Raw genomic sequence first — 72,089 nt, forward strand, 5'->3', positions numbered from 1 at the left:
CTCCAGGTAGTATTGAATGAACAACACGCCTCGGAGAGTCTAAAAGAATGAAGTACAGACTCCAGGAAGTATTAAATGAACAATACGCCTCGGAGAGTCTGAAAGAATGAAATACAGACTCCAGGAAGTATTAAATGAACAATACGCCTAGCAAAGTCCAAAAGAATGAAATACAGACTCCAGGAAGTATTAAATGAACAATACGCCTCGGAGAGTCTAGAAGAATGAAATACAAACTCCAGGAAGTATTAAATGAACAATACGCTTAGCAAAGTCTAAAAGGATGAAATACATACTCCATGAAGTATTAAATGAAAAATACGCCTAGCAAAGTCTAAAAGGATGAAATACAGACTCCAGGAAGTATTAAATGAACAATACGCCTAGCAAAGTCCAAAAGAATGAAATACAGACTCCAGGAAGTATTAAGTGAACAATACGCCTCGGAGAGTCTAGAAGAATGAAATACAGACTCCAGGAAGTATTAAATGAACAATACGCCTAGCAAAGTCTAAAAGGATGAAATACAGACTCCAGGAAGTATTAAATGAACAATACGCCTAGCAAAGTCTAAAAGGATGAAATACAGACTCCAGGAAGTATTAAATGAACAATACGCCTAGCAAAGTCCAAAAGAATGAAATACACACTCCAGGAAGTATTAAGTGAACAATACGCCTCGGAGAGTCTAGAAGAATGAAATACAGACTCCAGGAAGTATTAAATGAACAATACGCCTAGCAAAGTCTAAAAGAATCTTTAATCCTAAATAGGTTTGTTTAAAGGTTTAAAATATGGCCTAGTGTATAACAAGGAAGATATATACATTGATAATTTTATATATAGAAAATACCATGATGACACTTATTACCTTAAAGCCATGAATTATAAGGTAAATGTAAAGATACTCGTAACCATACTGATTGACAATCGAATACTTGACGACCTGCTGGCGTCGGAATGAATGTGACATTTGTCACCCCTTGGCTTGGTCGGCCGGGACTGTAGCTAGCAGTCAGGATGTGGGAGTGTCTGTCCCGTATAGATCTATACACACAATGCCCGCTCTCCCTCCAGGAGACTCTGGTTACCACTCGACAATGGTGAAATCCGTGTGTGAGGATGTATCTCGTGTTTTGAAATCTATATACCTTTCTTTTTACTAAAAGTATATGTCTTTAGAAAATAGATATAACTAAGTTCTCCTTCATGAATGTTATGGTTGGTTTCTAAACTATACCTATTATAGTTTACTTGAGAAGTTATCTAGACGCCTTTGCTACCCAAAGGTGATGAACTGGCTGACAGAACTTTTATGACTATATATGTATACATGATATATAACTAATATTTAAACGACCTTCGGACGGATAACCGATACTCTAAAACCACATCCAAACAAGGAAAAGGAATTAAAGCGAGCTAGCCTTCCTAAGTCCTTTAAACATTTCATATATAACTATACATATATAGGCATGCATTTTGCAATATAAAAGCATAAAAGAAGTTTTGGTAAAACCTTTGAAAAAGCTTTAATAATCTAAAAAGGGATTTCTATATTTGAAAACAAGATTTGAAAACCTTTAGCTGGATAAAGCAGTTTAACATGCAAAAATCTATTTGATATACGGTTATTAATCACATGTGATTGATATAATAACCTTATAGTTCAGCTTGTATTCCCCCCCCCCCATAAAAGCATTTAAAATCATTTAAAAGGTTGATTCAGGGGTATGAACTCACCTGACGTGGGTGATTCGGATGAACGGATGGTATAGGATGCTAAGTGTCAAGTGAGGACTTGAACACACACGCGGATCCTATTTAACATGTAGTGATACATTTAAGTATCTAATTAGTCAATTAATAACTAATTATGCAAGTTAAGACACTCTAATGCGTGAAAACACTTTGTTTCAAGTGCTAGGAGTGTTAAGGGTTGCATATAAAGAGAGTATGGCCTCACATTGGAGTTTACTCCTCAAATGGTGGCCCTTAGGGGTGTTTACGGTTTCTGGACCACTTCCCCCATGAGTTTACGGCCGTAAACTCATGGAAGTGGTGCCATTGGGTGTTCAAAGGTCCTAAACTACACAAGGAAGTAAGCTAGACTCGAATCAAGGGCTATGGAAGTGACTAGGGCTCGAAATGACCCTTTGTTGGAGTTTACGGTCCTTGGACCACTCCTTGGGAGTTTACGGTCGTAAACACATGGGTTTACGGCCGTAAACTCATGTTTGCCCATTTCTTTCGTGTTTTGGTGTTTCTATCTCATGCGTGCAAGGTTCTAGTCACTTATACAAGCATTGGAAGGTGTTAAGGGCACTTAAACACCATTGGAAGGTGTTTACGGTTTTGGGAGGTCTCCCCAAACCGTAAACACATGTTTTCTTAGGGATCTTGATGTTCTTTAATGGTTTAACATGTATTCTAAGCAAATAACTTGATGGGAGGAGTGTACTTACTTATAGGAAGCTCGAATGGGTGTTTGGAGCCCAAGAACACTAGTGTGTGTTCTTGGTGTTCTTGGTGTTTTGAAGAACACTTGAAGATCTATGAAAAAGACAAGATTTCATGGGTGAAATCGTGTATAAACACTAGATAAAGTGCTATATGAACGAATCTAGGAAGAAAACACTTACTTTTTGGCGGATTTGAAGGAATGATTTTATGATAGTTGAGAGAAAACTTGGGTGTTCTTGAAGTTGGAAGTGAAAAATGAGCTAAAAATGACTAAGTGTCATATTTATACTCTTTGGGGTGTACGGCCGTAAACTCCATGTTTACGTCTGTAAACTCCAAACTTTTGGAGTTTTGAGACTTACGTGATACACGACAACTTCTAAAGTATACTTCCTTTTATTTGTTCGCTTGACGAATATAAAATAAGAACACCCAACGGACTTAAAACCGACCAAAAATGTTTTGAGATGAATTTGGATAATTTTGAAGTGCTTGATTGCGGAGTTTAAACAAATGAAAATTTCGGGTTGTCACATCATCCCCCCATTAGAGGGAATTTCGTCCCAAAATTAGAGTTCAAGCACACACGCAGATGCAATTGAGCGAAGCAAAAGATGATGATGCTTTAGTTGTTGGATTAATGTCTAAGTCCATAACTATAATTGGTAAGACTTGACCCGACCCAGCATGGTCCATTTGGGTTGTATGGCATCATGCATTTGGATAGACTATAATGAGAGAAATAACACTTAAGGTTGGTTAATATATTATAAGTTCTAATATATTAATAAGGTTATTTAATTAGTATTGATCAAGAATTAATTTGGAATTAATTAAGTGATCAAAAGGAGACTAATTAAATATATGGGTTGATTGTGTAAATCATTCATTCTTGTATATGTGGGCTTGTGATCCAAGATTCCTTATGTTGGACTAAGTCCATGGGGTGACCCATGGATACTCCATGGAGGTTAAAATCCATGGAGCATAAGGAATGGGTAAAGTTATGAGTTACATGGTGTAACCCTAATAGCCACCATATAAAAGAATCTCATGGCTCAAGAAATCGTACACTAATGTGTGAATATGAGGGCTAGACGATTTCAAGGAGTGTTCCATTTCTCTCAAGTCATTCCATGTGCATTTGGTGTTGTGTGAACCATTTGAGGTGTCACACTTGGGGCACTAGGCACTCAAGCTTCATGGAGACAAGCTACATCAAACAAAGGTATGTATTCTATCCATTTGATTACCCAAGTATCAAGTATTGTATGCTAGATAGGGTAATACCTTGGAAAGTTCATAATTGCATGTATAATAGAGAAAACATAGATCCAAGGTATTTAGGGTTGCATGTACACTTAGGAGTGTTAGAATGCACAAAACCCATCAGTGGTATCAGAGCCAAGTCTTGTTTTCTTGTTATACTTGCAAAATTAGCTGAAAAATCGAATTGTATTAGTTTCAAAGTTATGCTAATTACTTGAAAAAATTGATGTGAATTATCTTTGTTCATATGAGTTTATTAGATTAATAGAAAAGTTAATTGATTATGTGTTTTCAATCCATTTTAATCTAAGAGTTATATGAAAAGTCACATTTAAGTTTCATAAAACTCATAAAAAGTTGGCAATGGTTACAAAAATGAAGAGTCTTGTCCTCATTAAATGGTTTTATGACTCCATAACGTGTCCTCAAGTTATGGAGGTTCAAGAGTCACTTCATTAAATGATAAAATGTGTAACCTTAATTAGTTTCATAAGTTACAAAAATAAAGAAAAGTTACATTCTTTATTAGTATAAAGTCTTCCATAACTTGTCCTCAAGTTATGGAACTTGAAGAGTTTTTTTTTAATTAAAACTACTTTAAACACATAAGTTATGGAATTAATTAGTTTTGAATATTTTCAAAACTTGCCCTCAAGTTTTGGAATTTGTAAAGTTTTCCCCATGAATACTTTAATTCCAAGTTAGCCCTTAGAATTTTAAAAGTTAAAATTCAACCCTTATACTTTATAGTATTATAAGTTAATAATAAATATATGTATAAGAGCAAGTCAGTCTTACCGTTAGTAGGCCTCATTCACGAAGCCGGTCTATAAGGGGGGTATAAGGTTACTGCCTATAAAATGGCAGTTTAATGGGTGTCCACTCTCACCCACCGCTTCCTTGACTGGTGGAGGGTCGTTAGCCGAACGGGTAGGACAAAGACTATAAATTCTCCCTTCATTAAAAGTATTAATGATAAATACTAAGTAACTAAACCTTTTATAAATACCCAATTAGTTACTTAGGAAAATGTGAATAAGGTGCTAATCCATGAAAGTACACTTTGCACTTTGTTTAAGTCGGTTAGTGGAGCGTGTGTGGTTAACCGGCACACTAACTCGTATTTAACAAGGTAGGAAAAGGGTAACTTAATGTTTATCATAGTATCGATGGAGCGTGTGTGGTTAACCGGCACATCGATTGAGGGGTAAACACTTAAGGGTACCAAGTAATTTGCATGGTTACTTCACACCTTGTTTTGTGATCCTCGGCATCCCAGTCACAAAACCTGAAGGGCACACTCGAGATTGAAACATGCCTTTGAAAAGTTCAATGAATCTCAAAAGATCTAGGAGTTTCAAATCCAATTAAAAACCTAATTACATTATTTCGTTTTTCATGATGGAAATTGGTAAATCGTCATTTACCTACCTTCAACTATTTTATAACTCAGATTACGGCATCCCTCTTCCAGTTATAAATAGGTTGTTGGATCCTAGCCTTAATATTTCATGTTGGGTGTTATATTAAGGACTTTAAATCAACTATCTTGAATATCTCCCAAAAGATGTCTAGTTCAGACATCTATGATCTTCCCAAATCTCTTGGAACTTTACTTCCTCCACCTCCTCCAATTATTTTCCCTAACCCACAAGTTCAAGGTCACTCAAGCCCTAATGGCAATCAAGGTCTATGTGTGATCACATCTTGGAGATGTAGTCACATATTGACAAGCCGGGAGAGTTGGGTGTCAAAGTCTTGAGAAAGTTGGTGGCTCAACTACTTTCTAAGTCACATAGTGAGTTCCTTTGGGACTCCTATGAAACAGACTATGACAAGACCCTTAATGATCTTATCTATTTGCTAAGATCAACTTCCTAAAACTTTATGGACATTGACAATGATGACATTGGATATCCAGTAAAGCTCTCTCTTCCCTATGGAAAGGGATCGGCCATAGTCAACTCGGTTGACCAAATGGAAAAGACAGAGGCTAAGTCTTAGATAGTCCCATTATCAAGGGTCCATTGCCAAAGGAAGGGGCATTGGTTGCGAAGCTGCCTAAGGATGTTAAAGTCAATAAGTTTGACTCTACTTCAGGTAAAGTCCATTGTCTAACTCTATTAAGTTCCTACTAGGAGATTCTTATTACATGATGTGACTGGGTCACATGTTGATGTTTGAAGAATCAAAGAAAAGTAAAGAAACTTAAAGAAAGAATATGCTGAATCTGATCGCGTAGATGGATTTCTATCGCATAGTTTGAAGATCGGATTCTTGAGCTACTTCTTAGGAGTTATGATATATTGCTTAGGAATAGATAACAACAAAGTTTTCATGTGCTTTTTCACTGTAAGGATAGTTTTTTCCGCAAAGTTTTTAAAATAAAAGGAAAATTTTTGATTTTATTTATTTTAAAATATCCTTACAATGGCATTTGTGAAAATCTTTGTTGCTTATAAGATTCCATTAAGAGCAAGAGTGAAAAATATGAATTTGATTCTTTCATTTGTGGTAGTGTCCAAATTTACCAAATAAGGAAAGATTCTCATCACCCAAGTTTCAGTTGGATAGAAACTTGGAATCATGCAAGTTGTATAGTATGATGAATGAGAATTTTCAACTTTGGAAAATTAAGACTAGTTCCTTGTTCACATGTATATGTGAGTCAAGTGAAGGACTAAGGGATCGAGTACACATTCTTGTGCACTGATCAAGTCCACCATAAAAGATCGATAAGACTATTCGTCATGATTTACTAAGGCTTAGTAAATATGATTATACTTACAAGCTTAAGTATAATTCTGAGACATTGGAAAAGTTTCAATGTATGACAGAACGAATGAGAAGAATCAAATTAGGCAGAAGGATAAAAGTTTCTCAAATCTGAAAAGATGGGAGAGTACTTTAGTATCATGTTTTAAGATCATCTTAATGATTTTGAGACCTTATCACAATTCATCCTCTAAGTGCATTCTGATAGTTAAGAAGAGGAGTTATGAATTGTTGAAGTGGTTAAATCAAGAAGATGATTCATACATCGTTCCAAAAACAATTCTTAGAGTTATACTCTAAGATTGTAACTTGAGTGACATGTCTTAAAAGATGTTTAAAAACACTTGTCAAATGTAAGAGTAAAAGTTTTCTACTCTTGTACATTTGAAATTGGTAATTTGTGATGTTTTGGATAAAACAAAGATCAACTAAGGCCAATTGTGTTAAGTGTCTGTCTTGATTAGAATCCACACTATCTCTTGAATATTTGGAAAGAAAGTCTTATAGGTCAAGGAGACAGTGGGAGTCTAAAAGATCCTGAAAGGGTTTCAAGAAGTAATCAAGAATAAAAACCTGTATTTCATCACTAGCACACAACTAGAGGTTTATAACCTATCGTGTTGACATTTCTGTGCCCATTCTAGTTAAGTTGGCTATACATTTGAGTTCTACATGTTCTCAATTGTTTGCATAGCTACTTGGAAGCAATGGCAGACCCTTGAGCTGCCAGGTGGCAAGAAGTTAAGATTGCATAAGTTCAATCCATATGAGTTAGGATTTGTCACTAACCTTGTCTTGTGACCATGGTTTTGACGATTCACATGGATAAGAACACATACACCATAAAATCTAAGGGTCATAAGGTTTCTCTCCGATTCATGAAAATGATGGTTAGGAAACACTTCCACCAAGTAGATTTGAAGCAGATGGCAAAAGGTCTAAACAATTGAGACTATGATTACGACATCCCTTTTCATAGTTCTGAAATTGTTTAGACACACATGTGAGCTATCTAAGATAAGGTGTATGATTTTGATAAAGTCTTATCAAAGCAATCTAGTATCAGAAATCTGAACTTTGGTAAGAATGTCAATAAAGTATTGACTTCTAGAGGTCCAGTTGTTTTCTGGATACATGTCAAAGCTAGTGGGAGCATAAGTGTTATGCTAATAATCATCATGTTAGTGGGAGCATGATAATTATGATAAGTATTGCAAGTTAGCAATGTTAATTATAGAAAACAAAAGTTTCAATTCGTGAGATTGCAGGGGTTGAAAAAGTAGTTTTGCTATAATTAAGGGAGAGGAAATTATACTTCATTTCAATTCTAAAAGGCTTAGATTGAGATTTTAATCATCTTAGTCAAGAATATATATATGAATTTTATGTTGGTTTGGTTCAACTTAAGAAAATTCTATATATTGCATTCTCAAAATTCGATTATGATTACGGCATCCCTCTTCATAGTCAAATTTTGAGAATATGGCAAATAAAAAAAAATTATGGCAAAAGACTGGTCTAGAACCATGTCTTTATGTGAAACATCATGAATCGTGTCCCATTTACTTTGGGTACAAGATCGATTACATGTGCTATAATTTTTATCCTTTCTGAATTTTCCAAATGCCTTGGGGCGTTAAGGAGGAAAATGTCGAGAATTGGATATGACTAAAGTGATTAAGCAATTATCGAGGACAATCTGAGGTTTACCAAAGATTGGTTGCTCAGGGACAGTTGGAAGTATAGTGCTAATTTTGGAAGGACCATATTGACATATTCTAAAAAGAGACATCTCTTATTCAGAAGTGATAGTCAAAATGAGAATATGGAGTTGTCTCCATAGGTGGAAGTTATCTGTGTAAGATTAGAAAACTTAATGCAAGAAGCATGTCCAAAGCAATGTACTTTGAATATGAGACTTAGTTTCCATGGAGTTGATCACCATTGGAATACCTTATAATGATTGTTGACAAGTCTTTGTGACTTTGTACATATTCATTACAGGAGGGTCAGTGCATATAAGTTTAAAATCTAAACAGATTTCGATAAATGATAGGAATTTGAAATTCTCACATTTTTCGATAAGGATTTGGGAGTGTGAAATTAGAATCATTGAAATTATGTTCAATTGGTTTATTTCACAAAGTAAGGATCATAGACAAACATAGAGTGCATACTTGGTGTATGGCAAAGCTATTGTTTAAGAAAAACATAGTGTACATGCTTGGAGCATGGGACAACTAGTGTTTTTAATTCAAGTATAAAGTTGATAAAACCGAAACAATGAATAATGAGTAATCAGTATGGTGATAAATAAAAGTGTTTATTTATATTCATAAGGTTTGATACCCAATTTGATTCATTTATTCTTGTGTTTCACTTTGCATGTTTTGACTTCCAGAATAACTAAGTCGCTCTTCCTGAATGATTAAGTTATTCAAACCATCCACAGTCGGTCATATATTGGAAGTAGATATGAATCAAGAATGTCATGGGTTGGTTTGTAGAGGTCCAAGTTGGTGGACAAAGTGGTGCTACAACACTCATGAGTGCTCATAAGTTCTGAGTATTGGATTCAACCCGTGCTCATTTGAATCACTTCATGGATTTTATCACGAGTGATCATGAGACGATAATATCTTATATTCTTCAAACCTAGAGATATGAGTTGTTACTATGAGTTGGTTGTACATTGATTGCACAAAAACGCATTCAGTAACTCGATGTTATAAAACGTGCCTTTGTGTATGATTCAACAAGTAGTAGAACAAGCCATATGAGTCGAAGTTTATCCATTCCTTTTACCTTCGGGATAAAAGCGATATTTGTGGGCCCCTCGATGATTTAAAGATGATACATGTGAGTGCTTGGCCAAGCCAGGACTGATTTGATTTGTTCAATCAGTCAGTCATCATGAATCGGAAATCGGGAAACAACAAATGGACAGAGAGAATGATTGATAATCCATGTCTCAGTCCATATGATATCTAGAATGGAGGAATATATGATCCCTTATCTAATGGACAAGTGATTGACAAAGGTCAGAGTTCATCGACAAGGTCAGAGTTCGACAGAAGCTTTTGAGAGCTACGATTGCTGATCGGTTCCTGAAGTCACACGCAATAATAGTTTTAGACTTATCCAAGTGGGAGACTGTTGGATTAATGTCTAAATCCATAACTATAATTGGTAAGACTTGACCCGACCCGGCATGGTCCATTTGGGTTGCATGGCATCATGCATTTGGATAGACTATAATGAGAGAAATAACACTTAAGGTTGGTTAATATATTATAAGTTCTAATATATTAATAAGGTTATTTAATTAGTATTGATCAAGAATTAATTTGGAATTAATTAAGTGATCAAAAGGAGACTAATTAAATATATGGGTTGATTGTGTAAATCATTCATTCTTGTATATATGGTCTTGTGATCCAAGATCCCTTATGTTGGACTAAGTCCATGGGGTGACCCATGGATACTCCATGGAGGTTAAAATCCATGGAGCATAAGGAATGGGTAAAGTTATGAGTTACATGGTGTAACCCTAATAGCCACCATATAAAAGAATCCCATGGCTCAAGAAATCGTACACTAATGTGTGAATATGAGGGCTAGACGATTTCAAGGAGTGTTCCATTTCTCTCAAGTCATTCCATGTGCATTTGGTGTTGTGTGAACCATTTGAGGTGTCACACTTGGGGCACTAGGCACTCAAGCTTCATGGAGACAAGCTACATCAAACAAAGGTATGTATTCTATCCATTTGATTACCCAAGTATCAAGTATTGTATGCTAGATAGGGTAATACCTTGGAAAGTTCATAATTGCATGTATAATAGAGAAAACATAGATCCAAGGTATTTAGGGTTGCATGTACACTTAGGAGTGTTAGAATGCTCAAAACCCATCATTAGTTTCATCAGATCCTCTCGCTCCTAAGTGAATTTAGGTCTTCGCTTGGCGATCCAGCGAACCTTCACTAATGGGATGCGGATTCGTTTCGTTTCCCTTGACCTCTCGGTCCATGATCCCTATAGGTTCTTCTACAAAGTTGGGGCTCTCAAGGATTTCTATCTTGATGAGTGGGATTTCGAGAGTCACGTCGGACAAGCACTTTTTCAAATCTAAGACGTGGATAGATTTGGGTGGAATTTATGGAATTCCTAAAGTAGCTGAGGTCTGACGGGGGTTGGACCAATTCTTATCAAGAATTCCGGATGGTCCTAAGTTTCTTTGGGAAGATAGAATGTTTCGGTACTTAGAACATAATGTACTTCCATGGTTAGATCATCACTTGGCGTGATCGCCATTCTGAAGTTCCAAAAGTTCTTTCACATCGGGGGGGGGGGGGGGGGGGGTGTATTCTCCGGTTTGCTTCTCAAAAGGCTCAGGTCGTCTTCGGATTCGTATTTCCTACCGATTGGCTTTCGGAGGTTTTCTGGATTATCGGATGTACTGGCTAAGTACAGGCCTATGTTGGTTATGTGGCATCTATCTCGACCTAGTGCAAAATGGACCTGCACTTCTGACTTTTTAGGGTGTTTCTAACGGAAACTCTCAAAGTCGGTGTGATAGAGGGTTTTACCAGACGATGCTTAGAAAATTTAAATTTTCATCATTGTCTAATAGATGCTTTCACAGCATGATCCCTAATCGGAAAGAATCATGCTCTCACTCGCTTTGTTGTTTCATGGATAGCAGTCTCTGATCAGGGCTAGCTTCGTCCTTAGAATTTTCTGAAGCGATGGACTATTTCAGGAGGTGGTTCTACTATTTCTTTTCAGATAGTATTCTTTGGAACACCTAGTAGTCCAACGAATCTCTGAGACATGCCCCATTCTCCGATGGGTTGGCTCCCTCCAGTTTGTAGGAAGCACGTGTTCTTGTATAACCCATCGACTAACACCTAGACTGGTGTCTAGTCTACAATCTCTTTATGATCTGGGTTATAAGGCTTAACGCAACATACCACTTTATTCAAGTACTCTTGGTTGCGGAGGTGTTCATGTGGTTCTTAGCATTCTAGTATTAACTTTGGAGAATGCAGTCTATCGTCTATAGGGCAACGGTGACTTTTCTCGCATGAGGAGGCGGTGTGTCCTAGGCACTACTCGTCTGTAACTGGATGGATGGAGTGCCTGAGTAGTGCGAGTATCTCTTGCCACTACTCTTCCGGTGTTACCGGGTTTCTCTATTTAGATTTAATCCACGTAGAAATGGATTCTGCTACACAGAACCTCTAATTTCTTCATCCATTCTCCTCAGAGTTTAACCTGTCGCAGCTTTCAGGTTTCTGGGTCTCCTGCTGAGATGCTTAATTTGTGGGATTAAGCATGAATGGATGGTCGTAGTCAATGTTTTTAACTCTTACGACTTGGGTTACTTTCCGAACTGAGGGTATTAGCTACTATGTTGGCTAAACCGGAATGACGACAAATTTCATATTTGTGGTCATTTTAGTAGTTCAACCCCCAGTGGTTCTCTTGACTCCAGCTCCTTTTCTATGGGATAGGATGAAGGGTCTTATTATAAGGTTCGTGGTAGACCTCATACTCGGCTCAACCACTATTACTCCATGTATGCAAGTCGTATATAATTGAGATTGACGGGGTGTTCAGGTGTGTGGCCCCACCCCAGACCCACAACCAAACGAGGAAACAGGGAATAGGGAGGAAGCACACATCTTAAATCTTATTGATCTAAATTATATACCACCCTAATGCATACACTCAGTAGTAGTATGTTAATCCCATGAGTTCTTTCTCTTGATTCACGAACCTGATGGTGTGGCGCATATGGTCTTTCGGGAGGATCTATTGAGTAGGCTTCGAGCGGTTATTGTCTTCCGTAAAATCTGCGGTGTCTTCCGCTTCTGGTTTTAATGTCTAAAGAGGGGTTGGTTGACAGCGCGTGGTACCCTTCTCCTAGGTACTTCTGAAGGTTGGATGAGAGAGACGACTGACGGTTCATATTAGGTTTTCTTATCAGGTTCGAAAGAACCTTTATTTGACTCATAGTCTATGGTGAAAGTTCTCTTTACACAGCACTAGGAATTTTCACATGGTCGCACCAAGTCGAACCATGATTGACGGCAGTGTCGAATTTAACAAACATCGACATGATATGGAATGAAGATCAATATGACCATGTGCTGAACAGGGCACACAAGTTCTTAGCGCCTCGGGTTTCGTCCATGGTATCACTATCGCGGATACTTGGACCGATAGAATTGACGCGGAACTCTAGGGGGTCCTGATGTTTTGGAGTAATGTACTTTTCATGAATGGATTTCTCACGAGGCCTCTCTATAATCGCCTAGTATACACTAGTCATGTATAATTAAGGTTAAAAGGACTGTTGACTGAGCGACTCCGCCCTAAATCCACAACCCAACGAGGAACAGGAGATAAGGCAGCATCACTCACTCGAGGTCTATCAATCTTAATTATAAATGGCCTTAACGTATATATCAAGCCATCATAGCTTTACCTAATGGGTTTTTGAATTCTTACAACAGTGCTGCGACTTTCGCCTTAACGAGGGAGTAATTACAATTAGAATTTATTTATTAAAGTTCTCGGCTAGCTACTTAAGGTCGAGAGACGTACCAAAATTCTATCGGGTTCCTTGATGCTCCCCTTGTTATCCCGGTTAGACTCCTCCTGCGTTCTTGTCATTCCTTTCAGTTGGGCAGTCCCTCTTGAGGTGCCCAATTTCACCACAAAGATGGCATATTGGACTGGTCCCAACATTGGTGGTTGATGTAATGAACTCAACTGGGGTTCTACAGAAACGGGAGGTATGCCCCTTCCTGTTGCATCTAACACAGACGAGTTCCCGACAGATACCATGATGATGGTAGTTACACTTGCTGCAGCGGGGGAGGTTTCCTAGGTATGGTCTTCTTGGAGTCGAGGCGGAAGGGTTGACAGGGGTATTGACTACCTCAGCTCGTTGCCCTTCGGAAGGTCCTTGAGTCGAGGTACTTCCCTCCTCGTTCTTAAACTTTCTTTTCAGTGGATTTGGTTGGGGTTCTTGGGTGGCTGGGTACACAGGTGTTGGTTGCTGCTGTCCATTGCTAAGATCGGGATTCCCGATAGGGCTCTTGCTAACATCAGCGTTGTTAGCATTCAGGTGAGCCATGACAGCTGCTACGGCTGCTGAGACTGCAGCTCGGAACGTAGCTTCATCGAATTGAAGGACCGGTGTCTTACTAGCGGGTTGGTTACGTTTCTTCGGAGGCATGGTTTTTCCTACACGAAAAGCAACACAAGCTGATGAGAGACGATGGTTAACCCTAGACGTATCTTTCTTTACTATGATAGGCATAAATTTTTCCCGCGCCTTGATTTATGGTTATCTGAGCGTCGACCTACATCCCTATGATGCAGTATGGGTAACTGGGTAGGAGTAAGTGTATCGGAAAGCCATAAAATGGGAGTCGTTCCTACTAAGTTATCTTTACATTGGAGAGGTTCACTCTCCGGCCTCGAAAAGATTTGAGAGAAGTTCGGAACGAAGATCATAGAAGAAAAGGCTCATGAAAACTTATGGCTAAACACTCTCAATCGAGGTTTTGAGATTCGATCTATTCGTACTAATTGCGACGGGAAAGACGATTTGCCTAGCACATAGTGTGAGTAGTGTAATCACTAACTCACTAAATTGTATTATTTTATGGATTTATTAGCGTGACGATAACGAGGAAAAGACACTTCTCGGGTTCCATGTATTGGCTCCCTCTGTCCACCTCTTATCCTTGACTGGAACAGGCGTTAGTTTTCTTCGGGTATTTTCCTAGGGTTTTCTTCTCTTGCAGACATATTGAATTTCTGCTCCGCCTTACCTCTGATTCTGACTCTGAGTGTCATCACTTCATGGTGGATGACTGGAATCTCGGAAGTTCAGGCGAATTTCCCACCGATGTCCCTAAAAGGCATAGGCACATGGTGATTTCAATAGTCTCGTCCCTGTTCATTTATTTCCTAATTGGAAATCTTCTCAATGAACCTCTTCTGGGTCTGTATCGACTCTTCTGCCGATTACTGAAGAGGATAGGGTTTTCTAAAGGGGTTCGTGCGAGAATGGAAATGTCTAAAGAATCCTAAGAGATTATTAAAACATTTCACTGGGTGATCCATATCGAGTCCTGCTGCAATTACACAGCGTACACAAATCATATATAACTTAGATCTGATAGGCCTTCGAATATGTGATACTACTCTATATCCACATCCAAACAAGGAAAAGGAAGTAGAGCGAAACCACACATTCTTAGCCTATGAGATCCTTACTATATATAATCTTGGAAGTATACACTTTGTAATCATAGGTCTATCAATAAGGATCTTTTTAGTTCTCACGCAGGGTTATTTATGGTTCCTAAAATACTCCTACAGTATTTTAATTACATGTTTGATTCTTAACTTCTGAACATGCTTCTGGGTTTATTGTGAGTCTTTTAGTATCCTAAAATACTCCTATAGTATTTTAAACTTTATGTTCGGCTCTAGCATTCCTATTTGGTAAGTTTCAGATTTATTGCAACACCACCATCACTCCCGAGCACACGTTAATCGCATCTCGAATAAATGTAGTTGATCAGGTTACATTTATTCCAGCTTACGATTACATAACTGCCTAGGTTTGACGGTAATGGTCAACATCCAAAGACTTTTATTCTTGTTCTTCTTGTGATACTTTGTTCGGGTGTTTAGATTATAGATGTTCTTATACTTTTGTAAAATATGGTTATATTTTAAAGTATAATTCTTGGTCAGAGTGTTTTCTCCCAATGTATTTATAGGTTATATATCTTTTATGATTTGATATACTGAGTTCACTATAAACAATGCTCTGATACCAATCTGTCACACCCCAAAACCGGAACGGCGGAAACGTTCTGGGGTGGAGGACGTCATGTCAAGTATCACAACATATGCAGTATAGTAATCAAAGTACAACAACCATTGCATTAATAGTAATAATTTTACATGGGTTAAATTTAACAACATCATCAAAGTAGATATAGGAAATAACATAAGCTGCAGCTTGGTACTAGGCTGACTTCGCAAAAGCTCCCGGAGTGTACCTGTCTATCGATGACCTGAGAATACAAGTTATTTTGAAAGCGAGTATCAGCATTTTAATGCTGGTGAGTTCATAAGTATTTAATGGCATTGATATAAATACATGTTTTTCTTCAAAATAATCTCATAAAAGATGGTGGTTTAGAATTTACAGAGTATTAGAATTCCTTCCAGAAAATCCTATATTTTCTAATAAAAGTAGTCTTCTACCAAGACCCTATTGTTTTATGTTTAAGGAGTAATTTCCCCTAAAGGTAATTGTCTTTATTAAAATATAGTTTTTACCTTAAAGAATATGTGAGGAATTCACAAGCAAAAGTAATAGGGAAATAATATTTTTCCTCAACAGTAACACTGCTGGTTTAAAAGTGAATAAAACAGACTCCATGTAGTATTGAATGAACAACACGCCTCGGAGAGTCTAAAAGAATGAAGTACAGACTCCAGGAAGTATTAAACGAACAATACGCCTCGGAGAGTCTGAAAGAATGAAATACAGACTCCAGGAAGTATTAAATGAACAATACGCCTAGCAAAGTCCAAAAGAATGAAATACAGACTCCAGGAAGTATTAAATGAACAATACGCCTCGGAGAGTCTAGAAGAATGAAATACAGACTCCAGGAAGTATTAAATGAACAATACGCCTAGCAAAGTCTAATAGGATGAAATACAGACTCCAGGAAGTATTAAATGAACAATACGCCTAGCAAAGTCTAAAAGGATGAAATACAGACTCCAGGAAGTATTAAATGAACAATACGCCTAGCAAAGTCCAAAAGAATGAAATACACACTCCAGGAAGTATTAAGTGAACAATACGCCTCAGAGAGTCTAGAAGAATGAAATACAGACTCCAGGAAGTATTAAATGAACAATACGCCTAGCAAAGTCTAAAAGAATCTTTAATCCTAAATAGGTTTGTTTAAAGGTTTAAAATGTGGCCTAGTGTATAACTAGGAAGATATATATATTGATAATTTTATATATAGAAAATACCATGATGGCACTTATTACCTTAAAGCCATGAATTATAAGGTAAATGTAAAGATACTCGTAACCATACTGATTGACAATCGAATACTTGACGACCTGCTGGCATCGGAATGAATGTGACATTTGTCACCCCTTGGCTTGGTCGGCCGGGACTGTAGCTAGCAGTCAGGATGTGGGAGTGTCTGTCCCGTATAGATCTATACACACAATGCCCGCTCTCCCTCCAGGAGATTCTGGTTACCACTCGACAATGGTGAAATCCGCGTGTGAGGATGTATATCGTGTTTTGAAATCTATATACCTTTCTTTTTACTAAAAGTATATGTCTTTAGAAAATAGATATAACTAAGTTCTCCTTCATGAATGTTATGGTTGGTTTCTAAACTATACCTATTATAGTTTACTTGAGAAGTTATCTAGATGCCTTTGCTACCCAAAGGTGATGAACTGGCTGACAGAACTTTTATGACTATATATGTATACATGATATATAACTAATATTTAAACGACCTTCGGACGGATAACCGATACTCTAAAGCCACATCCAAACAAGGAAAAGGAATTAAAGCGAGCTAGCCTTCCTAAGTCCTTTAAACATTTCTTATATAACTATACATATATAGGCATGCATTTTACAATATAAAAGCATAAAAGAAGTTTTGGTAAAACCTTTGAAAAAGCTTTAATAATCTAAAAAGGGATTTCTATATTTGAAAACAAGATTTGAAAACTTTTAGCTGGATAAAGCAGTTTAACATGCAAAAATCTATTTGCTATACGGTTATTAATCACATGTGATTGATATAATAACCTTATAGTTCAACTTGTATTCCCCCCCCCCCCCCATAAAAGCATTTAAAATCATTTAAAAGGTTGATTCAGGGTATGAACTCACCTGACGTGGGTGATTCGAATGAACGGATGGTATAGGATGCTAAGTGTCAAGTGAGGACTTGAACACACACGCGGATCCTATTTAACATGTAGTGATACATTTAAGTATCTAATTAGTCAATTAATAACTAATTATGCAAGTTAAGACACTCTAATGCATGAAAACACTTTGTTTCAAGTGCTAGGAGTGTTAAGGGTTGCATATAAAGAGAGTATGGCCTCACATTGGAGTTTACTCCTCAAATGGTGGCCCTTAGGGGTGTTTACGGTTTCTGGACCACTTCCCCCATGAGTTTACGGCCGTAAACTCATGGAAGTGGTGCCATTGGGTGTTCAAAGGTCCTAAACTACACAAGGAAGTAAGCTAGACTCGAATCAAGGGCTATGGAAGTGACTAGGGCTCGAAATGACCCTTTGTTGGAGTTTACGGTCCTTGGACCACTCCTTGGGAGTTTACGGTCGTAAACACATGGGTTTACGGCCGTAAACTCATGTTTGCCCATTTCTTTCATTTTTTGGTGTTTCTATCTCATGCGTGCAAGGTTTTAGTCACTTATACAAGCATTGGAAGGTGTTAAGGGCACTTAAACACCATTGGAAGGTGTTTACGGTTTTGGGAGGTCTCCCCAAACCGTAAACACATGTTTTCTTAGGGATCTTGATGTTCTTCAATGGTTTAACATGTATTCTAAGCAAATAACTTGATGGGAGGAGTGTACTTACTTATAGGAAGCTCGAATGAGTGTTTGGAGCCCAAGAACACTAGTGTGTGTTCTTGGTGTTCTTGGTGTTTTGAAGAACACTTGAAGATCTATGAAAAAGACAAGATTTCATGGGTGAAATCGTGTATAAACACTAGATAAAGTGTTATATGAACGAATCTAGGAAGAAAACACTTACTTTTTGGCGGATTTGAAGGAATGATTTTATGATAGTTGAGAGAAAACTTGGGTGTTCTTGAAGTTGGAAGTGAAAAATGAGCTAAAAATGACTAAGTGTCATATTTTTACTCTTTGGGGTTTACGACCGTAAACTCCATGTTTACGTCCGTAAACTCCAAACTTTTGGAGTTTTGAGACTTACGCGATACACGGCAACTTCTAAAGTATACTTCCTTTTATTTGTTCGCTTGACGAATATAAAATAAGAACACCCAACGGACTTAAAATCGGCCAAAAATGTTTTGAGATGAATTTGGCTAATTTTTGAAGTGCTTGATTGCGGAGTTTAAACAAATGAAAATTTCGGGTTGTCACATATAACCACCTCATAGCCTTGATGGGATCCTGAGTCCCATCAAAAGTAGGGGCTTCGTGTTGTCGAAGTCCCGATACTGAAAAGCCCGACCGGCTCCCGACCCTGTCGCCGATACAGCTGATGTGGCTGCTGCGGCAGCCGCCTCAGTGACGGCTGCATATCGATCGTCAAAGTACTCCACCATAGCGGTCTTGATAGACCCAAACATCTCCGACAACTGATCCCGGAACATAGCAGCAACCTCATCATGCAGGATCTCTCGGATCCTGTCATACATCTCATCTGGCCGATAGTCCCGGGCGCTGTCGGCGCCTCCCTTCCGCCCTCTCCTGATCATGACCCAGATCCAGTCACGAATCGCCGTGTAACCACCACGTTGTAAACATACCAAAAATATATCAGATATTCCACATAACAATCCGGGAACCAACTCCCAATCAAAACCCTAGGGGTTGTGACTTCCTTGCTACGCGTATAGGTCCTGTGCTTTCAGTAGTACGGGCTCATACTACCTTCCACACCTACCCATATTTGTATCAAGTATCATCACAATGCCCTAAAGCTATACATAAGCAGGGCATGCACTCAGTCCTCACTCCTAGAGGAAGGCTAAATATCTCATAATCGGCGGAGTCATCCCAAACAACCTACCCATCCATGAAACTTCCACCAACCCTGCAGCACTCGTGTATGCTAACCATACATAACGATGGACCCTATAGACTTTCGAATACCTGATCCTACCCTAAGCCCTTCATCAGACAAGAATAGGAAATAAGGCCAAACCAAACATTCTCAGGCTATAAGATCTTAATTATGTACGGTCGTGATGTATGCACTAAGCAACCACAGTAATGATGTCAATTTCATATAAGGAAAACCCTAGGCTACCAGGCATCATATAATCAGGCAATTCTATCATGCAATTCCTGAAGATACCTAGCCTAGTACTAGTATGTTGTTCTAACATATCACATAATCAAATAATCCGTAAGGTATTTTCGGGTCTATTCGCAAGCTCCGGCTGATCGTACACTTGCATCCTCCGTTATTATTTTGAAAACATTTTAAGAAAACCGTTTTAAAATCTTGTCCTCGGTTTGAGACTGGAGACACGCGAGTGTTTCCTCCAATTCACTCAAACCAAGGCTCTGATATCAACTTGTAACATCCATAAAAAATCATGTCAAATTTAAACTTTTTAAAACATTTCAAACCCATGATTATTACAAAACTTGTTTTCAAAATAGTATATTTTCAGAGTATCCCAGAATCAAAACATAAAATCATAAAGTGTGAGGAGCGGTACGATCACGCCTTCGCCTTCCCGCGATCATCAAAAACACCTGAAACAATAACCGATAAATGTAAGCTCGAAGGCTTAGTGGGTTACCCCCAAAATACCAACGCCATAAACATATCAATAACATATAAACAAACAACATGCATAATGAGCCTTCAGCCTGAATGGACTGCCTCGTAGGCCTTCAGCCTATCTGGACCGCTCTCCGAGCCTTTGGCACGTCTGGATCGCCTCGCAGGGCCTACAACCTATCCGGACCGCTCGTCGGGCCTTCAGTCTGACTGACATACCCTCCTGGGTTTGTAGTCTATCCGGACCGCCCTGGGTATCTTGGCCTACAGCACGAAGCATGACCTACCTCAACCCATTCCCCATACAAATAAACATGAGCATATAATATCATACGCTAGCATATATAACAGTCAAACCGATCTAACAGATCATCAATCATAGCAACATCCTATAACCAGGATACAGACCTAACCGGTCACTAACATAGCATCATCCTATATACCAGGATACCGACCTAACCATGTCACTAAGCAGATCACCATCCTAACTACCAAGATGTAAATCAATAAGCATATCATGCAATAACTCGGATACAATCCGATAAGGGCCGACATTGGTGCCTTAGACCCTGTTGATATAGTGAGGATAACTCACCTCACAAATGTCGCACTAAAGTGATAAGCTCAACTCCCGAATCACCGACACGAACTCCACCACCTATAGTTACCATAAAAACCATTTCCACAAATTATCAAATTACCAAAATACCCCTAGAGGTCAAACTGGTCAACCCTTGGTCAAAGTCAAAGTCAACAGTCAAGAACAACAGTCCATGTTGACCCGACTCGTCGAGTGCAGTTCACCGACTCGTCGATTCATTCCTAAACTCGAGAAGTTGTGAAATCCTTGGTTGACTCGTTGAGTTTCCCTGTAACTCGCCTAGTTCATGCGTGTCCAAATGTCGGGGAAACCCTAACTTACTCGCCGATTCACCCTACTGATTCACCGAGTCCATGCAGAAGCCCTTCCACGACAATCTTCATCGGACTCGCCGAGTTGGCCGAGAAACTCACCGAGTCCCTTCAGTCCTTTCTTCATTCAGATGCTTTTTAAGCCATTCAAGGCTCCATATCGCAGATCAAGCTTCCCACGGCATGTTTATCACGTAAAGTTGCAAACTTTACGTGCATGCAAGGCTCTAAAGACTTAGAATATCAAATCAAAGCTTGAAATGGGGTTTAACAGATAAGAAAAGTTTTACTCTTGCTAAAGCTGGAAACTTTACGGACTTAGAGACCCAGAAGGGTTCAGATCTGAAGTTGCAACTTCAGATCTTAGCTCATACCCAATAATGGCTTCCTAACATGCTAGAAAAGCCCTAATCTTTAACCAAATGAGATCTACAAAGAAATAAGGTCAAGGTAACGACTTGATACCTTCAAATGATGCTACACTGAGGTAGACTTCAGATCCACACACGTTCTTTGCTTCAAGCTACTTGATCTTCAAGCTCCTCTCACTAAGATCCACCTTCCAAAGCTTAAAACACACAAGAATGCAGCACAAACACGGATTAGGGTTTTCTGGACTCTCAAGAAGCTGTAAGGGAGGCTAATGACCCTTTAAATAGGGTGAAAACCCCCGAAAATTAGGGTTTCATCCTCTAGTTTCTACTCGTCGAGTCCTATCTTGGACTCGGCGAGTCGGTCACTTAAACACGTGGCCCAACCCGCTCCTACTCGACGAGTCAGGGCATCCAACTCGTCGAGTAGACCTTGCAATATGAAAATTAAAGCCATAAAATTAATACCTGAGAGTCGGGGCGTTACACAATCGACTTCCAGCCCACGGCCCATAAATGGCAAGAAACAGGATGTTATAGTATCGATGTTTCCTACATGTTTATGATGATTACTTTGGACAATAATTAATATATTTATATTTCAAATTTTATAAATGACAGTTTATATTGAATCCTACTGAAAGGTGAAATGGGGTGTTAGAGTTTGAAATGTTTCCTCTTGCTTATTAGACCAAATGAAAGGTTTTGTTTTTCATGTTAACTTGGTCAGTGGACCAACAATATTGGATAAATCTTTGATCAATCTCCTATAATAACCGTCCAAATCCAATAAACTCTATATCTTTAAAGGAGTCTTTGGATTGGACCATTTCTTAACAATCATAATCTTGCCTGCATCCGACTTGATACCTTTAGCCCCAACCACATGTCCAAGAAATTGGACCGCATGTTGGGGATAATAATCATCAAGTATTGTATCTAAAGGTAGAAAAAAATCAAAATATTTACCCAAGTGAACATGCATCCTAGAATCTAGGTTTTTCTATTTATAGCAACATACTTTAAAATTTTAACAAAAGAAATAACTACTAGCCTCTTGGTTGGTTGATTGTGATCTTATTGTTGCAATCTCATTGCTATAGATGAAGGATGCAACGTAACACCCCTCTAATGGAATCAAACCCACAACACCAAGAGCAAAAGGAAGAACCCACAAATCAGGGTTTATATAAAAATCATCAACCCTAGAAGAGTGGTTGTGATTTTTGAATTTTGGAGAGAGAGAGAGTGATAGATAGAGAGAGGGGGGTATGGATTGGATATATTTAGAGAGGGAATTAGTAGTTCTAGGGTTTACCCCTAGAAGTATATTTATAAGTTGCATATAGAATCCTAAAAGAAATCAAACACTAGGGTTTATCCTTATCTGACTCAAACCAGCCATATCCCTATCCTAGGGATATCCAAAATCATTTGTCCCATATCCTTCGAACGCTTTTGGAATATTCCAATGAATCTATTTGATTATTAATATTCAAGCCCTTTAATTAATTTAAACCTTTTAATTAATTACCAAAATAATTTCTAATTAATTTATTAATTCCTTAATAACTTAACAATTTAGTTATCTATTTTTCCTCGTGTTATATGGGTCATGAGGCCAAACCAAAGGACCTTGCTATTATTATAAACATTATCAAAGAAATTAATGACATTGGACACTATTTCGAACACCGCACACAACCAAAATTCACTTTGAAGAAATTTGCTTAATGCTTCTCCATATGCAGTGTGTCAAGAACATCTCGTAAATGCCACCCACGATCTTTGGTACTCCGAGAATACACCAAAATGTCATCGATAAAAATAATGACCACCTTGTTCAAAAAGGACGACATACCCTATTTATTTAGTCCATGAAAACTGTTAGAGCATTCGTAAACCTGAATGGCATGACTAGGAAATCATAGTGTACATAGTATGTCTTGAATGTTGTCTTGGGAACATCCCGCTCACTGACCTATACCTGATGATATCCTAACCGTAAATCAATCTCTGAGAAATGGCAAGCTCCCTAAAGCTGAAAAAAATCATCGATCCTTAGGAGTGGGTACTTATTATTCACAATCACCTTGTTGAAATCTTGTTAGTCGATACACATCCACATTGATCTGTCTTTCTTCTCAAAAAGGATCCACGCTCCCTTAGACGATGAATCGATCAAATAAACCCTCACTCAAGCAAATCTTGAAGTTGTGACAACATCTCCTTCATTTATGAAGGAGCAAACTGATACGATGCTTTGGTTATTGGAGCCGCACATGGAGTAAGATCAATTTAAAACTCTACCTAACGTGGTGGTGGTAAATCAGGAAACTCATTAGGGAGAACATTGTCATATTCCCTAACCACCTCCACATCAAAGAGACTCATTGTCTTCTTAGAATTCTCCATCGCATGAGCCAAAAAGACCACATAACCCTTCATTAGGCACTGATACGCCTTCATCATTGAAATGATTTGAAGAGCTTTGATAGGTGCATTTTATGCACCTATTTTGCACACCTAATTCTGTATTTTCATTGTATTTTAGTTCTTAATTTTTGCATTTAGTTAATTATTGGGGCACTTGCACGTTTAATCCTGAATGTTTGGTACTTCACCATTTTGGAATTGTTTTGTAGGTATTAAGGAGCATGGAGAAAGGAGCTATAAAGGCAAGCATAGAGCATGGAGCTCGGATGATGGAGCTTGTAGAGAAGATTAATCGGACGAGTCGCGAAAGAAAACTTGAATACATAGCCCAAGTCATTGCACTTCATTATAGCAAAGGACTACGTTTAAAATGTGGTTCGTGTTACACCGATACGAGTCATTTCTGTCATTTTCATCATATATTTAAGCAACATGACTTGGGTAGAAGTAAAATCAATGACGAAGTTAAGTTTAGAGGCCAATCCATGCCAATGAAACCATAAAAACACCCGACCCCTAAAAGAATCAATGTCAAGGGAAAAGTGCGTTCACCAATAGAGACATCATACACATCAAAATTTTCTTGCACCATGACTAGATTACCCACAACCACATCAATATCTAACGTTGGAATCAACGCACTCTGAGGTACATCAAAATTAGCACAAAAAACACAATGACACATAATATCTATAACTCCTATCATTATTCCACACACGTGATGCCACTGATCTTTATAGGTAGTGTCCCTTTAAATGGGTGCTACTTACGGTCAATGTTAATAGTGGTTGTCTTGGGCAGAAACCACGATGAAGTACTAATAACCTTTGGTTTGGGAATTACAGAGAGTGAAGGTTGGACATAGTTCCTACAGATACTAGAGGAGTTTCGTGGGGACAATAGGGGAGTTGTCGTCATAACAAATATGTACAGTTCCATAGAATTGAACCTAAGTATTGTTTACCTGGATTCATATCATGGGTATTTTTGTTTGAATGTGAGTCAAAATTTACTATTAAGGATTGGTCGCAATAAGGTAGTGGAATGGTTATTCTGGAAGACATCTAAAAATCATAACATGTCTAGTTTCTTTAGTTGTCTTTGGACAAACTTCAACATGCAATTAACAATCAAACCAACGTTGAAAATGCACTTGCTTGGATTGACAATATTGCTATTATGAAATGGCCAAGGTCCTTTTTTCCTATAACTCGTTTTAATGTTTTGCCACTTGATATTCCTCATATAGTGCTATGAATATTGATAGGTACACATGAGATTTTACTGATAACGACCATTAATGAGGTGATGTAACCAATGTTCATGACTCAATTCATCCTAGATAAATAGATTTGTAGAACTTTTTTTGTCTCTATTTAAGAATATATAACTAATTTTAAGCGTTAAATGAGATTAATTTTTTTTGGCAAGGAGCAATATAGTGATCTCACACCTTATGTTGAGACTAAGCTTCGTACGTTGATGCACAAGCGTCAAGCCTGGCGGACAAGCTAAGTCTATAGCTTCACTATGAAGTTATGGATGCTTTGCAAACTATATTTGTACATCTTGATCGTAGGGTTTGTAGATGTGGGAAGTGGGAATAAGTGAGATATCCTATGGACAAGTGATAGCAGTGATGAGATCATTTAACATGCGAGAGATTTGCCTATTTGTTAACTATAATTTGACTTAAGTCGTGTATCGAGTTTCCTACTAAACTGAAATGGTGTACCCTATATTGTCTCATGTAATGTGAATTACCAAATGATGTATTGGCGGTGTTACATCCTCTGTAGTTTAACTATTAGATGTATTTCTTAAGTATATGTGTAATGTTATATATTATCTAATAATATAGTATCTAACTAATATGACTTCCATAAAAAAAATATTAAAACATCACAAATCATCACACTTGGAGCTTATAAAGTACACATTCCTAATTGTTGGATTAGTGTCTAAGCCTGTAACTATATTTGGTAAGTACTTGACCCGGTTGTGCATGGTCCTTTTGGGTTGCCTTCACCATAGCAACTTGACAGGGTGATTTATGAAGAGAGAGAAGATATTATTATATTAATATATTATGAGAATAATATATTAAAGGAATAATTATATTATTTAATTAATATTAGTCATGGATTAATTAGGAATTAATTTGGTGACTAAAAGAGATTAACTGAATAAAGTGGCTTAAACTGTCAAATGTGTGATAGTTGTATTTTGGGCTAGGAAACCCTCATGGATAAGGGGTGGACAAAATTGTGGGAAGGATCCCATCAAGATTTCATCCAAGGCCTTACTCCAGAAGGTTCCATGGGCTGCTTGGTGATTAAGTTGTCCATTAGGGTTTTGGCTGAAACCCTATAAGCTCATAGTATAAATAGATCCCTTGGGTTGTAGAAATCGGCTACACTTGATTCCTTGGAACCCTAGGTCCGATTTCTATACCTCGCTCCTCTCTCCAAATCATCCTTTTGCTAGTTGCTGTTTGTAAGCCATTAGAGGAGTGACAATTGTGACTCTAAGCTCCAAGAACAAGAAGATTCAAGCAAGCAACAAGAGGTAATCATCTAGATCTGATTTGTCACATTAATTTCGAATTATACTCAATAGATCTAGGGTTTGAACGTCTTGGATGAATGCATGTACAATTAGAGAAACCTAGATCCAAGCATTAGGGTTTTCATGTGCACATAGGAAAGTTCTTATGGCTCAAACCCATCAGTGGTATCAGAGCCTTGATTGGTTTCTATTGTATTGATGCCTTGTATGATCATTCTTGCTTTAAAATCGAATTTTGTGCTCTCTGATTGATGAAATCGACGAGTTCCTCTGGGAACTCGACGAGTTGGATGAACTCGACGAGTTTTGCTATCAGACAGAGATATTTTTGGGATTTCTTGCTGTTTTGCTTAAGGATAATTACCTAAATCGTTTTTTACTATTAAAATCCGAATTTTAATGTTATTTTATGATTATCCTTACCAAATCAAAAGATAATTACCATTTGTTTAAATAATAATTTCCTTATTTGATAATAATTGATTATTTGAATTAATTGTTGAATTATCTTGCAAGTAACATTGACTAGGTCAAATTAAGATAATCATTAAATTAATTGGTTAATTTATATTATTTGCTATTTGATCCTTTATGTTTTGAAAAGTTCAAAACTTGTCCTCAAGTTTTGAAATTTAAGTTTTGTGATTAAAAGTTTTAATTTGAACTATTTAAATTTCAAACCTTAGAATTTTACAAGTTTTAAAATTCAACCTTATACTTATAATATTATAAGACTAATATATATGTATAACTTAAATTCTAGTCTTACCGTTAGTAGGTCTCATTAACGAAGCCGATCTATAAGGGGGGTATAAGGTTATGGCCTATAAAATGGTCGTTTAATGGGTGTCCATTCTCACCCACCGCTTCCTTGATTGGTGGAGGGTCGTTAGCCGAACGGGTAGGATAGGGCAAACTTTCCTCATTTAAAAGTATAATGAATCTATATAAAGTAACTAAATGTTTTTACAAAATTCCCAATCTTAGTTACTTTAGGCAAAAGTGAATTTGATGCAATTCCATGAAATTACACTTTGTACCCTTGCTAAGACGTTAATGGAGCGTGTGTGGTTAACCGGCACATTAATTGGGTTCTAAGCAAAGGTGGTAAAGGGTGACTCATTGTTTGTCATAGTTCGATGGAGCGTGTGTGGTTAACCAGCACATCGAATAGGTGACTGTAACAATGAGGGCACCATGTACATTTGCATGGTTATTCACACCCGCTTTATGATCATCGGCATCCCAGTCACAAACTAGAGGGGCATATCGAGATTTAAACATGCCATTGAAAAGTTTAATGAATCTCAAAGTATCTAGGATTTTTTCAATACATTTAAAACCTAATCTCTTTTTCGTTTTTCATGGTGGAGAATTAGTGAATCGACATTCACTTGCCTTCAAATTATTTTCTTGTTAGATTACGGCATCCCTTTTCTAATTTGTGAATAATGTTGTTGGTTCCTAGCCCTAATTTCTCATTTGGGTGATTAATTGGGGAAATTCGTTTCTAATCAACTTTGTTCTTTTTCCTTTTCAGATGTCGAACGCAAACAACAACGCTTCTGGTTCAAACTCCTCTGGTTCGTTCTCACTCATGAACTTGTGTGGGAAAGTGATCTTTGATGGGACCAATTTCAGTAATTGGATCCGCAACATTCGTATGGTCACTCGCTACGAGGACAAAGAATATGCCCTCGATGAGAAGCTAAAGGAGATTGACATCGACACTGCTACCGCTGAAGAGATCGCGGCCTATGAGGCCCACGAGCGTGATGCCACGAAAGTCCATTGCATCATGTTGGCGACTATGACTGCAGAACTCCAGAAGTCCTATGAGGACAAGTACCCCTATGAGATGCATCAGGATATGCTGGAACGCTACCACCAGAGCGCTAGGCAAGAAAGGTACGAGATCATCACTTCGATGATCACTACCAAAATGGGTAATGGAGAGTGCCTTACCGCCCATCTGCAAAAGATGCAGAGATATGTCGATCGTCTGCTAAAGTTGAATGTGAACTTCGATGAAGAGCTGGCAATTGACATCATCTGTCACTCATTGCCTTCCTGCTATAGCCAGTTCCGCATGACCTACCACATGAATAAGGAAAAGGTCTCCTTGAGCAAGCTTCAGGGCTTGTTGAGGACTGCTGAGAGCAACCTCAAGGATAAATCTGTTGCATCAACTCCAACTCCTGCTGCTGCCCCTGTCTTGGCAATAGGGCAAGGGAAGGGTAAGAAGAGGAAGGCTCCCTCTAGGGGCCACCACAAGGGAAAGTCCCAAGATGGCACCTCTTCTAGTGGAACCAAAGTTGGTTCTGCTAAACCCAACTCTAACCCTAAGGAGGCAGAGTGCCACTACTGCCACAAGATAGGGCATTGGAAGAGAAGCTGCCCAGAATATCTGCAGGCCATCAAGGATGGGAAGATCGAGCCATTTTTTGCAGGTATTTACACAATTAAATCTAATGGTTTATCACATGCTACTTCTTGGGTTCTTGATACAGGATGTGGTTTTCACATTTGTTCTGATTACAGGGACTAAGAAGAAATAGGGATGTGGAGCATGGAAGGATGAATCTGATCATGGGAAACAGAAGAACGTCGTCCGTCACCAAGATTGAAGTATACTCCTTAGTGCTTATTAATGGATTAGATTTAGATTTGAATAATTGTTGCTATTCGCCAGATATGGCTAGAAACAACATTTCATTTCATGGTTTATATAGACAAGGTTTTAGATATTCATTTGATAATGAAAAGGGTTCTATTTATGCTTATCTTAATAATGTTTTATATTTTGAAGCATTGCCTTGTAATGGAATATATGAAACTATGATGGTTGTAGATAGCTTAGGAAATGATGTGTTGTGTGTGGATTCTTCCAATAGTATGGATAGAGCATGCTTGTGGCATTGTCGTCTTGGACATGTCAACAAGAAACGCATAGCCCAACTCCAAAAGGATGGAGTGTTGGAGTCATTCGACCTTAGGGATGATGACGTGTGTGAGTCTTGTTTACTTGGAAAGATGACCAAGTCACCCTTCACTGGCACTTGTGCGAGGGGTGAGGGTTTATTGGATCTCATACATACACATGTATGTGGACCCTTTAGATCCACCACAAGGGATGCGAATCGCTTCTATGTGACTTTCACAGACGATTATAGCAAATATGGGTATATCTACTTGATCAAGCACAAGTCAGAAACCTTTGAAAAGTTCAAAGAGTTTAAACAAGAAGTGGAGAATCAGTTGGGCAGGAAAATCAAGATGCTTCGATCTGATCGAGGTGGAGAGTACCTAAGTCTTGAATTCCACGACTACCTCAAGGAATGCGGAATAGTTTCGCAATTGACGCCACCCAGGACACCGCAGTTGAATGGTGTAGCTGAGAGGCGTAATTAAACCTTGCTAGACATGGTTCGTTCCATGATGAGTCATGCTTCACTACCTATCTCATTCTGGGGGTATGCCTTAGAGACTGCCGCCCATATCCTTAACTTAGTCCCTACGAAGAAGGTTGCCAAAACACCTCACGAAATGTGGACAGGGAAGGCTCCCTCGTTGGCACATATCAAGGTTTGGGGTTGCGAGGTATTCGTAAGACGAGAGACTCACGACAAGCTCGAACCTCGTAGTGAGCGATGTATTTTCATCGGCTACCCGCAGAAATCCTTTAGATATCTCTTCTACAGACCGAGTGACAATGTTGTCTTCGTTGCGAGGAGAGGGGTTTTCCGAGAGCGAGAACTCATAGGCCAAGGAGACAGTGGGAGGCAAATCGATCTTGAAGAGCTTCAAGAGTCGAGCGATGAAGGAACCTCTAACACTGGCGCTCAACCCGAGGAGGAAACTCCAGTTGAACCAATTGACGAGTCCTTACCTCTTAGACGTTCTGAAAGGGTTAGTGTTCCACCCCAGTTTTATGGTTTTCATATTACTACAGAAGGGGATACGTTTATTAGTGATACTACATTAGTGAATCTGGACGAACCTAACAGCTATAAGGAAGCCATGGCAGGCCCGGAGTCTGCAAAATGGAAAGAGGCTATGGACAGCGAGATTCAGTCCATGTATGACAACCAAGTTTGGGATTTGGTTGACAATGTACCAGGTCGTAAGACAGTCGGGTGCAAGTGGATCTTCAAGAAGAAGACTGACGTGGATGGGAATGTGCACACTTATAAGGCACGATTAGTTGCGAAGGGTTTCACTCAAACTCCTAGAGTTGACTACGACGAAACCTTCTCACCAGTTGCGAAGATAAAGTCTATCAGGGTGATGCTGGCCATTGCTGCATTTCATGACTATGAAATATGGAAAATGGATGTAAAAACCGCTTTCCTTAATGGGAAGTTGGCTGAGGATGTTTACATGGCTCAGCCAGAGGGTTTTGTCAATGCAAAGCATCCCAATAGAGTGTCTAAGCTTGAGAAGTCCATTTATGGACTTAAGCAAGCGTCTCGCGGATGGAATCTTTGTTTTGATGAGAAGGTCAAAGAGTTTGGTTTTCTGCGAAGCGAAGATGAATCATGTGTATATGTCAAAGCCAGTGGGAGTGTAGTAAGCTTCCTCGTTTTGTATGTCGACGACATACTACTCATAGGAAACGACATCCCGACACTGCAGGAGGTTAAGTCCTGGCTCGGTAAGTGCTTCGCTATGAAGGACCTCGGAGAGGCTTCCTATATTTTGGGAATAAGGATAGTGACAAAACAGAAGTAAGAGACTAATAGGACTTAGTCAGAATACTTACTTGGACAAGGTACTAAAACGTTTTAGTATGGAGAATTCAAAGAAAGGGGAGTTACCAATCCAAAGTAATGCCAAGTTGAGTAAGACTCAAAGTCCGAGTACTGAAGTCGAGATAGCAGAGATGAGCCGAGTACCTTACGCTTCCGCGGTCGGCTCGATCATGTATGCTATGACTTGTACTGGCCCTGATGTGTCCTTCGCTTTGAGCATGGTCAGCAGATATCAAGGGAACCCTGGCAGAGCGCATTGGATCGCAGTCAAGAATATTCTTAAGTACCTTCGGAGGACCAAGGAATGGTTTCTAGTCTTCGGTGGGAGTGATGACTTAAAGGTGCGAGGGTACAGTGACGCCAGTTTTCAGACCGAGAGGGACAACTACCGTTCGCAGTCAGGCTGGGTCTTTACCCTTAATGGAGGAGCAGTGACTTGGAAAAGTTCCAAATAAGAAACCGTAGCTGATTCAACGTGCGAATCAGAGTACATTGCAGCGAGCGAAGCGTCAAAGGAGGCAATATGGTTGAAGAACTTCATTGGAGACCTTGGAGTTGTGCCAGCCATAAAGGAGCCCATGGAGATTTTCTGTGATAATGAAAGAGCGGTTGCCTTGACCAAGGAACCAAGAGATCACGGTAGATCTCGACATATCGACAGAAAATATCACTTTATTCGACATCGGGTGGAAGAAGGACTCCTCGTAGTAAAGAGGGTATCGTCGGAGGATAACCCAGCAGATTCGCTTACGAAGGGACTGAGCAGGGTTAAGCACTTGCAGCATGCTAGGAGCATTGGGCTGAAGGACGATATTAGTTTAGATTAGATAGTTTAGAAACGTGTAATAGATAAATTGTAATTAACATTCGATGATTAAATAAAAGAGTATTATTTATTAGTAATGTTACTGTCTTATGTTAATAATTTACATATTGTTTCATTTTGCATGTTTTGACTTCCTGAATAATTGAATTATTTGATAATAATCGAATTATTCGAATGGTCCACAATCGTTCATATGTTGGAAGTAGATATGAATGAAGACTGTCATGAATTGGTGTGTAGAATGTCTAAAATGTATTAGACATAGCAAAGGTTTGCTACAACGTTCATGAGTGCTTATGAACTTGATTTGAGCATTGGAATAAACCCACGCTTGCTGAAATCGCCTCATGGAATTCATCACGAGTGATCGCAAGACGGTAATATCATATGGTCTTAAAACCTAGATATATGGTTTATTGTTTGCTAATTGGTTGTGCATTGATAATGCGTAAACGCATCAGTGACTTGATGTTATAAAACGCATTGGTGTGTATGATTTGATTAGTGGATAGTAAATGCATATAAGTCGAAGTTTATCTGTTCCTTTTATCCTAAGAGGGTAAAAGCGATATCAGGGCCCCTCGATGATTTGATTTGACTTATGTGCCAGGCTCGGTCAGGACTGAATTGATGTGTTCAATTAAGTTCTATGTCAAATGAATCTGAGATCGAGAAACTAACTGATGGACAATAAGTATGACTATGTTCCATGTGATTGTCCACATGATATCTAGAACAGAAGATCATACGATCCCTTATCTAAAGGACAGGTTACTAATAAGATCAGAGTTTGACAACATCTTTGAGAGCTACGATTCCTAATCGGATTAGGCTTGAATTTGTAGTTACTAGACTTATCCAAGTGACTGTTGGATTAGTGTCTAAGCCCGTAACTATATTTGGTAAGTACTTGACCCGGTTGTGCATGGTCCTGTTGGGATGCCTTCACCATAGCAACTTGACAGGGTGATTTATGAAGAGAGAGAAGATATTATTATATTAATATATTATGAGAATAATATATTAAAGGAATAATTATATTATTTAATTAATATTAGTCATGGATTAATTAGGAATTAATTTGGTGACTAAAAGAGATTAATTTAATAAAGGGGATTAAACTGTCAAATGTGTGATAGTTGTATTTTGGGCTAGGAAACCCTCATGGATAAGGGGTGGGCAAAATTGTGGAAATCGGCTACACTTGATTCCTTGGAACCCTAGGGCCGATTTCTATACCTCTCTCCTCTCTCCAAATCATCCTTTTGCTAGTTGGTGTTTGTAAGCCATTAGAGGAGTGACAATTGTGACTCTAAGCTCCAAGAACAAGAAGATTCAAGCAAGCAACAAGAGGTAATCATCTAGATCTGATTTGTCACATTAATTTTGAATTATACTCAATAGATCTAGGGTTTGAAAGTCTTGGATGAATGCATGTACAATTAGAGAAACCTAGATCCAAGCATTAGGGTTTGCATGTGCACATAGGAAAGTTCTTATGGCTCAAACCCATCACTAATATCCAAATATCGAGTGTGATATGTCCATGGATAGCCATGTTACATATAACGCAATGAAAAAAATCATCTTAAATAGACTTCGTATGAAAGAGTTATGAAGGTTCAAAGTTTGTTTATTTTTCATATTTTTCACCACCTATCCTACTTTGAAGCTAAAAATAATGACTTCCCGATCTCCAAATTAGGAGTGTAACATGTCTGTTGATAGGCATAGTTACAAAGAGCACAATGAAAAAATGTTCATCTCAAATAGACTTTGTATGAGAGAGTAAAGCACCCACATTTCCAGTCAACAGACGCAAAACAACGTCGTTTTGAGTTTTCAAAAATAAATAAATAAGATTTCTACATGCCACATCGATTTTTTGCAGATGTGGCCTACGAAAATAATGGCTATTTTAGTAATTTTTCAACTTTTTGGATAATTTGTAGAAAACTTTGAAAAAAAATCATAACGACCCAAAAATTATAGCTGAAAACGTTTCTTTAAATTGATCAAAACAACCATTCATTAAGTTAGAAATCCCATGAGAGTATAAAACATGTCATATAATCATCAGAGTACAAAACAAGTCAAATCATGCGGAACACTGGTGGATGCGATACAATCATGTCGAGCTCTTCCCCTTGGAACCGGAAGTACCTAAAACCATAAACATAAAACGGTAAACACAAAGCTTAGTGAGCTCCGCAAAATACCCCATACCATACATAAATATCAGCTTGAGGCTGTACGAGTCTATTTCACCCCCAGGTATATTTCACCCCCGAGTCTATTTCAACTTAATCGGTATTTTCCAACCGTACGGGTCTATTTCATCCTCGGGTCTCTTTCACCCCGAAGTCTATTTCAAATCAATCGGTATTTTTCAACCGAAATGGGTCTATTTCACCCCACATACAATTAGCATAAAGTCATATCAGCAAGAGCCACAAAGACAACAAGCACATACATACATATCAGCAAGTGTCATAAAGACAATTATCATCCTACAAACAGAATCCAGTAGGACGACATTGGTGCCTTCGACTCACGAATACAGTGAAGAGAATCACCTTCTTTGGTTAACGAATAGATCTCACACACGAGCCTCTAGTGCTAAAGTCTCTCCCACTAAACATATTCAAACCAAACCCTAATTAGCAATTAGGATAAATCCCCAACCTAGCAAGTCCAAATACCAAAATAAGTCCTCATTTGGGCAAAAGACCATTTAGCCCCTCTAATTCCTCAATCCTCACAGTTGACCAAAAGTCAACTGGTCAAAAAGTCAACAGTCAACCCCTCCTTTTGCTGAACCTCACGTCGTGACCAGCTTACGGTCACGTCGTGAAAATCGATTCCCCTCGGACCCTAACTCAGTCACAAGTCAACTCAGCTCGGATTCAACCCTAAACGATATGAATCACTCTCACATCGTGAGGATCAATTCCTCACGTCATGACAACGTTAGGCCAAAATAATCGAGGATTTCCTTCCTCACGTTGTGACCTCCAATCGGTCACGTCGTGAGTTAGGCACAGTGGACATCTTAATGCATTCATCCCTAATCCTTTCACTCATGCATTCCAACTTTCCAGAAGGTCATATAACTCCAAAATCAACTTAAAAATCAATGCTTTATGGATATGTATGTCCAATACATTTCTAGAAGCCATATTGGGTCAAAATGTGGAAAAGATCACTAAAGCTTTCATGTAAGGATTCAAAACTCAACCATTTACTAAATATGAGCTTTATATCACTCTAGGGACCCTTAAAACCCATAAAGTTGTCAACTTCATGGTTTCCTTTCATCCAAGCTTGCTCAAACATAGAGAAAATGGGACAAAATCTAGATCTAGCAAGATACAACAATAGAGGTAGAAGCTTTGACACTTGCAAGGGTCCAAAACAAGCACAATATGATGTTGATGATGATGTTACCTTACTGGATGTACAACTATCACACCTTCTTCTTCTCTTCAAACTACCAAAAACACCAAAGTGGGCTCTAAAATGGAGTAAAGGAATTAAGGTTACTCTCTTTCTGGTTTGGAGGTGATGGTGGATAAGGGTGAAGGAAAACCTAGGCCCTCACTTACCTTAAATCCTTAAATAGGTCCAAAGCTCGAAATTAGGGTTTTATTAAATCAGGTCTCACGTCGTGACACCTTAAAAATACAACCCGCGTATTATGGCTATGCCACGACATGAGGGTGCTACCTTCACGTTGTGGCCGGTCCCAAATCCAAAATTTCATAATTTTTCATACATCAAGGACCCGGATGTTACAAAAATTATTATTGTCATTTTCTCATATTATAAACATTTAAAAAAATAATTGAGTAAATTTCAGAAATGGTCCCTATGGTTTGGTCAAATTTGTAGGTTTGGTCCAACCTTTGAAAAGTTAATAGAACACGTCCTTATAGTTTACAAATCTTGCAAAAATGGTCATCCCGTCTAACTATGTCAGGATACCAGCATTAAATCCATATTAAATGATAAGTTTGCCCTGTTTTTTTTTTGTCTTGTTACTCTGTCTTTTCATTATTTATATTTACTGCTTTAAGCATTTATTAAAAGTCTCAACGCACCATCACACACCCGTCCTCCTGTTACTTCTCCAACAACTCCTTCCGACCATCTTCTCCGATAAGTCCACTCGTTAAAAAAAACATATAACATAATTTTCTTTGTTACAGGGCTACAGACCACCATCCCACCATACAGTCATCTTTTCTGGTTACATCGGTGACCATCATCGGGAAGAACATAATCGAATCATAACGTTTTGTTTCTTTTTTCATTTAATGACTAATTATAAAAATAGAAAGAAAGCTAGCATGAAGTTTGGTACAATTCAGGCATAATACACAATGAAATAACAAATCGTTACTAATCACCTGAAGCATCCACTAGGTTGCTGAGTATAATATGTTATCAGACGTATAGACACCAAAAGTAAGCTATATTTTTGACAATTTATAACACAATAATTTAGGAAAAATATAGCATGAACACCTTGAACCTTGTATAATCCACATCCAGGACACCTTTGCACCATCAAGTTGAGTAGTTTGAGAAATTTGAGACCTTATGCTTTGATTTGTCTAGAAGAAACATAACATCACCAAAGATGATTGATCTTCATAAAACATTGAATTACATAGCACCCATTGCATAATACCTCGAATCGCATGATCGCACTTCTACATTAGTCTAAATTATGAGGGCTAAAAGCGATAATCAACAACCTAGTCTAGCAATCAGAGAATATAGTTGCGAATTTGATTGGTAATGGAATACCTTAATACGAATAATCGAAATAACTTCAATTTCACATTAGTGCGATAATCGAAATAACTTCAATTTCACATTAGTGCGATGTTAATGAAGTGAGATGAGCTGGTGGCGATGACTAAAGTTAGAGTGAGATGAGTCGATGCTTTATCGCCCAACAAACCTCTGCCTTCACCTTCACCGAATATGGTTCGTCAGATTGTAAGTTGAAGTAAGAATATTATGATGATTTTGTTTCTTGACCCAACGACATGATCGGAGAGGCGACAACTATATAGGATGGAAGAGAAAAAAGAAGGTGGGAGATGTGGAAAGCAGTGTGGGAGAACCACCATCAACGGCGGAAGAGAATGACGATGACAATATGAAGGAGGTGTAGGGATGAGGGACGCTGTCGAAAGAAGGGGAACCAGATATCAGTTTTAGGGCACATAAAAGATAGGTGAAATTACAAATTTGGTCATATATTTGATAAGTTTTTATTAATTTAGTTCAAGAGTAAAATAATCAATTGGTAATGATTAACATTTGATGTTAACAACACACACCAAAAGAAACCAAGAGTAACCTAACATATCAATTTTTTTAAAAATTAAATCAAACATATACATCACAAAACAAACCATATGGACCAATTCTATAATTTACTCCAAACAATTATTCAATTATTATAATGTAAAACAATAAATACTCTCGAAATTGTGTCGACTATAACCAGCCATTTTTGCTAGAATTAAAAGGCAAGCGAGTGGCATAACACGTGGAGTGTACAATGCAAGTCTATATACTTCAGTCCACTACTCCACTGCCAAAACTTCTGCTTCAAGTTCAACTTAGTTGACATCGTCATTTTCCCCCAAAATTTTCATCCTCCCTCTTCCTCCCATCGCCGCCGCACCACCATGTACAAACCGAATATTCCGGTGGCATCCCTACTGATTCTATCCTTTGCGGTGGTTTTAATCCGATCACAGTCTATATATCCATCGAGGTACGACGGATTCGTGTATAAGAAACGCGCGGCGTCGACGGACACCGTGCTGATTGAGGCCTTCTACGATCCGGTTTGTCCCGATAGCAGAGATTCATGGGCTCCACTCAAACAAGCCGTCGATCATTACGGCCCCACCGTCGTCTCTCTCATCGTTCACACTTTCCCTTTACCGTAAGTATTCCCACTCTCTTTTTCAATATTCAAGCTACTTTGTTCATTAATGGCGATTCATTTTTCCAGATCAATAAGTCATAAATTCAGAGCAATTGTGCTTTAATCAACAGAAACTTGTGAATCTGAAGTCGTGTTTTATTCTGAATTTGTTGCTCTCAGCTCTGGAAAAAGGGCTAGATATATATATGAGGATATTTAATTTCTCATATGATATGCTATTTTATTTATTTCAATTCGAATTTTAATTCGAATTTTATTCTTTTATTGTAGTTTGAAAACATTGCTAAAATTAAACCTATTTTCAGTTAGAATCCCTAAACTTATCGTTTATTTTTCAAACATGCCACTTTTGCAATTACTTTTACATAATCGTCTCATTTCATATCAACAATTACTTTATATTTTTTACTTTATATTTTTTGGTATATATTTTAAATAATCAAGGTTAATGACTAGTCAATAATAAATTAATATTAATATATATTATTATAAGTAAAAAATATTTTTTAAATGGCAAATAATAAAATAATAATAAATATTATATTTAGTTTAATTTATTGATGATTTAAATATTCGGTAGATGACCCAAGATGACATAATAAAAAAAATACACAAGAACATGCGATATGAAAAAAAAAAACGATAAAAAATACTTGATATGTTATAAAATGAAAATGATGTATTTTTATGTATTTTATCAATTACATTTAGATAAATATACATTAATTTATATATATATAAATATATATATATATATATATATATATATATATATATATATAGTTATTTGATTAAAAACAATAATATAATCGAAGTTTGCAAGTGTGAAAGATAGAGTATAGGTGTCATTTGGTTTCTTGTGATGTGGCATTGTAAATGAGTTTGCAAGAGGCTCTGAAAGGTCATATATTATTTGGTGTTGAGGTGTGTAGCCACGTGGCATCCATGTGGCATTCAATATTTTATAGAGATATTTTTTGTTGAGGTGGGTAGCCACGTGGCAGTCAATATTTTATTGAGTAAATTACAAAAATCCAAGAGATTTATGTGGCATTTTAAATTTTAGAGTAAATTACAGGAATGGTCCCTATGGTTTAGAGTAATTTATACGTTTGGTCCCTAATATTTTTTTTAACTCAGAATGTCCCTACAGTTTGTTTTGTTGTGCACTTGGTCCCTGTTTTACCTAAAAAGACTATTTTGCCCTTGATTTTTTAATTTATTAAATAAGGTGGAGGTATGTAAGGTAAGATAAGGTGAGGTGGAAGTGTGGTTGGGTGTGTTTATTTAAATAAATTAAAAAATCAAGGGCAAAATAGTCTTTTTAGGTAAGACAGGGATCAAGCGTGCAACAAAAACAAACAGTAGGTACCTTCCGAGTTAAAAAATAAGTTAGGGACCAAACGTGTAAATAACCCCAAATCATAGGGACCAATTCATGTAATTTACTCTAAATTTTATTGAGTAAACTATAGAAATGAAACGTGTCGTAGTATACCAATTTTGTTTAGTATTGATCTTGACTCATTGCATAGCTATTATTTTTTTATTTTCTTTATCACTATATATTAATTTAATTTATATTAATATTGAACTGTTATTATTATAATAATTATTGTAAAAAGCAATGAAACCCTATTGAAAACCACCTCTCAGCATGGCCTAGTAGTTTGTACATATGTTAGTTATGAATTCTGATTGCAATAGTACAACATTCAATGCATGGAGTACATGGGTGATGCGTCTATTAAAGTAGCACGTACAACATGGGTGAGCTCAGTTTTCACTTTTGAAGAAGCAAGTTGCCAACTTTCTTTTAAAAATTTGTTGATAACCATGAAAAGCAAAAGAAAGCTCCCACATTAGAGGAACAAATATTACATATAGTACAACATATGATGCATCTTTTTAAAGTAAATGGATATGATTTATATTTTTTTAAAGTAAATGGATTTTGGTGGGATATAAAGTAGTTTTCTTGATTTGAAGTTTGGGGCCTCTTTTTGTCTTTGATTTATGATTGGAAGCGACTTTACTAACTCTAGATCTCCGATGCTGAACAGCACTACAGCACATACTAAAACAGTCAAAGTTATATATTAAAGAAAAAAAAATCGGTTCCTTTGGATAACTTAGATCAAACGAGAGCTTTTTCTTAATTAAAATTTTCATTAAGATATTTTAAATTAAAAAACTTATTTTATCTGCACAATTTGCTTATTTATGGGACGTATTATTTTTGTTTTAACCATTTTATTGTTGTTTGTGTAAGTGTCTATTTTCAATGTTTGTTGAAAACATATGGGACCCATGAAATCATTGAAATAAGTTGGGGTAAAATCTTGTTAATTGACAAGCTCTTTGAAAAAAAAATTGGTTTGAAAAACTAATGGAATAGTTTTTTTTTTTTTTCAATTTTCAAGGGGTTTTTTGTTCGAAAAAACTCCTAAAAATCTCATGTTAATTATGGATGCTTTTAAAAGTTTTGAGTTCAAATTTTGAGGTAATGCAATAAACACAACTTAGCATAAAAAGTCGGGATAAAGTGGTTTTCCTTTTTTAATTAACTATTAACAAATATGTCCGTATTTATTTTTTTGTTAAGCGTATCATCATTTTCTCTAATATTTTTTAAACATTATTAATCCAACATCACTTTATCTATACATTACATGATACTAGAAAATAAATAACATGTAGTCTAGCATCATTGTCAACAAACTCTTAATGGTTTGTAGTTATGTTTTGCGTTTTATCATTTTTTTTTATGTTTTTTCTACAGATACCACGATAATGCTTTCATTACTTCTAGAGTATTGCATATTGTCAACGACTTAAATTCTTCGGCTACATACCCTCTGTTGGAGGCATTCTTTAAGTATCAGGTTGCAACTCTTGACTCAAAATCTAATCAATTAGCATAGGCGGAAGTTATTACTTCTTTTGCTTTTGTTTATTCTCAAAATATAAAAAAATATTACCAACGTGCACCATTTTATTTGATTTACTCGTAGTGATTAAACCATTATACTTTATTGACATTTTCGGAAAATAAAAACCATTTTTTCATGTTACCTAGCTTTGAAAAAGGTATAAATACATAAAAACAGAAAAGTACTTTCACCACTTTATGGATTTAGCCACCAAATTATTATTATAATAACCAGAGTTTATAGTTTAGTGTTTAAATCGATAAAATTGTGTTTTATTTGTATTTTTGTTTTTTTAAGCTCGGTAACTTAGTAAATTATTTTTTCTAATGAGTCAAAAATAGTATAATGGTTTATGTACTATAGAAAATGGTCAACGAGCTAAATCGACAAAATAATGAAAGTACAAGTGTTTATTTATATCTTTTTGTTTATTTATTTCGTTAATTCATCCCATTTTTTTTAATAATGGTTATACAAACAGGAGCAATTTTACAATGCAAAAACTAATAACATATCCCGAGCAGCTGCTCTCGATAAAGTTATAGGGTTTGCATCAAGAACACTCGGAAACTCCATCCAATCAGCCATTAGATCCGGATTCAACGACTCGAAAACCAGTATCAAAACTAGGGTTTCATTCAAGGTAATTCAACCAACCCACCTTAAAGAGTTGTACATTGTGCATAAAATGTAGTACCACAACTAGCTTAAGAGATACATAACAAACATTTCAAAAAAAAAAAAAGTTAAGCTACTGTTTTTTTGGGGGGATGGGTTGGGGCTGTCCCATACTGGGACAGCCCCATACAGGGACAACCTCATGCAGGTTTCCACACTGCAGAATTTGGGGTTGTCCCTATAGGTGGTCGAGAATTCTTACTTGAGAATTCTTTCTTCTTTTTACAGTACGGATGTATGAGAGGGGTGTATGGCACGCCATTCTTTTTTGTAAACGGGTTTTTGGTACCAGTTAGTGATGACGATGTGATCGACTATAATGGATGGAGAAAAATCATCGATCCATTGACTACCAAACAAGGGAAGAATGAGTATCCTTTGACAATCTTCTGATTTGGGGAGTTTTTTACTTTCCTTTTATATGTTTATCGTTTGTAACAATGTTCATATGTGGGATTTCCGGAGTTGTTCTATATTTAATAAAACATGAATAATGTATGAACGTTTCAAATCGAAAGGAATGTAATTTGTGAATTTTATCTATAATTGTGTTCTGTTATGAGTTATTTATTGCATGGGTGATCGATTTTATACGCAAACATTTTTTTGCACGTCTTTTCGGTCATTAATTATAACGTATGAAGAATAGAGAAAATTAGGCATGTGGGGTTTTCCATTTTTGTCCGTTTAAGTACACTTGATTATACAAATAATTGTCCGTTTGTTACTAATTTTAGTACGCAAGAATTTATTGATTTATTGAAGTTTACCGACTAATATTGAAAATGCACACGTTCATGTACCCGTACCCCATGAAGATATGCATGGACCCAGGTTTTGAGTTTCAAGCAACAGTAGGCCAATCCAAGGAGGTTTTGGGGTCCGACAAAATATCTACTCTAATAAATGAAAGTTTTTTTTATCGCTTGTTGTATTTTCATTTAATTTGTCAAATGTTATTTTGTGGTTATTTTGAATTAATTTTTTTTTTTACATGTTATTTTATAAGTTTTTCTATTTTTTTTAAATTTTCACATAATATTTTAATGTAATAATTACAATAACAATAATAATAAATGAATATCAATATTATTAATGAATTTACATTTTAATTTCAAAATTCTAAGAATAAAAGCCCATTAGTTTTTTTTGTTTATTTATCTAAATTATTTGTTTAAATTTAAAAGATAAAAAATATTTTCATTATAATAATTCATTATTTTTCTTATTTTCTAATAAATTCAAAGTTCTCAAATATTTAAACATTTATATTTATTTATTTTTAAGTTAACTTATGTAATACATGGGTCTCACAACTAGAAAATATAAAGTTCCTAATTTTTTTTAAGTAAAAAAGGGAGGCATCTTTGGAAATTTTTATTAATAAAAAGTAATAATACAATAGCAAAAAATACTATAGGGTTAAAGACTCCCCTCCCCATACTATGGAAAGGACAAGCCCATAAGTCTGGCTCATAACCACACAACTTAACAACTATTTTTTTTTTTTTCATTTACTAGAGTTTTTAGAAACAAAATAATTAATAATGGTATCAATGTGAATATTGTCCATCATATTTTTATCGATGTATTATATGGTTGTTCAAACAACTTAACAACTATTTCTTTTTCATTTACTAGAAATAAAATTATTAATTATGGTATCAATTTGAATATTGTCCATCATATCTTTCGGGAAGTATTGGTTGTTAAGTTGTTTGGTTATGAGTCATGTTTTACTTATTTCTTCATAGTTTAGGTATGGAGTATTAGATAAAAAGGTAAATAGCACAAAATAAACTAAATTTACACCAAAAATATAATTTGATATTGTGTTTTATTTTGTCTAAAATTTGACACAGTATTTTCTAATTTTTCACTTTTGACCACTTCACTGGTCAACCAGGTTACATGCTGACGACGTGGCATTATGACGTCAGTTTTGATGACGTGACATGCTGACATGTCAAAATTGAATTTTTTTTTCTACAAAACACTAAGTTTTCACTGTTTTTCGATTTTGACACTAAGTTTAAATTTTTTTTTTTTCAATTTTGACATTCTGTTTTTTTGTTCCAAATCAAACATCATTTTTTTCTAATTTTGTTTAATGTTGACCAATTTTCATTTGAAACCATACTTTTAAATATTTTTGTAAAAATACATTTTTTTTTTCATTTAAAAACCATACTTTTAAGTATGGTTTGAATGTAAAAAAAAAAATTAAAAAGACCTTGTATTTATATAAAATGTGGTTTTTAAACGAAAAATATGTATTTATACGGCTTAAAATATAATAAAAAAATATATTAATACGGTTTCAAATCAAAAATGGTCAACATTCAATAAAATTGAAAAAAAAATGATATTCGATTTGGAACAAAAAAACAGAGCGTCAAAATTTAAAAAAAAAAAATAAACTTAGTGTCAAATCGAAAAAAAAAGTGAAAACTTAATGTCTTTTGTGGAAAAAAAAAATCAAATTTGACACTCAGCATGTCATGTTAGCATGTCACGTCTTCAAAAATTGACACATCATCATACCACGTCAGCAGGTAACTTGGTTTACTGGTCAAATGGTCAGAATTGTAAAAAACTGGAAAACACTGTGTCAGATTTGAGACAAAAAAATACAGTGTCAAATTAGAATTTTAGTGTAAACTTAGTGTCTTTTGTGCTATTTACCCTAGATGAAAGACAACAAACAACATTGTACTTGTTTCTTCGTACTTATGGTTTTGATATCAAAGTCAAACTAAATTTCACTTCATTCTATTAATCCAACTAAATAGTTACTAAAAAGTATACGTTTAATTTATATATATATATATATATATATATATATATATATATATATATATATATATATATATTCATACCTTATGAATATAACTAGTTTTATTCTCTTTTATCACTATATCTTAGTAAGAATAATTTCATATATCTTGTTAATATATTATTTTCATAAAACAATGTTTTTCCAATTTAAATACAAGTGTTGTGTATCAACCCAAAAACTGACATAAAATTTTCATTTTTAATTCATCAAATCACATAGTATTTGTCCTAAAACTCGTCATATTAAAAATGTATCATAATCATCAGAGTACAAAAACAATCATCATACGGAAAATCATCAGGGGGAAATGATGTGCAGTCAAGTCGGACCATTTCCTTTGGAACTCAAAGTACCTGAAAATATTCAAACCACAAAAAAAGTAAGCACAAAGCTTAGTGAGTTCCCCAAAATATCATATAACATACATACATTGTCATGGGCTATCCTATATGGCCATGCATACAAGTGGCATGGGCTACCCCCATGGTCTTTCCTTGCACTACCATAGGCTACCCCTATGTTCTTTCCTCGTATTGTCATGGCTACCCCCATGGTGTTATATACAAGTGTCATGGGCTACCCCATGGTCTTTCACATAAATGTCACGGGCTACCCCCAAGGTCTTCCATGAGAGTATCACAAAGACAACTAGCATCCTACACAATATAGTGAAAAGACTCACTCGTCTCATGAAGTCAGATAAACCACGACTAACTGCCATGAAACCGGTGCTATAACACACCTAACAATCAAACAAGGTGCAACCTTATTCTAAACCCTAGAATTAGCACTTTGACCAAAAGTCAACCCAAGTAAAAAAGTCAACGGTCAAAGTCAATTATCCAAAGTTGAGTTTAGACAGTCGTCACGTCGTGACCTCCTATTAGTCACGTCATGGCACAATACAGATAAAATAGTCACACACCTTCCCCAAACACCACGTCGTGGAAATTGGGTTCAATAACTTAATGGATTAAACCATTTTCCATCCATTTCATGGGCTCCAAAACTCAGATCTGATTCTTCCGAAGGTCTTAATGGATAAAGTTTCTGACTTTATTCATTAAGACATCCCTCTAATCCAAGATCTCCAATCCAAGGTCCTTAATGGCAACTTAATGCATTGAACAAATTAAGCACTTAATTTTTAAAGTCTTCAATCCAAAACTTTCAAAAGGGTTTTAGGGACCCAAATGACCCCTAAAAATGCAAACTTTATGGATATGCACACCCCATGCATTTCTTTCCTAATCTAGGTCAAAAGATGCAAAATGACCTAAAATCCATGCAAAATCCCCAAACCGCAACCACATTCTAGATTTTTGAGATATAATGCTCTTGAGACTCAGAGAAATCATAAAGTTGTAAACTTTATCTCTTCTACTCACTCTATCTTCACAAATCGGGAAAAATATGGCATAAAATCTAGATCCAAAAAGCATCCAACAAAAAGATGAGAGTTTGAGGACTTACAAGAAGTCCAGAAGCTACACACAAGGATGATGAGGGTTGCTTGGAGGAACTAAGCACCAATTCTTCTTATCCTTCCTTCAAAACCACCAGAATCTTGCAAAAGTGAGCTCAAAAGCCTTAAGAGGGTTAGGGTTTGGCCAAAGGGGTGTTCGGAGGTGATGAAGGATGATGGTGGGGGAAACCCTAGCCATCACTTCCTTTAAATGGGGCTTAAGGCCCGAAAATTAAGGTTTTGCATAAAATGGTTGCCACGTCATGGCCAACATATTGCCACATCGTGACACTCATTTAAAATGAGAGCTTTAAGTAGGCTTTTCCACGTCGTGATGATACCTTCACCACATCATGGCAAACCAAATTTTCCAAAATACCTTCACCCGATGTTCAGTTCGAGTTTAAATTAGACTTATAACGAATTGATTAATTTGGTTTATTAGCTCAATTCAATATATGATTGATCGTCATATATTAGCTCCTATGATTATTTACCCACTTTTCTAATTAACCCTAGGTTTTGGTCAAAACTCTAGTCCTACAATTTTACAATTGACAAAGATCATAAGATTCAAGTTTAATTAAGAAATATGGTCATACAAACTTAATTAAACTCAACAATAAATAGAAAAAGCAGTTCTCATAAGCACAGAAGGTTCTTTAATAAGCTAAGTAACAAATAACCAATAAAACTTAATCCTAACCATAAATCAAACCATAATAAATCAAGCAAACCTACACTAAACGAAAGTCATAGGGTTTTAGCCCATGATTTCAGCAATCAAACATAGAAAAACGAAATTCATTGTAATAAACATTATTAAACTAAAGTAGAAAATCCTAAATAAGGGTTGTATTGCCCTAATGATCTCAATTCCCAATGATCGACTTCTTCACTTCCAAGCTTCAAAACGGATACTTGGCGTTCAAAAATCGACACTAGCTTCCAGCAAAAGTTATAATTTCGGAGGAGAATGGCTTATATTTATACTTTTCCCAAAAATAGATCACCACGACGTGGTAAGTCCACCACGTCGTGGCCTTCGTGGTTATCTCATATTCAGCAAGTCTTCTAAATCAGTCGGGAAAGTCCAAAACACCATGTCGTGGGAATGTCACCACGACGTGGAGAGTGTATTTCTTTTTCTTCATTTTAAAATCTTGATTCAAACTCCTAGCTTCCAGCTTCCTTTTTGCTCAAAGAATGTCTTTTACCCTTACAATACAATATACATCAAATTAAGTATCTTTTGTTCTATAAAGGGCATAAAAATAATTAGAAATATTAAGATATGATGTAAAATTATATGTATAGATATGCACATATCAGTTTCCTTAAGGCATTAATCATTAAATATTAGTATGTTTTGGCCTCAAAAATCAAATTAAATATTTTAAGCAAATGAGGGTACTTTAGTCTTGTTACAATGCTTTACTCAGTTCAAAAAAAGAAACAAATTTAACATAATGAATTAAAGTGCAAAGTAAAACAATTTCTTATTTTAAATGTAAATAAAAATAAGAATTTGACCTGCGTAGATAATTAATGCTAAAAATGTTATTTGACTCAAAAGATGCATCTTTTGCATCTACTTCATTCACTGTAATGACCAATTCAATTCTAGTTTTGTTTTCAGTCACTTCTACAATGCATCTTCTGATGGTTGGGTTTGCCTCTTCGATCAAGATGTATGTGCAAATTCCGCAAGACCCCTTCAATTTTGTATCAGAACCCACAATAATATTATCAAATCAACTTCATCCACATCAAAAAATCAAACCTACAACATCCACCAAATTAACATGTAAATAAAAATGTAACAACGTAAATTTTCAAACAAATTTTTCGTTTAAAAATCACATAATTCTCATAACACATTTCACAAAAATCCCATTTATTTAATCTACAAAACACAACTCCATAATTATTTAATTAATAATCCAGGATCCTCAAAACATAACTCTTTCTCTGGTGTGTACAATCAAGCCGGCGCCTTCCCGCAATCCTGAAAAGAACCTGAAACACATATCACATAACACGGTAAGCATGAAGCTTAGTGAGTTCCCTAAAATACCACACATATCTCATTAGCCTCTCATGGCTATAACTCAAATAAGACCCTCCGGTCAATGTGTCTCAGTGGGAGCCTCCGGTCCCACAAATCGGGTGGACCCTCCGGTCCTAACTCAGTAAAGCTCAGAATAATACAAAGCATAAATCACAAAGACATAATGCAGGATATCACAATACTCAATATAAGAACATAAGACCCTCCGGTCACACAAAGGTTACCACTCTAGGTAAGTATAGTGAGAAGACTCACCTCGGATGATGAACAGCTCCTATAGATGCTGCTGCTGCACCGACCTCTAATACTGGACCAAAATCCACAATTACTCCATTAAGATCTAAGTCCAAATCCTCACTCTTTAGGTTTAAAGGTAGTCTACTAACTAGCCCATTAATAACCTAAAACTCATTGGGCCCACCAAGGCCCAATAATGAATGGGCTTTCCCGAGGCCCAACTCTCAAGTCCAAGTGACAACCCCAACACAAGGGCCCAAGGCATAATATAATATTTCTCTGCTCAAAGTCTCTAATACACAAGCCCAAAGATCTAGGCCCAACCCTTAAGGCCCATTATAAAATTCAGCCCAAAAAGCTCACAGTGAGGTTACGCGGGGTGTACCTCCCTTGGTACGCTCAGCGTACACTAGCATGCACGAATCTGATCGGGGATACCAACCCAGTACGCGGGGCGTACTGGAATTATGTTGGGCATACACCCAGTTTTGCTTAGTCCATTCTCTTGGTCTTCACCCGTTAAGAATTTAGCTCATTTCTCATATCTGGACTCCCTAATAGCCCTTACTCCATAAAGTCAGTGACTTTAAGCCTTTGCATGGATGATATGGTCATAAACACACAAAACACTCACTCTCTTATCTCAAAAATCTCATTTCTCATGCATGGCTTGATTCTAGCGTCTAAGGCTTGATTTTTGTGACACTACACCACTAATTGCACTCAAAAGGGTTGATCATAGTCTTTGGAGCTCAATATCTCATAAAGTCTCCAACTTTTGGGACAAAAACCCAAAAATACTCTGCTATGATGCACAAATCTAAAGAGTGAGAAAGTTTTAAGCTTTATACCTCAATATGAAGCTCCCAACACAGATATGCTCAGACCAAGGGTCTGGACTCTCACTCCTTCTCCAAAGCTTCTTCTTCAGTCCAAGAACACACAAAGTCACTCAAAGGTTCTCAAATGCACTCACAAGCTCTATAAACGAAGATTTAGGGTTTTGGAGGGTTGGTTGTCTGAGAATGGTGGCCAAGAATGAGGTCATCTTATTCTTTATATAGGGACACCCCCCTTCACTTAGGGTTTTCCTTCTGTGCCTAGTACGCCCAGCGTACCCTCTGGTACGCGCAGCGTACTAGGTGGCTCCGCTTAAAATTTACGCACATGAGTACGCTAAGCGTACACACACGTACGCCCAGCGTATTCCGCTGCCACCTTTTTCAATTAAAGGACTTATCTTGCCCAATTTTCAAATTGTCATAGTTCCCTGGTTATAAGTCTGTTTCCCATGAACCTCATATCCACTGAAAGGTAACGAGAAGGCATACGCTTTGATATGTGTATTTTTATACATATTTTTATACATTATATCTTAATATTTTAGCCTTTATTATTCTTATTTAGAACTAAAAGGTACTTACAATGCTTTGAATTATTATTTACAGCTATTAGTTGTCAATAGAGCGGAAAAGAAAAGATTGGAGCGGAAATCGGGCTTAGAAGCTAAAAGAAAGAAAATATGTTGAAGGATGCAATTACGCTCGACGTAATGTTACGTACGCTAAGCGTACTGGGGAGACAAAGACTACGCCCAGCGTAGATTTACTTACGCCCAACGTATTGGGCTTGCATCCGGACTTCCTTATCGCGATGGAATTCTAGCTACGCCCAGCGTAATTCGACCTACGCCCAGCGTACGTAGGTCGGTTCTAAAAGCTATAAATAGAGGATATCGGCCAACCAGAAGGGGGATTCTGACTTCTAACCTATTTTAGTCGACAATTCACTTCTATTAAGCCGTTTTGAGGGTCTAGGAGGCGGCCGGAAGGCCGTTAAGCTGACAGGAGCGATGATCGGAAGGATTAGAGAGTGTATTCGTGTCGGTAATCATGTGGTTTGTTAACGTGACCATGTTTAGCATTCCACTGTGATACTATTATGTTTTTGTTTTCTGATTTTGGTGTCAAAACCATTTACTTTGAGTTTATGATTAAATAAAACCTTGAATATTGGATTAATTGCTATATTGAATTGTTTGATTTATGTTTAATTTATCTTGCCAAGCTTGTTAAAAGATCCTTATGTGTTAATGATAATTATTTTCTGTTAATTGTCAAGTATATTGAGTTGTATGAACATATGCTTGATTGCTTGTCTCTTATGATTTTGATGACCATCAAGATTATATGTCTAGGAATAACGAATGTGAAACTAGGATTAACTAGGAAATAAGTAAGTTAATGTGTGAGCCTTGTGTGATGAACCATCAACAAGAGGTTATTTGAATTAGTAATTTGATTAACTATTATTACGAGTCTTGCTTGATACGAACTGAACACTAGGAAGCATGTTAGTTTAATCAACTGATCACTGTTTGAATTGACTTGTTTGCTAAAGGATTAGTAATAGTGAATGCAAATCTAATCATTTTAGGAATCGGTGAACATGAATAAATAAATCTGTGTGTGCAATTGTTTATGATTTCAAGATGTAATTTGTCTGAACCAAAGTACCTGAAGAGATTTGTCTTCCTATCAGTTTATCGAGATTTGCTATTTATTTGTTTGTTTGAGATTTAATTTAATAACCATTTCTTTATTACTTTCGTATGTTTTGTAACTTATAATCAAATATTTTAAATTAATTCACTACCGTTCCCCTTGTGTTCGACACCCTTGCTTATCAAAGCTATACTATACTCGATCGGGTTCACTGTCTGTAAGGTGTGGTTTAGATGCGATAAAATAGGAATTATAAATAAAAAAACTAGTGCATTAAAAATTCACATCAAGTTTTTGGCGCCGTTGCCGGGGAACGATTTTCAATTAATTTAGTTTGTTTGATTATTCGTTATGTGTTTTTAATTTTTAGTTTTTATTTCATTTTTTTTGTTTTATTTTCGTTGATATCATTTCACTTGTCGGGAAGGTTTTTGTTGTTATTTGCAGGAATTTGTGATCATACACATTGATTGGCCTTACCTTTTGCATGGGTTTCGAGATTGCAAGCGATTAGGGAATTCTTGACCTTCTTAGCTTATTACTTTGTTGATTTGTCCAACTCAATCCATGAGGTGTAGTATAGCAAGGCGTATTGTGGTGGTTAAGTGGAAGACCGAGCTCTTGTTGTTCTTTACTAGTTAGGTCACCTCTTGTTCTACTTTTAGTTTAAGGTGCGAAGAAAACAAAGGAAATATTCTAACGGGTCCCGAAAGTTGTTGTTTTCACAAACCATTTCTTGCGTGTAAGGGTTTTAATCAACCATTGTTGTTTGATCTCGACAAAGACAAGTGATCATGATGTCTCATTTATTTTTATAACGTGTCAGTTGTCTGAAAATTGTGGCTGTTGAAGCAATTAAAACATTAAGAGTCTCCAATTTAATTAGATGGAATAAAGTGGAAAATTTAAATAAGCAAAAAGGGACATTTCACAAAAATTACGCCCAGCGTACGATGTAGTTACGCTTCGCGTAAATCGTCGACAGGTAATATCCCCGTCCCTTTGACTTTTTTGTTCTTCTTTGCAAACTTATTCCAAACCTAAGTTGTTACGACCGAGTTCTCCCCAAGAAGTCTCGATTTTCTTTCTTTTCTTGTGAAATTCGACACAAAGGTATGTTATTCATTTACTTTTTGGCTTTAATTTGTGTTTACCTTCATGAAATTTTCTGCATTAGGCTTTATAGAAATCTAGGGTTTACTGCACTTCTTTAATTAGGGTCCGATTTTACTTGAATGTATGGTTGATTATGGATAAATAGATCGATTCGGACCAATAGACTAAACCCTCGAATTCAATTTAGCCTTTAGCTCGTGTATGAACCTTCGACTTGGTCATCTGGACGTACGCCTAGCGTTGGCTGGACGTACGCCCTGTGTATCACCTTGTGTACCCCGTATTTCGACTGCTTTGCGTATTTCCCACGTATAGATTTTGGTTTCAGACTTTTGACCGAACAGGGGCAGATACGAGTTCTTGGACGTACGCCCAACGTACGCTGGATGTACGCCCAACGTAAGTTCGTGCCAGCTTCATATTTTTCATATAAAATCTGTTTAATGCTTTGGGTAGTTTTGGTTTTGGTTTTCTTTTGTTCTTATTTTTGCAGATTATGGCTCGTAGAACTCGAAGAACGAACCCACCCGAGGACGTAATCGATCATCGTTTCTTGCAATTCCCACAAACCTTGAATAATGAAACTCGGGGCAAATATGTGAATAATTTGGGTTTGCTGCTTACTAAGGAGATTGACATTGCACCTTCATTTGATTGGGGATTGGCGTCCCGAACTGGACTTGATGAGTTGATCCGAAATTTTTTGCAATACACCCACTCGGACGCGAGTGGTGTGCCTTTGTTCGTATGCCAGGGTTGGGACAAATTGTTTAAGATTCAGGAGCCTGTTTATCGGGAATTTTTGCTGGAGTTTTATTCTACAGTTTCCTATGATCCTAGGAAGACACCCGATGACAGGACAGCTTTTTCCTTTCGACTTGGTGGTGTGAGTCGGGAGTGCAACGCGATTGAGCTTGCCACGAGAGTTGGGATTTATACTGCAGACGAGATGAGGAGTGTCCACTTTTCGACATTCCTTGCTGATTGTCTTACGGGACGGCCGGATGACTACAATGAAAATACTTTTTGGGCCGAGATTACTGGGGGAGTTTACATACCATCTACTGCTCGGGGGAAGATGATTCGGTCTACCACTTACAGATTACTGCATCGTTTGATCTCTATATCTCTCACACATCACAAGAATAGTGAGAGAGTGCCTTCTACAGATTTGTATTTCCTGTGGAGTCTTGTTACTCCAGGGAGGCACCTGAACCTCCCGGTTGCTTTAGCTACTTACATGGGGAGGAGGGCCAGGGGGCTTCGTGAGGATAGCTCGATTTGTGGTGGCCACTTCATCACAAGCTTGGCTCGATCATATCAGTTGTTGACGAGGGAGATCATTAGATCGATGGTGTTTTATGATATGAGGCCGATGAGTTTATAGATGATGGAGTCGATGCATGTACTTCAGCGAGGTGAGGTTGGTATTATCCGGATACGACCAGATGACATGGCCGACGAGGAGGGGGCAGATGAGCCAGCACCTGAGAGACAGGGGAGGCGTAGACGTGCTCCTCGAGGAGCACAACAGGGACCTGAGCCAGAGATCGATATACGTTACCTGGCCCAGCGCATGGATGAGGGATTTCAGCGCATAGACGAGAGACTTCAGTGCATGGATGAGCGCTGTGAGCATATGGAGAGTAGGCAGCAGTGGTATGGGGATTCATTGACCGCATTCTTTGCCCATCAGGGTTTTCAGTACCCGGTGCCTTTTCCTCCACCATACCAACCACGACAGGATGGAGCTGGCACATCAGGGACACGGCAGCGCGATGACGAGGATGACGAGTGACTTAGTTTATCCTTTTTACTTTTGTTTTTATGTTATTTTTAGTTTATTTTGCGTTGCTTAGAATTAGTATTAATATTTTTATTTTGGTATGTATTTAGTATGTTTTATTTTTGTTTTTAATTTTGTTTTTCCGTGTTGATACTCTTTGATTGTTTTAGATCTTTGCAGATTTTTCGCCCTTAGAAAGCTGGCAGTAAGTTCAGCAGCTAGGTCCGACTGTTGCTTTATCAATAAGAGAGAAAGCCGTGTGAGAGTTTGAAGTTTATAGTCAAGACCCACGATTTTTCATAAGTGTGGGGTACGTGTTGATATGATGAGAGTATATTATTTAGAAGAGTGGCGTTTCTACCATATATTGATTCCTATGGTATGGATGAGCTGTTCCCACACCATAAAGTTTTATTTCGACGCGAGGTAGAAGTATCATCCCGGCTTCCACGTCATGGTTGACACTCTCCTATGTTGTGGGGGAGCTTTTCATCGCGAGAGGAGGGTGCCATTTTTGATATCATGTTGTGGCCACCAATTACCACGCGTGGCCATGCTATTATTCTTAATATAGATTTCACATCATTCGACGAGATTACGTGGTTGACACTTTTCCCACGTCATGGATACTACACATTGCATTTATTTTCAATTTTTTGCACCACCTTAAAGAAGTCGGTGTTCTTGATTTATTTTTCCGGCAAATTCAGAAGCAGCAGTTCCAGTTTCCAGTTTTCCAGCACATTTATGGAGCAACTTTTAGCGGCCCCATTCGATCTCGCCACAACTACCCCAGGGGAGTCTGTTCCTTTTTCTCCCTTTTTTATTGTTTTTATATGCTTAATTAGTTATATGCATACAATGAGGGCATTGTATGAACTAAGTGTGGGGTAGGGGGTCGAATAAGAAAATTAAAAATTGCTAGATTTAGAAAATTTAAAATTTAAAAAATTTATAAACTTGAAAAATAGTTTAATTTAGGAAAATCTAGTGATAATTTAAAATTTTGCTAATATTGTATGGGATGATCCGATGAGAGCTCAAATGTTTAGTTGAGCCAATATACGTTATAGTGCATTTGTGGCCCCCTTTATTCTAGTGAAATCATGAGACAAAAACATAACCTCGCTTAGTTTGAGGAATGCAATATGTTTAGCAGCCTGCACCTGAAATGTATCCAGGAAAACTAATACCTTAACCAATAAGGGTTGAAGTAAAGCGCCCCTGCTTAAGCATGTAGGGCTTTGAGTGAGAAAAAAAAAGAGTGAGTACATGTAAAAAAAGAGAGAGAAATTACCAAAAAGTGAAAAAGTTGAAGAATTTTTGGAGCTATAGAAGTGAAAAAGTGAAAAATAATTGTAAATTCTGAAACAGACTTTGCTAGTTCTTTAACTCACCAAATCAAACATACCGACGGAACCACCAAACTCAAAAACTTTTTGAATGGAGAAAATTCCTCTTATGAGGATGGTAGTACTTCTGTACCAACTGCTTTTCCTACAATGAGTTCATCAATTGTTGGAAAAACTAGTCCGGGATAAAAATACTCCAAGAAACAACAAACAATTAAAAAATCCATTCAAGTCAACAAAACCCCACTTTTCAAACCAAAAGCTTTTGAAAACAAACCAATTCAACCCTACTTCGTACCACATAAACAGGTTTCCAAACAAAAACCAAAACCTTTTGAAAACCGTTTTCAAGATATCACTTTTAATCATTCAAGGAACTTTCAAAAACCATCACATCAGAAAGTTTCAAACCATCATCATCAAAAAGCTTTTCAAAACCGCCCATCACATCCCAGATATGAAGAAAACTTTTCTAACAAACCTTCACATCTAGGATATCTTTCACCAAATCACAGATCTTATCAACCCACAGGTTTTCAAAAACAAATCACATTTTGGGTAAACTTGATAAATCAAATCAAACCTCAACCATTCCATCCTCATAAACAAAACCCTTACAACAACGTGAAATTAAATGCTAAAAGAAATTCATTAAGCAAAGCACCCAAAATAACAACAACTGACAAACTAGGATCCATTCAGATTTGGGTACCTAAACTTTCTGTCTGATTGCAGGTACTTAATGCTGGAGAACTCAATGATGATACATGGTATATTGATAGTGGCTGCTCCAAGCATATGACAGGAAACCGGAACTACTTACGTGACTTCAAACCTATACAGACCAATCAAGATGTTACCTTCGGCAACAACATGACAGCAAAAATCAAGGGTTATGGAAACATAACAAATGGTAATTTCACCATAAAGAAAGTTGCCTTCGTCGATGACCTGAAACACAACCTCATAAGTGTTTCTCAACTGTGTGATAACCATCTTGAAGTTCTGTTCACCAAACAACGAAGCTTGATCATGGACGCCAAAACCAAAGATGTTATAGTTGATTCTGACCGTGCCGGAAATATGTATCCACTTGACATGGATCTTATCTATGGTAAACCCGATATATGTCTGCTATCTAAAGCCCCAAAAGATATTAGTTGGTTATGGCACCGCCGCCTTTCCCATCTAAACTTTGGGTACATCAACAAATTGATCGGCGATGATCTTGTTCGAGGGCTACCACTTCTGAAGCTCGATAACGAAACTCTTTGTGCCGCATGTGAAAAAGGAAAACTTTCCAAATCAACTCACAAAAGCATCTCAGAATCTAGTGTATCCGAACCACTAGAATTGTTGCACATAGACCTTTGTGGCCCTGCCAAAACCCAAACCATACAAGGGAAGAAGTACATTCTTGTTGTCGTTGATGGTTTCTCGCGCTTTACTTGGGTCTTTTTCTTAAGACTAAAATCAGAAGCACCTGAAGAGATGATCAACTTCATCAAACAAATCGAACTGAAGATCAAAAGACCTGTTAGAAGAATCCGAAGTGATAATGGTTTAGAGTTCAAAAACAAGACTCTAGATTCATTTCTCAAAGACAAAGGAATTGAACATAACTTCTCAGCCCCATACACTCCACAACAGAACGGTGTTGTCGAAAGAAGGAACAGAACTCTATGTGAAGCTGCAAGATCAATGCTTATCTTCGCTGATCTGCCACAATACTTTTGGGCAGAAGCAATAGCCACAACTTGCTACACTCAAAATCGTTCCTTAATCCATAAACATCTTCATAAAACACCATATGAAGTCATTAACAACCGAAAACCAAACATCAAATTTTTCCATATTTTTGGTTGTCGATGCTTCATAAAGAACAATAAAGATCACCTTTCAAAATTTGAATCAAGGTCAGACGAAGGAATTTTCCTTGGCTACTCGTTTTCCTCAGCTGCTTATCGAGTACTGAACAAACGTACCAGAGTAATTGAAGAAAGTACCGATGTTCATTTCGATGAATTTTATGTCAGGAAATTGGATCGTGAACATTTTGGTTCAAAAATGGTTGAAAATATTTTTCAAAATCCAATTCAACAAACACCTTCTCCTGACATAGACATTGAAATCGATCTTGATTTGCTTTTTGAACAACCAAAAACCGCTTACAATTCTGAACTTCTAACTACTTCAATTGACCCTACAGGATCACCCAGTGAAGTTATTCCACAAACAAACCAAAATGATGCAGATTAATTTGAGGGGGAACCACCAACACATACTTCCTCTTTGGAACAAACACCAAATCCTCCTTTGAACACCCCATCCCCAAATAGCCAAAACAATCCCGATGCATCATTTATGGGGGAACCTTCAAACCTATTCCAAGATGAAACACCCGGAGAAGAACAATGGGATATTGAAACTCCAATTGTTATAGCGGAAGAGAATCGCTTAATAAAGTGGACCAGAAATCATCCTATAGACCAAATCATCGGAGATCCCAACTCAGGCATTCAGACTAGAGCCGCATCCACAAATGAATGTTTATTTGGAGCCTTCTTATCCATGACTGAACCTAAAACCATACATTCTGCTATAAAAGATCCAGACTGGGTAAAAGTTATGCAAGAAGAGCTAGCAGAATTTGAAAGAAACGACGTATGGAATCTTGTTCCTACTCCACCCGATGTTACTGTTATAGGTTCAAGATGGGTATACAGAAACAAGACTGACGATAAAGGAATCATTTGTCGAAACAAGGCACGTCTTGTAGTCAAAGGATATTCACAACAAAAAGGAATCGACTACGATGAAACATATGCTCCAGTTGCTAGAATTGAAGCAATTCGCATCTTTCTTGCATATGCTGCACATAAGAATTTCAAAGTATTCCAAATGGACGTTAAATGTGCATTCTTACACGGAGAGATAGATTGCGAAGTATACATCCAACAACCACCAGGTTTCGAAGATCCCAAATTTCCAGATCACAACTTTAAATTGCAGAAAGCTGTATATGGCTTGAAACAAGCACCCCGTGCTTGGTATGCCACGTTGTCAACCTTTCTCGAAGAATCAAGTTTTAAAAGAGGTTCAATCGATCAAACCCTCTTTCGTAAAATCTTTAATAAACATCTATTAATCGTACAAATGTATGTTGATGACATTATTTTCGGTTTTACTGATGAATCTTTGAGTGTTAAGTTTGCACATCTAATGAAGAGCAAATTTGAAATGAGCATGATTGGGGAGATGACTACTTTTCTCGGACTTCAAATCAAACAGTTAACTGATGGCATTTTCATCAACCAAGAGAATTATGTCAAAAACCTACTCACTCGCTTTTCAATGGACAAATCCAATACCGCAAAAACCCCAATGGCCTTTGGATACAAAATTGATGCAGACTTAAATGGCAAACCCGTTGACCAAAAAAGATATCATGGAATGATTGGATCACTCTTATACCTCATTGCCAGCAGACCTGACATCATGTTTTCTACATGTGTCTGTGCCAGATACCAAGCAAATCCTATGGAATCCCATGTAGTTGCTGTGAAACGCATCTTCAAATACCTTAAAGGCACTCCCAAACTTGGCCTTTGGTATCCAGCTAAATCCGATTTTCAGCTGAACGCTTTCACCGACTCAGACTACGGAGGATGCAAGCTAGATAGGAAGAGTACATCTGGTAGCTGTCAATTCTAGGAGGTAGACTAGTGAGTTGGACTTCAAAGAAACAGACTTGTGTGTCCACATCAACAGCAGAAGTTGAATATGTCGCTGCCGCCAGCTGTTGTTCATAAGTCATATGGATGCAAACTCAATTGCGTGACTATGGCTTCAAAATCTCACAAATTCCCATATTTTGGGACTCAACCAGTGCAATTGCCATTTCTCACAATCCCGTTCACCATTCCATGACAAAGCACATCGACATTCGATATCACTTTATCAAAGACAACATTCAAAAGGGTCATATCGAATTGCACTTCATCAACTCCGAAGATCAAATTGCCGATGTCTTCACTAAGGCTCTCGATGAAACAAAGTTTCAATACTTCCTAGGCCGTCTATAAATGTTAAATCCAGATAACATCCATCCTTAAACTTTTACTTTTTGTTTGTATAAAAGTGTGTTTACTTTCATTCAAAAAGAAAATTCAAAAACAATTGAAAATTGCCTTCTTTTCAAAAATACCAAAACATTCAAATAACCAAAACTTCCAAAAACATTCAGATAAACAAATCTTCAAAAAGATAATAAAAGACTTGTCATAACAAGCTTTTATAGAACCTTGTGATTAATCGTCTCTTGACTTAGTTTTCAGATGCTTATGCTCGATGAAGATTTTAAGTCATATTGATTCTCAATTGGAGTGAAGGTTCAAATCTCCTACTTTTCATAATGTATATAACTTTATTTCCTTCAATTTTATTTCATTATTGATGATTTTAAAAAGGGACATAAGGTTAGGAGGTTCAGATGAAAACAAAAACCCATGTGAGAATTTGTTCCTCGTCAATCTGAATCATTGTGGAATTCATTTCTTGTGAGCTTAGGTGTGTCACTATTGCTTATAAGGTATACCTGATTATACCTTGTCACGGTCTCATTTTTGCTTAGATATCAAAATGATCAGGGACGATACATTCATTTCTTACATACTAGAAAAACTGTCTTTTATGCCACCAATCCCTACCTAGATATAAGCCAACCAAAAATGAAGTCTTGAGATCCCGTGATCCATCAACAAGAAAAGTCGAAACGAAAAGGATTTCAACAATCACTTATCAACGAAAAACAAAGATCTATCCACATCCAATCTTCAAAGACGAATCAAGATAAAGACAAATCAACAAAAAAGGCCAAATCATTCACCGAAGAAATACCAAAGAAAACAAAAATATTCTACATTTGGTATTTTCAAACAAACTTTTCAACCAAATGGTTATTTCAAAACAAACATCATAAGATCCCGTGATTTGTTTTTAACCATTTTTCGCAAAAGAAAATATCTTAATCCCTCAAGACGGATACTCTCAAAACCCCGATTTTCTCAAATGTAGCAAATTCTCGATGCTAAAACAAAATATCCTTTTACAGTAAATCGATATTGATCAACAAACAGGATACTATCAAAGAAAAAGCTGCAACAACAATGGATTTCCCGGGATACTGTAGCCTTCATCACTGAAGATTCTTAGATGCAAACTGCACTATGAAAATTGCTAAACCCCTCTACATGTATTTCCCGACGGAGAAAGAGTGAAATTTAATGGCATGAATGAAGAAACCCGCTGAGTAATGCCGAAACCAGTCTTATGTGATTGATTATCTAATAATGAGACTAAGTGACTTTCAGGAAAAGCATAGCTGAACACCTCCAATATGAGTGTGAGTTGTCAGAGAGAGACATCACTTATTTTTAGTGATCATTAACTTGTTCTGCTGCCAGAACAACCAAACACCCAAGTGAAGTGTGAGCTATACCTATGAGCGTTCATCTGAATCGACCTGTTAGACCACTTGTCGTCGTTAATAATGCTATAAAATCCTAGGAAATTTCTTTAGATACATATATGGCTACCCTTTGATAACCGAACCCGGGACTTTGATTCGGAAACAAATTTCTGAAAATATTTTAACATAAGATATGTTAAACCAAGTCACAAACTTTCAAAACAATCACTATGTTTTATATATCTTATCTATTGACAAATCTTTTATCTCGAATCTTCAAAAGTTCTAAACTGTCAATATGATTAAATCATAACTGTCCTTATTCCAGTAATGATGACATAGGGGGAAATTGTTGAAAAATGTTTTTGTATGTGACCTTGTATGTGACCATCACTGAAATAAGACGAGCTGTTTTTGTATTATCTAACAAATATTATCAGTTATTTCAGGTTGCATAAATTCGTGATCAAACGGAAAATACGAAAACACGCGAATGACGAAAACGCATAGACGAGAAAATTAGCTGTGCGACTGAACAGTTTCAACAATATATATATATATATATATATATATATATATATATATATATATATATATATATATATATATGTATTATATATGTGTATATGTATTATATATATATATATATATATATATATATATATATATATATATATATATATCATTGTGTGAAAAGTCAACAATGTTGAATAGTCAAACCAAGAAAAGTCAACAAAGCAAAGGATATGAGAAGCAAAACCCCATCACACGTTTTTTTGCTCGTAGACCTCTACCACAACTTGCATCACCAGCCATTACTCTTTCACTAACAAATCAAGTGCTGGAAGATATTTGTTTCTCATATATATACATGTGTATGTAGTGTGTGTTAGGGTTGGTGAGAATAGAACAGAGTAAGAGAGATTCATATGTTATAGTGAGTTTTCCTTTGTAAAACCACACCATCTCAATCTTCATCCCTGGAGAAAGTGAAGAACACAAAGATCAAACAACAATGAAGTGAAGAACACCAAGATCATCAACAAGCTAAATGAAGAACACCATCAACCATCTTCATATTCTTCATTGAAACTCAAGGTTCTTCATCTTCACCATCTTTGTTCATCACACCATACACCACAAAACACCTCCCTTACATCAAAACACCAAAACACAACCATAAAACACCCTAAAACCTTCTGCATCAAGATCAACAACAAAACCCATCACTATTCATCATCATCTTCATAAAACTTTCACCACCATGACCACCTTATATCAACCTTCTTCCAACCTCTAAACAACCTAGAAAACATCCTCAAAACACCATAACACCATTACCTTAGCCAAAACATCACAAACAAAACTTACCTTCAAATTACAAAGATCCCGAAATTGACTCCTGCGTGAACACGGCCCGTGTCCAGCATGCCTTATATCAGACACGACCCGTGTACTCATCTGTTTGCCTCTGATACTTCAACACGGCCCGTGTTAATCCAAGCCTAAATCCAACACGACCCGTGTTCAGGATTTTGACCTTGAAAACCTTCTAAAACCTCCTACACGACCCGTGTCACTTGTGCCTTATTCTACACGACCCGTGTTCATGATCCTCATCAAGAAAACCCTCCAAAACCTTCCTAAAGCTTCCTACACGACCCGTGTTACTTGTGCCTTATCTTACACGACCAGTGTGCATGTTTTTACCCAAAAAGACCTCAAATACAAATACATAAACTCATGTATTTTGTACTTTTATGTAAACACCTGTTTTACATAAAAACCGAGCTTTGAATGAACTTTTTGTTACTTATCAAATACCGGATTGATCTTTGAACAAATATCGACCAGTCGTTCCAAGAGTCCCAATATCGACCAGTCGTTCCAAGAGTCCCAATATCGACCAGTCATTCAAAGAGTCCCAATATCGACCAGTCGTTCCAAGAGTCCCAATATCGACCAGTCATTCAAAGAGTCCCAATATCGACCAGTCGTTCCAAGAGTCCCAATATCGACCAGTCGTTCCATCAGTCCAGTTCAGTCAATTTATTGACGAACCTACTTGATATATATTTATATACTTATATACTTTATTATAGCTTTATGTCATTTAAATACAGTCATTTATATTACTTATAGCTTTATGTCATTTAAATACAGTCATTTATATTACTTATAGCTTTACGTCATTTAAATACAGTCATTTATATTATTATAGCTTTCAGTCATTTATAGCTTTCATATTTATACTTATTCCGTAATTATTATTCTTTATATATATCTACATCTTATATCTTAAACTTATATATCTGTCACACAGTAACTGGTAACCGAGCCTTTTGTTGTGGTGATCAGATTTTTATATTTCTAACAATCGGTATCTGAGCTGATATAAAAGGAATAATATCCAACAAACATTGTGATGAAACATTATATTCGTGTCATTAAATTGGATATATTTCCAGTTAGAAAGGAAGAAATAGTGGGAAAAGTAAAATTTTAATTTCAATTTCACCTGAATGATCGATTCCGATTACCAACAATAGGGATGAAGCGGAGGTGGAGGCATAGTCAATTCCTTCTGCAACAGAAGCGTGGACCCAATTATAGCCAATCTAAATTTAAAAATCAAGTGTAAAGATAAACCAAATTGAAAGAAAATCATACGAAAATCAAGATGTACTTTTGTCGAAAGCCACAAACTTACCAGAATCTTTGTCGAAAGTCACCAAAAATACGTCCGTGAAATTGAACAGCGCCGACTGTATGAATCAAATTAATAATTCATGATATTAGATTTATGAAAAATCGATACAAAAACCCATGGAGTGTAAGCAATTTCTCAATTTACCATGTTAGTGGAACCGTGAGAATTGAAGTGGAGGGTTCGTCTTCATCGGCGCCGATTCAGATTTACTTACAGGCCAAAAATTAAGTGGAAGAAACAACATATACGATGTCATTTAGCTTGTGATTCTGAAGAATTACTTACAAAGAATCATTACTCTACACCCTATTAAGCAAAACGCTAACCTGAAAGATCGGAAGACAAAGACGAAAGAGTGAGATGGGAATTCTTAAAAAACGTAATGAGGAGCGTAATACAGTCACCTGAACCTTGGTAGACGTCGCTAGCAGGGCTGGCGAAGGGAGCGTTTGATTCCTTTAGCCATGTTACCAGAACCTGTAAGTAACAAAGATGATGATTTAAAGCAGAGCCTAATACATAAATCGAGTGACATATGAGCGAAAGAATTAGCAGGTCGCATAAAAATCAAATGACAACATCGTTTCCACTCCATGGACCTTCTGCCAGCTTCGTCTTCGAGTCCCCGAAGAAAAAAAGGATAGCGATTCCTTCGTCGAATTCTCTATCTTCTTTATCTAAATCTTTCCTCTTGCCATTGATTAATTTTCTCAGCATATCGATCGATCGCGCTTTGTCAATTCATCGATCTATAAAAGGAGCAAAAGGAATCATGCATCTGAGTTCCAGTCGATGAACTATTATCGAAACAGTGGATACGTGGACCGATTAAAATAACCAGTATAGAGTTAAAAGTAACCGATGAACACCCTGTTCATAATGTTTGTGTATACTAAATAATCAATACATTAAATGATCTCCGTTTTCAATTGAGTGCACCTAAGGCCTTCTGGTATACCAACGACGAAGAGGCTCGTGGTCTACGTGGCCACGAGCGTTGTTCGTGCACACCACCCCGGCCTACCGTGGTCGGGCGTTTTCGTGGTGGTTTGTGGTGGGGAAGACGAACGACAACGCCCAATCAGGGCTTCTTCTTCTCTCAGCTCTTCTTCTTCTCCCTCTGTCTCTCTCTCTTCGTTCTTCTGTTTGTGGTCGTGGAGGGTACTCCATGGCTTTGTGGTGGGTGGTGGTGATCGATCTGGAAGCTCTCCACGACCATTGTCGTGGAGAGTATAACAGATGTCCTAAGTATACAATTCGCTGCCACCATGTCACTTCTACTTTATCAAATAATCCTTTTATTTTATGATATTTATAAAATAATCCTTCCAAATTTAAGTCGATATAACATAATAAACGTCATCTTTATAAATTACAATTTAGACCTCTAAATTTCGTATTTTAATAGAATTTTTGTATTTTAATAAAAAAAATCTAAAGTCAAAGTAATGACTTGTTACACATATACTGTATTAAACAGATTTAATTATTTACATATAACCTTCTTAAGATATAGCAAACTTTTAATTTAAACCTTTATATTTTATAATTTTCAATTATTTAAATATAACGTTCTTAAGATATATAAACTTTTAATTTAAACCTTTATATTTTATAATTTTTATTATTAAGCCTTGTAGCTTAATTATATTTATTATAAACTTAATAATTGTATATTTTCCAACGATTTTATTTAGTTAATATATCATTTAATATTTTCATTTCCAATTTAAATTTATTCACTAAATAAAAGGACTATTCCATGTAACATTTGAATATGTAATCGTATTTTAACTTATTGTTTTTTCTTATACGATAGTAGACACACAATTCAAGATCAACAGACACACAATTCAAAGATATATAACTGTTTCTTATCCTACTAACAATTCAACCAATATTAATGATAATATATGTAAATAGGCTTATTCAATTTCATTTTCATCATACATAATTTTGAAAAACAATATGATGTAAGTAACGGCATGAGTTGGCCCGAATATTTTTCATTGCTTGATTAATTAAATTGCAAGGTATGTTCGTTTATTATTGTTAAGATATTTATATTTATATTTATGTATATCACATATTCATTTATATGTATTGATAAGGCTAACAATATTCAAACAAGTAATGCACATCAAGATGGTGATAATAAAAGACATTACTTCATTAGTTACACATTAGAATTTTGAAACCGACATGGTAAAAGTGTTAGGTTTATTACTATAGATATTAATCGATAAGTTTAGTAGTTTCTAATAAAAAATCATTTACATGTATTCAATTCTCGTGAACAATTAATAGACTGTATTCAAAAGATGATATGCCAACTTGGTTACGTTATTGTAATCAAAAGATCACAAATGTAAAAAAAATTCAGTGTGATCGCGGAGGTTAACTTACAAGGAGAGTATCCAATGCTTATCCTTTTTTCCAGTTTGACGTAACTATAGGTCAAAAGGTTCAGTTGGATGGCAAATTATTTATAATTGTAATATACCGTTATTAAATAAATAAATATATAGAATTAATAAATGAATAATAGCCCTAAAATCCAAAATATTTAGCGGGGTGTTGGTTTCGGGGAGCCGAATGATATAATATGGATTTTCGGGGGTTAAAGTGTAATTCCGGGATTTATTTTGTAAAGATTTTCAGAAGTCAGGGAGTGTTTGGTAAAATATTGGACTTATTATGGAAGGATTTTTAGAGGCAGGGGCTAAAGGGTAAATTCTAGATTTAAATTGAAAAAGATCTTGAAGAGAGGGGCTGAATGGTAAATATTGGAGTTGTTTTGAAAAAAGATTTAATGGGGAGGGACCAAAATTGGATAAAAGAGCATAAGTTTGAAATGCATACGGGATTAAACCCGGTTCCCTACCCCCTTCTCATGGAACGGGCGGATGCAACTAACCCTAACCCTACTCTCATATCAAGCAGCCGCCACCCTCACTTCAACCACCTCCGGCGCCGCCCTCCCCGTCGCTGAAACACCATCATCGTGCTCCTGTTGTCGGCGACAACGAGGACCATCGGCGAAGCTGTGAGCGCCCGCTGCCACCTTTTCGCGGTCCTCCTCCTTCATCTTTTCTTTTCTGTCGCCGCTCACAGCCGCCCTCAGCTGTTGCCGGTGCCATTCCTGATGGGTTTTGATCACTACAAAATTTCTATAGTGTACATGCAACCCTAATGCTTTGGATCTAGGTTTTTCTCAAATTGTACATGCAAATAATCATCCAAAGCATAAACCTTAATAACTAGCATACCAATTTCGAAATTCATATGTAAAACAGGGTTTGGAACATTACCTCACTTGTTATATTGTAATAACAAGTACAATCCTTGCTTGATCTTGACTTCTGAAAGCCTAGTGCCCCAAGTGTTGCACCTCTAATTGAGTCACAAACACTCAATGCAAAGGAAGACTTGGAGAGGTAAGGAAATTGGTCAGGGAATGAATCATATGCATGGGGGGCCGAAAATCCTATGTAGAGGTCCTTTAAATAGGTGTGGCTGCTAGGGTTTTAAGGTGGAAACCTAATGTCTTACTTAGGCACAAGTCAGCCCATAGACTCCCTCCTTAGAGCCCTTGGACGAAATCTATAGGGCTCCCCCCCTAGGATTTCGTCCACTCCACTCTATGGAGTCCATCAGCCCAGTTATGCAACTATCAATGATTTGCACAACAGTCTCTCAATTATTAATCAGTTCCTTTAATCCCAAAATTAATTCTAGATTAATTTCTGATTAATTACCAATTAATAATATGATTTCCAAATAATATATTAATCTTGTAATATATTAATAAAATCATTTTAAGTACCAATTTATTATTCATATAATAAAACCTACTCTCTCTCTCTCTCCACTTGTCATCCTATCAAGTTGCATGAGTGAAGGCAACCCAAAAGGAGCATGCTACTATCGGGTCAAGTACATACCAATGATAGTTATGGGCGACACATAATCCAACAGTCTCCCACTTGGATAAGTCTAATAACTATAACTGCAAGTACGACTTCAAAATCCGATTAGCAATCGTAGCTTTCAAAAGCCGCTGTCGAATCTGATCGTATCAGTAACACGTCCTTTAGATAAGGGATCAAATATTCCTCCATTCTAGATATCGTATGGACATGAGACATGGATTATAATCATTCTCTCTGTCCATGTGTTGTTTCCCGATTTCCGATTTATGACGACTGACAACAGACAACAGTTGAACAGATCAACTTAGTCCAGGCTTGGCCAAGCGCTTAGGTTTGTCATCACTAAATCATCGAGGGGCCCACAGATATCGCTTTTATCCCACTTTGGGTAAAAGGAATGGATAAACTTTGACTCATAAGCTTGTACTATTTACTCATCAAATCACACACAACAATACGTTTTATAACATCAAGTTACTGATGCGTTTACGTATTATCAATGTGCAACCAAATCGTAAACAACAACTCATATGTCTCCATTTCAAGAATATAAGATATTATCGTCTCACAATCACTCGTGATAAAATCCATGAAGTGATTCATGTGAGCGTGGGTTTAATCCAATATTCAAATCTTATTTCAGGAGTACTCATGAACACTGCAGCAGACTTTTGCTATGTCTAAACACTTCAGACAATCTACAGTCGGATTCATGACAGTCTTACCTCATTACCTACTTCCAAAGTATGATTGGCTGTGGATGTTTGAATAATCTTATTATTCGGGAAGTCAAAACATGCGAAGTGAAATACAAGAATAATCTAATCCAATATGGTCTCAACACTTTTGAGTATAAATAAAACACTTATTATTTAATCACCATATTGATTACACATTTCATTGCATAATGTTTCGAGTAATCAACTTAATACTTGAATTAAAACAATAGTTATCCCATGCTCCAAGCATGCACACTATGTTTAGATATGGTCCTTACTTTGTGAAATAGATCAATTGAACACATTTCCAATGATGCTCATTTCATAATTCCAAATAATTATCATAATCGTAAGAATACCAAATTCTTCCACTATTAGAATGTGTTAGATTCTAAGCTATCATGCAATGATCATTTTGTAATATCTAGGCACCAAAGTCATAGAGACTTTGCCAATTACAAAACATTCCATTGGAGATTGTTACAAGACAATTCCATAGATATGAAGTCTCATATTCAAAGTACATTCCTTTGAACATCCTTGTTGCATAAAAGTTTCTACACATAGATTCTTAATATCCAACTCCCGTTATGGAAACATTTCCATATTTTCCATATGACAATTCATTATTAATAGAATCCCATCTATTCATGATTATGTCAATATGGTACATCCATAACTATACTTCCAATTACCCACAAGCGACCAATCCTTAGTGACCCTTAGATCGTCCTTGATTGTTGTTTAATCACTTTGGTCATATCCACATCTGGTCCTTTTTCCCTCTTAATGCCGTAGGCATTTGGAAAATCAGAACAGACGAATATTATAACATATGCAATCGATCCTATACCCGAAGAATATGGGATATGATTCATAATAAAGATATGATACTTTACCAATCTCTCGTTATAATATTTCCATATATGGAATTTCCAACGTTGAAACATTTTTCAACTTGCAATTCATATATGCTCATGACTAAGTTCGATTAATACTTCAATCTAAACTTTTAGATTCAAAATAAAGTATAAGTATCATCTTCCTTACTATAGCAATACAACTTTTCAAACTCTGCAACTTTGCAAATCAAAACGTTGTTTCCTATAAATAGCATTGATAACTAGCAACACTTATCATAAGGATTATGCTCCCACTAGCATAATAATTATGTCCTTAATATCATAACACTTATGCTCCCACTAGCTTTGACATGTACCCAGAAATCAGCTGGACTTCTAGAAATCAATACTTATTGACTTTCTTACCAAAGTTCAGATTTCTGATACGTGGTGCTTCAATAAGACTTTATCTAGGCTTCTCAAACTCATACCCCTTTCCTTAGATAGCTCATATGTGTGTCTAAACTATTTCAGAACTTATAGCAGTAAGTCCCAAATGTTCAGACTATTTGCCATTTCTCACAATTCGAACTATGAAGAGGGATGTCGTAATCATAATCGAATTTGGGAATGCAATTAACACAACTGCTATCTCTTTAAATCTACTTAGTGAAAGCGTTTCATCACAATCATTTTCATGAAGTAGAGAGAAACTTCTTACCATTTTGATTTTATGGTGTATGTGTTCCTATCCATGCGAATTTTTCATAACCATAATCACAAGACAAGGTTTGTGACAAATCCAAACTCATATGGTCTGAACTTTTTCAATCTTAATTTCTTGCCACTTAGTAGTATAGGGCCTACCATTGCTTCCAGGTTGTTAAGCAGTTCATGTATACTGGTCAATGTACTTTCATTGATTAAGGTGCTCTGCCTTGTGCAATCAAATGAGAACTCATAGAACTCACATGCATAGTCGAACTAACTGGAATGGGCACAAAAACAAGAATATGCCAACACGATAGGTTACAAAGCTCAAGTCGTGTGCTAGTGATGAATAATAGGTTTATTCTTGATTAGTTCTTGAAACGTTTCAAGACCTTTAAGACTCCCACTAACCTCTTGACATATAAGATTCTCTGTCAAGAAACATTTCTCGACAAACAAATATTCAAGAGTTAGTGCGGGTTCTCATTAAGAAAATATACTTCATACAATTGGTCTTAGTTGGTCTTCGTCTTATCCAAGACATCACAATTTACCAATTTTTTAAATGTGCAAGAGTAAGAAACATTTCTACTCCACATTTCATGAGGTGTTATAAACGTACTTTAGATATGTCACTCAAGGCGCAATCTTGGAGTACGACTCTAAGACTCGATTTTGAAACAAAGTATGACTTATCTTCTTGATTTAATCATTTCAACAATTCTTGATTCCTCTTCTTAGCCATACAAATGCACCAAGGTGTCCTTAGAGGATCAATTGTGACATGGTTCCATAATCAATAGAATGATCATAAAACACGATACTAAAGTACTCTCCTTTCCTTTCAGAATGGAGAAACTTTTATCTTTTTTGCCTATTTTGATTATTCTTATTCGTTCTGCTATACATTGAAACTTTTTCAATGATTCAGAATCACACTTAATCTTGTAAGCATAACCATATTTACTAAACTTTTAGTAAATCATGACAAATAGTCTTATTGTTCTTTGTGGCAGACTTGACCAGTACACATCAATGTGTACCAGATCCTTTAGTCCTTCACTTGACTCACATACATATGCGAACAAGGAATTAGTCCCAATTTTCCCAAGTACCAAGATTTTCATACATCATATAATTCAAATCACATGATTCCAAGTTTCTTTTCAATTGAAACTTAGGCGATGGGAATCTTTCCTTACTTTGAAAATTACGACACTACCACAATCGATATAACTAAGACTCAAACATTTTCAACATTGCTATTAATAGAAATATACAAACAACAATTTTCACAAATGTCATTGCATGGAAACATAAAATAAGATAAAATTAAAATTTTCTTTATTTATAAAATTGCAGAAAAACTTGTCATCAAACCATGCGATTGAAATCCATCTGTTCGGGACCAGATTCAACTTACTCTTCCCTTTAAGCTTCCTTTCCTTTATTCGATCCTACAAAACATCAAAATGCAATCTTATCACATCATGTATTAAGAATCTATAAATATGAACTTAATAGAGTTAGATAGTGGACTTACCTGAAGCAGAGTCATATATTTTGACTTTACCATCCTTGTGATCCTTTAGGTAGATACGACAGCTTCGCATCTAATGCCCTTTCTCTTGGAAATAGAAACAAATGGACTCTTTTGGAATGGTACACGGGACAATCTCAGACTTAGCCTTTTTCTTTACCATTTGTTCAAACGGTTTGACCTTGGTCGATCCCTTTCCATTGGGAAGAGAAAACCTTTCTGGACTTCCAATGTCGCCATTGTCAATATCCATGGAAGTTTGGGAGATTGATCTTCCAATCAAATTTTCTTGACCAGTGCGCCAAATCATTTCTGATTCAGCAGCAATTAGTAAATAAGTTAGATCAATAAGGGTCACGTCGTGGTCTTCTGTTGGGTCTAAAATTATGGTTTATACTTTGCTTTTCTAGACAATTGTATTTTACTGTAGTGTAATATGTGTTTGCGGTTGTGTTCACGGCTAGGTTGGTGTGTACGGCCGTAAACGGGTTTATGGCGGTAAACCCGTTCACGACTGTGAACCCGTGTACGGCCCATGTTTCCTATATTTAGGTGTAAGGGGTGAGGAGTGGTGTAGGAGGTAAGGCTAGAGAAGAGGCGCATATTCTAGAGAGAGAAACTAGAGAGAAGAATAGTGTGTATGTGAATCTCTTGTATCTGGATCTTCATTCTAATCAATTCATACAAGATTCATCATCTTCTTCTTCTCCTTCTCCTTCATTAGATCTAGCATCATCCGTTTGATTGGGATTCCGCACCATCAAATGGATCTGATTGATACACAAGCAGATTGGGGACTTACAAGTGGTATTAGAGCTTGGATTGTATCAATCAATTTTTGCAGATCTGGAGCGTATTTGACCTTATTTTTGAAGGATTTTTTCGTTTTTGGATAGATCTTGGCAAAATAGGGGGGTTGTTCTTCATGTTTTTGATAAAAAAGAGTTTTTGATCGAGTTTTGGAGCTACAAAGTCGAAAAAACTTTGTTTTTGGTCGTAACCAGCGAAGGGGTGGCGGCGTGTACGACCAGCGGCTAGGGTTTCCGAAGCGTTTGCGGCCGGAAACGATTTGCGGTCAGAGGGTTTACGGTCCGAGGTCTTGCGGGTTACGGCCCGAAGTGAGTTTACAGCCTCGGTTTACGGTCCTCGGTTTACGGCTCAGCATCCTCGCACGTGTACGGTTCACGGACGTTTACAGCTCGGGGGTTTGCGGTCTTCGGTGT

At 36.8% G+C, this 72,089-nt stretch overlaps 1 protein-coding gene across 1 annotated transcript; it reads left to right on the top strand.

Annotated features, from left to right (window-relative positions):
- Positions 1 to 37,522: 37,522 nt before the first annotated feature.
- On the top strand, positions 37,523 to 42,134 carry LOC145158943 (Thioredoxin superfamily protein). The gene is made up of 4 exons (XM_079077806.1): positions 37,523 to 37,958; positions 40,744 to 40,846; positions 41,376 to 41,537; positions 41,801 to 42,134. Exons 1-4 carry the CDS (start codon positions 37,696 to 37,698, stop codon positions 41,963 to 41,965), a joined length of 693 nt encoding a protein of 230 aa, XP_078933932.1. The 5' UTR covers positions 37,523 to 37,695; the 3' UTR covers positions 41,966 to 42,134.
- The last annotated feature ends 29,955 nt before the right edge of the window (positions 42,135 to 72,089 follow it).

This window comes from Lactuca virosa, chromosome 2 (assembly GCF_052849685.1).
Source record: "Lactuca virosa cultivar CGN04683 chromosome 2, Lactuca_virosa_CGN04683_v6, whole genome shotgun sequence".
In the NCBI taxonomy this organism is placed as follows: Eukaryota; Viridiplantae; Streptophyta; class Magnoliopsida; order Asterales; family Asteraceae; genus Lactuca; species Lactuca virosa.

Coding starts and splice junctions, on each gene's coding strand:
- LOC145158943 (XM_079077806.1), top strand. CDS start 37,696: ATGTACAAACCGAATATTCCGGTGGCATCCCTACTGATTCTATCCTTT. Junction 37,959..40,743: donor GTTCACACTTTCCCTTTACC/GTAAGTATTCCC, acceptor TTTTTTCTACAG/ATACCACGATAATGCTTTCA. Junction 40,847..41,375: donor AGGCATTCTTTAAGTATCAG/GTTGCAACTCTT, acceptor TTATACAAACAG/GAGCAATTTTACAATGCAAA.